Raw genomic sequence first — 72,089 nt, 5'->3', positions numbered from 1 at the left:
AATCTCGCTCATATTAATTTAACTTATAGTTTTAATATGAATCTCATTCATATTAATTAATATTTGAATCCTATTCAAATACCTTGTTCTCTCATAAAACCTATAATTTTAATATATATCACATTCATATTAATTTTTACTTATAGTTCTATATGAATCTCATTCATATAAATAATATTTGAATCATATTCAAATATTTATTTCTCTAATATGTATACCATTAATTATAAATCATATTTATAATTAACTATATATTAAAATGTATCCATATACATTATATTAATTGTATGTTATACAATTTGAGCTAGCAAGGCGACCTAATGGACCTACAAATTAGAAGTTCCAATAATACAAGATTAATTAATTAAACTCTTTAATTAAATTAATCAACATTCATTACTTGCAAGTCATTCCACTAAAGACCTATAGTTGCATTCTTCGCACTGTAGATATATTTCTGTGTCCATGGATGTAACCAATCAATAGTAAGTTGACCCTCTATAAATTACTCGTAACTAAAACTGAGTGAAATTATCGTTTTACCCCTGTAGTTACATCTAACTTCTTAAGTACCACTGATCACTTTAATGAACAAACAATTTATAGTTTATCTATAAACTAATCCCTCTCGAGCCAGTGAGAAGGTGGGGTCTTATTGTTCAAGACTGGGAATTAGCTATTAAGGGAGCAATTCATCTACTTGCCCTAAAGACGGGAAGGAGTAAATTCCATCTTGTGTAGCTGTGTTTCTAGCTCCCTACTCGAACAAATCCCCAAAATGGTAGGCATATTAAGTCTTCAAATCTGGCCACTCTTACCCATACAGATCAAAGGATCAATCTCATAGACAGGAGTTCACAACTCACTCAGCATTAAGGTCAAGTCACCTATGGTCATCTTAGTGAAATGTAATTCTTTTTAAGTAATGGTGTTATAAAGAGAGACTAACCATTTCACGGTCCAGTCTTATACAAATTCTTTGTCTAGGATACGCTCACTCACATGTCTCCAAACGATTAGGATCAAATCATTTGTAACACTTTACAACTTTTATAACAATTACAAAGTGGGTCGTATCTGTAGTATCACCAGGATAAAGTACTTAACCTTATCCATATACTACAAACCATTTAGGTTCAGAAGCAAGTTGATGAGTTGCTTGCTCACGGTATGTACGTGAAAGTTTAAGTCCTTGTAGTGTTATTGTCTTACTAGTACCTAAGAATGATGAATCTTGGTAAATGTGTGTAGATTATGGGTGTAACAACTTCATTTTCTAGGACTACTAAAAAGGGGATCGCTACTGCATGCATGCATAAATATTCTCATTGAAAAAAATAAAGAAAATAATCATAATCTTAAACTGCATTAAGTATATAAAAAAAATGTTCTAACATATCTCAAAATCTTAAATCGTTCAACCCGGGCATCCTTTTTAACAAGAAACAATTTATAAAAAAATGAATAAATAAATAGATAAATTAATTAGTTAAATTTTGATAAATCCATGAATGGATAAAAACAAAACGTGCGAAAATATAAACAGTCAAATGCGGAAGCGAATTCTGGTTCCTTTGGCACTGTTACAGATTCCTCTTGTCAGTCGCCCGAGTATCCTTGCCCTTACCTAAAAAAAATAAGGATAAAGGTTGAGTATAAAATACTCAGTAAGTGATCCCATTACTGGGATCAGACTATGCATCCACGAGCAAAGAAAAATAGCCCATGGCTCATACAGTTACATCGGTTTTTTATGATGAAAGGAAAACCAAAAGACGTACTATCTTGCCTTGAAACGCATGTCTAGCGGACGGTAGGCACACCGTCAAACATGATAGTAACATGAACGTGAACCCGTTGACCCACGCATGTCTAGCGGGCACACTGTCGAACATAATAATAACATGAACGTTAACCTGTCGGTTCACGCATGTCTAGCGGCCCATAGGCATACCGTCAAAACATGAAACATGAAAATAAAAGTAACATGAACGTAAACCTGTCGGCTCATGCATGTCTAGCGGCCCGTAGGCACACCGTCAAACATGATAATGACATGAACATTAACCTGTCGGTTCACGCATGTCTAGTGGCCCGTAAGCACACCGTCAAACATAATAATAACACGCGTCAAGGCAAGACAATAAACTGCTCTACTGATTTATTCATGCATCACATGCATAATATCAGTATTGATTAGAAGTTTTAACATGCTCATAATACTTGTAACTACCATGCAACTAGCAAAACATATTGTCAAACAAAATCATGCTCTAGAGTCAACCAAGTGACTTGATAGGTCTAATCTAGATCACCTGGCACGAAGGCACCAGTAATAGTATCATTTACCTCAACTTGGTCACAAAAGTCCACGCAAATACTTCCTTAAAACCTTTGGAAAACTTGAATCAACCCAAAGTTTTGGCTTGATCCAAGACAAATTCCAAAACTTGATTCACGTAGCCAATTTGAACAACCAAAATCAATAACTTATTTTTTTTCCACTATTACTCTCAATCCAAAAGAATAACCAACCAACTTACATAAAACTTACTCAAACTAAAACTCTTCGATGAAGAGAATGGTCCTTTCTTTGTTAGCAACGCCTAGAAATCCAAATCTTGAAAGTTGACGCAATGGGTAACACTAAAATCGTTTCCAACACCAAGAGGCACTTTAAAAAGACTCAACACCAAACCTTGCCCAAAATAATCCAATTCTTACCCAATCTCAAAAAGGCAGAGGCGGCGAACGGAACAGCAAAGGGACAGCGCTGCTCGAGCCGACGAGGAGTTCATAGCGGCGGCTGGAATTCACGGCGGCGGTGACGGAACGATGAGGCACTGCTTGCGATGGTGCTGGTAAGGAGATTCGGCGAGGTGAGGCTGCTTGCAGCGGCGCTGGCGAGAAGATCCGGCGACGTTGCTTGCGGCGGCGGCTGGAAGGCGGACAACGGCTAGGGCTGGAAGGAAAAGAAGAAGAAGAAGGGAAAGAAAAAGGGTTGCGTGCGTGTAGGTTGAGGAGAGAGAGGGAAGTAAATTTAATTTTCTTTTTTTTTTTCTTTTTTTTTCATTCCTTTAACTCTTTCCATAAATATATATAACCAAATTAAACTTTTCCCTTTCCCTTAAAAAACAAATTTCTTAATTATCTCCCAAAATATATATACTTATATATATATATTCCTTTTCCTTTAAAAAAAAGAATCTAATATACACATTTAATTATCTCCATAGATAATCAAATCTCCCAAAATATAAGCCAAAATAAAACTCAATTAATTCCAAATAATTCAATCATATTTTAGCTTAGCTCAAAAACATAAATATCATATAATTTATTCAAGTAGCCAACAATTAAAAAAAAAAAAAAAAACTTAATTACAAAATAAAAATCAGGATGTTACAATGGGGCTATTAAATTACAATTAAATATAGGCATCCTATCCCTAGGTTGGATGATATGCTAGATGAATTGTATGGTTGTAGCCTATTTACAAAAATAGACTTAAAATGTGGATACCATCAAATTAGGATGAATGTTAGAGATAAATGGAAAACCGCTTTCAAAACTAAGCATGGTTTATATGAATGGCTAGTTATGTCTTTTGGCTTAACCGATGCACCTAGTACTTTTATGAGGCTTATGAACCATGTTTTGTGTGGATTTTTGGGAGAGTTTGCAGTGATTTATTTTGATGACATCCTAATGTATTTTAAGACATTAGAGGATCATGTTATGCATGTTATGTCACACCTCGCCTCGAGCTTGCCTCTTGAGCCCGAGGGGAGGCGTGAAGGACTGCAGATACCACCCTTTTGTGATACCTACTGTCCATCTGAAACTCTTTACTCTCATAAAACTTTAAGCCAAAGATAAACAACAACTGTTTGACTAAACTCACTTATACAACTCTTAGGCTTAACTACAAAGTTTACAACAACAACTCTAAAATCCGAAAGTGTGATGTGGTTGTGGCAGACCTTGACCTTAGCAGCACCTTGGAACTCCTCACCTTTTGCTACCTGGGAAGAAAAACATGAAAAGAAAAGAATGAGCTTCAAGAAACTTAGTGAGTGGTAAGCAACTTCTTAGAGTTTATTTCAACTCAGAATAACACAAGCATATCACAAATACGAGGTTACATTCAAACCTCAGCCTTGAATGAGTCTGATCTCAACTCTATCTACACGCACAGTAGATAGTTAAACTAATACTACTTAGAATGAGTATATTCTCACACTCTACCTACACACATGGTAGATAGTTAAATTGTTACTAATCATACACGTTTACTCTCTTACATTTACTATGATTCCTTTGTCTTCTATGTGCACATAGATCCCTACTTTTGGGCTCATAAACTAGGCTTGTCGGCCCTCTAACCATCTCAAGTTGATGCTACTTCCAGACCTTACTGTCCGACAACATCTCCTTCTTTTGGAACTTCTTGATCTTCCTCCGAATCTACCCTCTAACACTCTTCTTACTATAATTCAAGAGGATTTCGGTTTATGAACTGAAGAGGCATCTTGTGGTGGTATCAATAGGCCAAAGGAACTTATCATTCTCATCTTACGAAGCTTTCAACGTAAGACACATCCTACTTTGAATTGTATGCACCATGCTTTGCCACCACCTTCTTCCTTGCCATTCACCTACTTCCATGCCATTCTCCTGCTTGCATGGAGTTGTGTTGTCATCCTCATGCCTAAATCTTCCTTGCATGAAACTCTATTCGTCCACCTCCTACTAACTCAAGCTCAACCTTCTCTCGGTACAGCCACTTATCCAGGTGAATTCATCAGCCTTGCGTAACACAAGCCTCAGCACCGCTTAAACACTTGGCCCATCGTCCAGTCTATCGTGTAGAACTTGCACTTCATCGCATAGCTCCATCGTCTAGTTAATCTCTCGCCATTGCTTAACATCCAATCCTCTCGTTGTCGTTCATCATCCAGCCTTCTCGTTGTTGCCAATCGTCTAGTGCCTACGCCCATCACATTGCACTTACACCCAATCGCATAGCTTAATCGTTTAGTGATCTCTCGTTATCACATATCTCTCGTTGTCGCTCATCGTCTAGCGCATAGCCTATCGCATAGCTTCTGCGCCTATCGTATAGCTCCATCATGTAGCGCTGATGCCTATCGTCTAACGTATCACGCCAATCGTTTAATGTGTCTGCTTATCGTGTAGTGCCATCGTCTAGCGTCTACGTCTATCGTGCAACGCCCATTGTCTAGCGCTTCACCTATCGTATAGTGCTTACGCTCGTGCCTAACACATCGTCTAGCGTCCTGCTAGTAGTCTAGCGCCCGCTCATTGTTTACCGCTATCATCTAGTACTATCGTCTAACTTCTACGCTTATCGTCTAGCACATCACTTCACATTGTTTAGCGCCGCCTGTAGCTACACGATCGTTGAGCGCTTCGCTTAGCACTGAACATAACTACACGATCGTCCACCCAGCGCCTTATACTCAATGTCTAGCTCTCTCGCTCTCGCTCACGCAACCTCAACGCATGAGCAACTTTTGGCAATGTCTCTTGCCAATGCTTCGGCTAACATGCGTCCAAACCTCACAAGCTCTACGCATGGTTGTCTTTGGCTCTAATGCTTAACTCTTTTAGAACTTAGCCACATCTCATGCGTTAATGTTTCCTAACACCAACCACATGGTTTCTTTTGACTTCATACTTAGCCAAATTTCACTAGTTAAGGCTCAACTAAAACTACTAAAGGAAAATCTATTCAACACTTAGAAAATTTCTTTTTCTTCAATATAGGATTTAACTTATACTTAGTTATTTCCCTTAATTACTTGCTTAAGTAGGGAAATTGAAATCTGGGTTTCACATGTTAGATGTGTTTTAACTGAAGGAACCAGTTAAGGTTCGTGAGCAGAAACGGGGATCGGACCCAAATCCCAATTTTTACGAAAAAACATACAAAAATGTTATGCATTTAATTAAAATTACAGCATGCTAAAATAAATCATTCTCTAGAAAATCATTACCTTTGAAGAACCCTTCTTCAGAAAATCCTTCTCCAAAATCGTCACGTACAAAACGATCTCCAAATGGTTATCACTAAGAATGAGTCCTCTGTATTCTTTGGGATGAGAATCACAAAAGTTCTGTGGGCTTTGTGATTTTGGAGAGGGAAAGAAGAATTGAGAATTGAGAAAGGAAAAAAGAAAAGGGAGATTGAAAAGCTAGGAATATTTCTCAGAATTGTTTTATCTCACTCATCTCTTCTATCAGACAAAGAAGAAGATTAAACTCTCCTAACTACCCACTCACAACGTGAGAAGAAGAGAGAATTAAGGGGAGGGAAGATTTTTCCCTCCCACTTAAGATCAAAATGAATTAATTCAAAAACTAATTAATTTTAATTATATATATATATATATATATAATAACTAACTTATTAGATACAAATATAAAACTATATGTTATATCATATATAACATATAACCCATGTTGTAATATTGTATCATATACAATATAACCTATAGTTTTAATTCTCTCATCTATGGCATTTAATATAAATCTCATGTATATTAAATTCAATTATATGAATCCAATTCACGTAATTAATATTTGAATCATATTCAAATATTTGTTTCCTCTCAATAAACTTTATATTATAATATATCAAATACATTATAGTAATTATATCATATATAATTAAATTAAATTAATTACGTCACATATAATTAATTCTCTCAATTAATTTGAACAATTCAAATTAATCCAAAATTGATTCTCATTTAATTCTTGTTGAGCTACAGATGGGATCTCATGGACCTGTAGATTGAAACTCCAATGATATTTAAATAATTAATTAAACTTATTTAATTAAATTACTCAACATCCATTAACTATCAGACATTCCATTAAAGACCGACAACTGTACTCTTCGCACTACAGATATATTTTTGTGTCCATTGGATATAACCAGTCAACAGTATGAAGACCCTTCACAAATTGCTCCTAAGTACAGTTAGGCCAAAATTACCGTTCTGCCCCTATAGTTACATCTAACTCCTTAAATATCATATATCCCTCTAATGAACAATAAGTCTAGTCCAACTATGATCGAACCCCTCTCGGGCCAGGAAAGGATGTGGCTACGCATTGTTCAAGTCCCGAAATAAGCCCTTAAGTAGAGCAATTTATCTACTTACCCTGACCTCGGGGAAGGAGTGAATTTCGTCTTGTGTAACTATGTTCTCAGCTCCCCAATCAGCGAATCCTCAAAATGGTAGGATTGTTGAGTCGATGTTCGAAGCTCAGCGTCATTAATTCTATCTAGCCCAAACAAATGATTTATAGGACTCAAACTACAACTAAAACTACTACATAACAATAATGGGGTGAGAGGTCGATCCCAAGGGAACCTCTATGGCCAAAATTGAACATTGAATTTGAAAAGATAACAATTGGGGGGTTTGTTTATAAAGAAACTAACAAAAAAATCAAAGTAAAATGCAAGAATTGATAGGAAAATTTTAGTAATGAGAGATATGAGAGAGAGTATGAAAGAAATTATGCAAGTTCAATGGAAAAAGAATCTTGGGGATTTTATGTTGATTAACCTAATTCCATCATTGACTTAAATGAATTCATTCAATTTATTTGTTCCATAGTTCATTAAAGCTAGGCATTAATTCCTAATTAGCCAATTAACCAATTAGCTCTAATTTAGTCCATAATTGCTTCCTAAAGACATTCCACAATTAATCCCTAAATTGAATTAATTTCTTGGGTTTTCTTAACTATGACATTCTTGAAATTAAGAAGACTTAAATCAAGATTGATTAATTTGAATGTTCTAAATTAGTAAATTCTTTCAAGTAAATAGGAAAAAGTCCAAATTCTCATTCAAGATTACTAGTTCTTGCAACCTAATTACAAGTTTGTTATAGAACTATATAAAGCATACAAAAATCTATAAAAATTGAGTTGTCAATTCAATCTTTAAAAGATTTTATTCAAATTTCAGCAAGAACATTCAAGAACAACAAATTGTAAGAAGAAAATTAAAGAAAAGCCTCAAGAATTGATTAATCAAACATAATCCCCAAGAAAATAAATTGCCTACTCATGGTTTGGCAAAATCTTCAAGCAATCCATTGAATTTTGCATTAAAATGTACAAAGATTGAACAAAAATTGATAGAATCTCTCTTAAAAAAATATAGAGAAAAGCTCTCAAATTTCGTGGGAATCAAATTTTCTCTCCAAAAATTATGAAGTTCTCCTTGTGTCGAAGTCTGAAACTGAAGCTTTTATACTGAAGAGGATCACAACATTGCGACCCTACGAAATTGGAGGTTGACGTTGGCTTACGCAGGCACACGCACACGCTTTTTATTTTTCCATCATTCTCTAGAGTGTTGCAACGCTACGTAGAGCGTTACGATGTTGCCCTATTTTGCAGCAAAATGGTGCTTTCTATCTTGTAGCATCGAGGCAAAACTGGACTGTGTTGATTTGGGAGCGTTGCAACGCTCCAAGTATTGGTGAAATGTGTTGTTTTGCCTTGGCTAAGGGATAGAATGGTAATTTGGCTTTGATCTTCTTCTTAAATGACTCTTTTGGCCTATTGTTTGTCTCGATTTAGCTCCAAATTCTTCATGATGACTCCGTTGATATCGGAATTGGATTTTACCTATGAAATATACATTTTAAACAAAGAATTGAAGTATAATTGAGAGAATTAACGTATAAATCAGGGTTCTTTTCAAGACCTAACAAAATACCCCTAACTTAGCTCTTGGTCGTCCCGAACAAGTTAAAAAGTAGAAATATGCATTCATTAAAACAAGAATGAATTCATTTGTTATGACTTTTTAGATTTTTGTTCATTTATTTTTGTTCACTCATTCAAATGGTTTATTCATTCAATTGATTCACATTCATTTGACTCCATCTCTTTTCTCAATAGTCAAGGAAGTAATAATACAAACATCTAATTAGAAGTTCTAAAATTTTGCCAACAAAGAGTTGAAACTTATTTTGAAAAGAAAAAGGTATTTTTCTTGGAAAGTCATGAAAGAAAAGACTACTAAGTTTTAGTTTATTTAAAGGCCAAAACTAGTGAAAGGTGATTTTTTACTCTCAATTCTTCTTCGCCCTATACTAGCTCGATTGTCGGTCTAAGATATACCTAAATTGCATTAGAGAGGGGCGATTCTAAGACAAGGGTGCCTTTTTAAACTCGCGCACACAAAATTTAATTGACATTTCTTTTACCTAGAGGGATGATAACTTTTACACTTACATTGTTGGGAACCTATCACTATTTTCTCATAGGCCCTAAAAAAACACAATGAAGGTAGCTCTTTTCACCTCTATCCATGCACATACATGTGTTAGTGAAAGTTGTTTTTGTTTTGTGTTCGAGCTTGCTTAATTAACCTTTTTTTTTCTTCTTTCTTTTGTTTAAAAAGACCCTATTTTATCCTCTTTGTTTGGACTTGCTACTCTAACAAGATGGTTGTTCTTAGACCAAAAGTTATCTTATCGGGATAACAAAGAAAATTGAGTAGATATGACATTTCTAAAAATTTTAAAATTCTAAATAAATCTAAAAGCTAAGTATTCAATTTTTTTTATGAAATTAAAAGGAAAAGAATCTTTCTTTTAAAAAATGGTTTCAAAATTTTGTTTGAAGATTTTAAGGAGTCTAAAATTTTGTTTTTATCTTTATTTGAAAGAGTGTGTCATCAAAATTTCATTGACAATAATCAAAAGAAAGATTGTGTAAATCAAATGATAGATAAAACAAAGTGAGTGAGATGCTTTTATTTTGTTTTCATGCATTTATTGCATTCAAAGCAAAATGGTCTTTTGGAGCATTAAGAATTCATTGGTTATGTTCTCAAAGAATCAAAGTTATGCTATCAAAAATGAATCAAAGCCTCAAATTTATATCAAGATATATCAGATCAAAGTCACAAAATCTATGTAATCAGTCTAACTAATCAACTAATCTATTAACCCGAGCTTAAATGCTCAAGGATTCCAGACATGCATTTATGATTCTATATAGATGATTGTAGAGCAAAAATTTTCAGTGAGGCTCATTGTTTAACAAAGCTAATCAAAGAATACCAAAAACTGCAATGTTTCTCACCCTCAACTTAAAGATTAAATATTATCCTCAATGTTTAAAATATGCAAATGAGATCAAGGACAAAAAGTAAGGGATGTAGAGAGAAACTTCCCTGATTTTTGTGGTTGATTATTTATTTGCTTGAGAGAGAATTCCTTGCTTTTCTTTTGTTTTCTTTTTGAGCTCTCTTTTTTTTTATTGATATAACCTACAAAGAAAAGAAAAAGAAAAAAATGAAAATAAAGAAGAAAGAAAGAAAAAAAGTGAAAAAGAGAAAAAAAAAATTGTCATATCTTCGCAAATTTTTAGCGTTGTTTGCTCGACATTGGTGAAAAGAGGTATCAAGTGTATGAGGGATTAGTCAAAAGCAAGCCCAATTAGACTTGATTTACATGTCCCTTATTGTATATTTTGAGTCTGTGCCCTTTCACCATGAGAATTTTTCATGTTTCAAGGAACATTAAAATTTTCTATCTTTTTAGGCCCTAACTTCTTGGGATTCTTGAAACCATTTTCCAAGAGTTTGCTCTTGTTAGGTGATAGGAGAGTCTTGGACTCAATCCCTTTTTCCTGCATTTTAAAAACAGAGCAAAGATTAGAGGCCTTATTTTTGTTTTTGTTATTAGAAAAAAATTTTAAATTAGAATTTTGAGTTGAAGGTTTTTTTTTTAAACAAACTTTTTTCTTTTTTTGAAAATTTGAATTTATTTCTAAAGTATCAACATTTTGGTAAAAATTGTTGGAGGAATTCAAATCATTATCTTTTGAAGAAGATTGATCATTTTTATAAATTTCCAGAGAAGAATTAGAAACATGCTTTTTGTTTGAATTATCATGATTGCAAAAATTAAGCGATGCATTGAAAATTATCATTTTTGGGAAATCAATCACATGCTAACACTAGCATTATAACTCATTCACAGTCAAAGATATAATCAGGCAACCAGTAATCATTATCCCAAAAGCTACACGTAGCATACATATTATATCATCAATCAATACAATCATCTATGGAAACCTTCCTATGACCCCAATTCCCACCAATGTGCACATCGACCATTTTATTATCCCTCTAATCATGCTTAGGTACTTGACTATATTTCCCGCCGGTCGTCACCGACTATTATTTCCCGTCGACCGAAGCCAACCATATTTTCCCACAGACTGAAGCCGACCATATTTTCCCGCCAAGCCCCTTTTTGTTAAGCATGCTAACTATATCCCGGGCATAATCTCAGTTCCCATAGTCATGCACAAACAATATCATGGCAATCATCATATCACCAAAAGCATATATTTTGCATTTACTTACGCCTATATTTCTATATCAAAGTATAGAGTTAAATAAATATTCATAATATGTCACACTGTATATATACTCAGAATCTTCTTTTTATATCAAGGCTATATAATATAATGTTCACAATATGCTTCACACATACCAAAGTTATAAATATTAAAACTATATCACATAGGCAGTACCTATTATGCATGTCTTTAATTAAACTTCACAGCACGTAGCAAAGTCACAATAACACCCTAATATGCATTCAATTACTAAGACCTCACAGTATGTCAAAGCCATAATAACATTCCTATCATGCATTTATATATATAAACATTCACAGTATGCCAAAACTGTAATAACAATCATGATACTTCAACGTTGTAACACTCACGATATATCAAAACTATAAAGCTATAACACTCACGATATATCGAAACTATAAAGCTATAACACTCACTGTTTTGCCAGTTTCCCCTTTCGTATTTTGTTCCCTGCCATTATCGTTGTTTGTAAGGAAAATTCCCAATTAATATTACTTCTTAAATATAATTAAAAATACTTCCTAAAGAACTACCAACTTACCCTACTCAGACCAAATTGGAATTTGAGCAGCACCTCCTTCGAATTTCCTTCCTTCTAGACCAACGACAGCCTATTCACTAAAAACTCACTCTCTCTATAGGATTTTTACTACTGGAATTTGTTTTGGAATGAGTTTAACTTTCAGACGGGGCCTCCTATTTATAGTTGTTCCCAGCTTTTTTCTGTGTGACAATTCACCATACAAATGGCTTCTTCTTAAGCTACCCACACTAACTTGGGCTAACCAAGCTTTGAGTTGTCTAATTCTGAGTTTGCCAACCAAAATTACCTTAATTTGCATGTAATCTTAGCCGTACACTACTTTCTTTAGTCTTCTTGCATGAAATCTCCCTTTGCCACATCAACCGCTTAATTTTCGAATTAATTATCCAAATTATTAATGAACGCGTCTAGCCCCTTTAAAATGTGTTTGTCTGTTCAATCTCGCTCTCTCCGACTTTCTCGCTGGTTCTGCTCTCGTGGCTCTCGCTCTCTCCCACTTTCTTGCTGGCAGATTTCGCTCTCTCCACTCTTGTTCTCTCATACTTTCTCACTCAAACTCTCGCTCTCTCCCATTTTCTTGCTCAAACCAATCTCGCTCTCTCCTATTCTCTCGCTCAAACCAATCTCACTCTCTCCCATTCTCTCGCTCAAACCAATCTTGCTCTCTCTCATTCTCTCGCTCAAACCAATCTCACTCTCTCCCATTCTCTCGCTGCCTCCACTCTCGCTGGTGTCGCTCTCTCCCATTTTCTCTTCACTCTCGCTTGGCATCATGCGTAGGACAATTGTTTAGTCCAACGTTTCCATCACTGCATGCCTTTCGCAGCACGTAAACAATACTTAAACCATTACGTTATTTCATAATTCATTTATTTTGGTTTTCCCGCGTCTAAATTCCTCATAATTTAATTATATTTCTTGTTTTTAATATCCTATTTCCTCATGCTTTCCAAATTAGGGTTAGGATATTACATGTATCATCTTCATCTCATCTTCATTACGCTTGTTAATCCTGCTTGGAATCAACGCATATCACCTACACTTAAAACCATTAATTCATAAACCTTTTTTCCTTCTGAATTTCTAACTCTTCTTGCATGCATGTCATTAGCTTAGTGCAAATAACCAACATTTCTCCAGTTAATTAGAAAACATCTATACTAGATCCAAAAACAAGGTTTGCGTTAGAAGCATTCTAGAGTCTCTGCTTTCGACCCTGGACTTACCAGGAAACTTGAGTTAGATTTATACTTGGGTCTGACTTGAGAGAATTTGTATGCATCCACAAGGTGTACACGCATTCACTACCAACACATCCTCTGATTCTTTTACCTAGAGAGAAATCACTATTTCATCCATCTTCATTCATCACTATTCTTCTCCATCATTTTAAGCATGTTTAGAATCAAAATCACGAGGCAAACAATTTAGTTTTAATTTTATTGGAAAATTTTTAATTTTATGAAGCAACCATATTCACCCTCCTCTGGTGTTGTCATACGATCCTACAATGCAAAGTATGATTTCCTGGTAGTTAGTTTATTTGATTAATTTTTTTTAACCTTCAATTGCACACATATTTTCCTAGAATTTTAAGACTCGGTTTAGATGTCAATTAAAACCTTCACATATATTTTACAAGTTTTTATATATAAATATTGTGTTTGAGGTAGACGTAATACTATCATTTCATACATACAACAAAATTACAATATACTTTTACGATAGTAAAATTATGAGTGTAATCGGCACAAAATAAAATTAAAAAAAAATTATTAAGGGGTTTAGGGCTTTTGTTATGACATCTTATGCCAATTTGTATGTTATGGTTTATCATGCATGTATGTTGGTATTAGAAATGCGATCAAAATCCCACATTAGCTAGATAATGGGATGATCATGATATATAAGAGAAGACAACTAAAATCCAATTGGATTTCCCAGGAAAATTTGTTTTCCAAAAAAACCATTTGCATTTAAACAATTTTTTTTTATATAAATTGGTCTTTTGAAGTTCCTGGTTTGAGAACCTGATTGAAGAAGACCTGCATTTTGGAATACACGTAGATCTGCGGATCCAGTGTTTGAAGTTAACTATTTAAAATAAAAATACAAACGTGTTTGATTACATTTTCTCAAGACTGTTTTTATACACAAGTTTATTTGGTTTGGCTATAACTCAGAATATTTTTGTTAATATTAATCTCTTTTATAAGATGACAATTAAACACAACGAATTGATATTTTCAATTTTATATTTAAAAACACTTTTTCACCGACCAAGTGTTTTTTTAGTATATAATGTTGGGTTTTATGTCATAAAACTCGCAGTTTGTAAAAGTTAAACATATTCTATAGTCAATAAACTTATTATTATATAAATTACATACGTAAAAGTCTAAATCCAATAAACTAAGATCCATGGCTATTACATAAATACTTGAACTTTATGTAGAGACATAGAGATGGATCAAGTTCGAGTAAATAGTCAAAACGGTCTATAGTACATGATTAAGGTTGGGTACCTTGTTCTGGTAATACTATTGGATATGGCCTACTCTACAGCTGTTACAAGTTGTTGTAAGGATACTAAAAACGAAGTGATCTAGATTCGTTCATGTATTGACATGATGAGTAGGGGCATCCTATGCAATGAGTTTGCATAAGATCAGACTAAGAAATTAGTCACTCTTACTTTATAACGCTGCTTACTATTTAAGACTGACTATTTCACTTAGATGACCTAGGTAACCCGATCTTAATCCTAAAGCTAACTATTAACTCCTGTTTATTCGAGATTATCCTTAGATTTGCATAGGTGAGGGTTGGCTCAATAGCATCGGCTTAATAAGCTTCCCATTTCAAGGGTAAGACTAGGTAGATAGTTAGGGACATAGGGTGCAAGACGAAATTCATGCCTACCCGATTTAGGGATAGGAGAAAGATTATTCTCTTAAGTACTGAATCCAGGTCTTGAACAAGGGGCCCCACCCTCTCACTGGCTCAAGAGGGATCCAGTTTAGTGATTGAATTATAAACCAATTGTTCATTAGAGGATCAGTTGGAACTTAAGGAACAAGACATAATATCGAGGGTAAAATAACACATTGACCTAGTCGGTATTACAAACAACTTGTGAAGGGTCGACTTACTAAATCACGTGGACACAAATATATGTACAGTGATGAGAGTGAAACTATTAAGCTATAGTGGTATGACTCAATAGTTAATGAATACTGATTAATTCGGTCTAAAGAGTTTAGTCAGTTAATCTCAGTCGTTGGAGCTCATGACTTGTAGGTCCTTAAGGTCCCTCTACTAACTCGTAAAACATGAACACCTCGAATTATTAAATTGAGTGAATTTGGAATGATATCAATTTGAACCGTTCAAAATGAATTTCAATTTGAAAATGTTTAAATTGAAATCAGGGTTTTGAGTTTGAATTAGTTCAAAATTAAATTAGGGGTTGCTTAATTATATTCGATATAATTAACGTTTAATTTGTTGAAATTAAACGAAATTGGAGAGTTAATATTTAAATGTTGATTTAAATACCAATTACATGAATAAGATTCATGTTTAAAATTAAGTGTGTGATTAATTTAATATTTGATATTAAATTAAATCAATTAATTAAATATGTTTAATTAGTTATAAAATCCAAATTAATTCCAATTTTGATTTGATTAAAGTATGAATTTATGAAATTAAATCAAGTCTTTAATTAATTTGGAATTAATTGAAATTGAAATTTGGAATTGGGTTTTTAAAACTAGTGATTTTTTCCCACATTCGGGAAGAATGAGGTGTAACCTCCATATAATCACATAAATCCCACCTTCAATTGTTGAGCAACTGCTGGCTTTGGAGTGTCCTGAGATAGTTTGCACGTTTGAGAGTGATAAAACACTATGAAATTGAAGAAGAAAGTAGTTAATAAGCTGGAAAAAAGTCTCTGCTTCATTGTTCTCATTCCTTACATAAAAACCCACAAAATTCACTTACCAAATTCACTCAAATCTGAATTCCACCACTCAAATCCAAGGTTGAGAATAGTAAAAAAGATTTCTTGGTGGTTCAGGATTGATTTGGAGCTGAATTGGAGTGAAGAACAACTTGGAATTTGAAGAATTCATCAAAAGGTATGTAACATGAAACCCATTTGTGATTTTTTGAAAATGCATGCTTTAAAACTCAAATTAAATGTAATCAAGGTGTTTATTGATTCTGTTTGCTTCCGGTGCAGAATGTATATCCTTTCGTATAATTGGTTGGGTTAGTCGTTAGAGTTAGTCACTGGAGATGATTGATGGAGTTGGTTACCAAAGGTGATCATTGAAGTTGCCTACCGGAGGTGGTAGTCATGCAGCGTTGGATGTTAGACATTAGAGATGGTCGCCATAGATGATTGCCAAAAGCATAATTCATCGGAAGGAGGTTGTCGTCGAGTTTGGTCCCCAGAGGTGGTTATATAAGCACGTCGTCAAAGTTAGACGACAGTAGTTGAGAGACGATCGTTGTTGCTCAAGTTGGGTGTTAGAAGTGATCGTTGGAGCATGTCACTTGAGTTAGTCATTGGTAGTGACTGGTGGGTGTAGTCATTTGAAACATTGGAGGAAGAGAGAACAAAAGATTGGAAGATGAGTTTTTTGATAAATGTGTTAATTTAATATTAAACCGTGTTGAATTAAGTTGGTGGAATTAGTTATTTAACATTGACTTGTGAAGTTGGTGGGACAAATACTAGTTTGTTCAATTTTAGTCATTGCATTTTCAAATGTCAAATTTTATCTATTGTACTCTCAATAAATCTTAAATTTAGTTATTGAAAGTTAATTTCTTTTTATCGAAATTAGTTAAATACTAATAATAGTTTTTATAAAAAAATTATATACAAATACATTTTCAAAAGTTATGGTGAAAATGCTAATAAAAAATAAAAAATAATAAAAATTCACAACAAACTAATAATAAAAAGTAAATTTAAGATTTATTAAAAGTATAAAACTTAAAATGAGAGATCTAAAACTATATAGACCAACATCGAACCAACTCCAGAATCGACAGAAAGTGATACGGCAAATTACATTTCTTCAAATTGGGACCATTTCAACGAATTAATTAATCAATTCCCCTTTTTCTTATCTACCTCGGGCCTCCCTCTCTTTATAGTTTATTTAACACCACCGATGAGCGTTGGGTAAAGTCAGATTTGGCAATTTCCCCTTGTGTTCCACGTCTCCACTTCTCCTCTCATGGATTCCTCCGGCTCCGACACCTCCGATCCAGTTTCTCCCTATCAACTTCTCTCCACAGCACTTTCTCTCATTCCTTTCTCTCACTTTTTCTCTGCGTTCCTCACCATCTTCCTCGTCTTCCTCTACAATTTCTTCGAGATTCATCTTCTTCACGACTTCATCCGTGCATTCAGAGGCGACCGCGTTTCCATCTCTGCATCGGACCCCGACTTCTACCAATCTGTTGTTTCCAAGTGTCGGATTCTTCATGGCAGGTTTCTTCCTGTTTCCTTACTTAATGCCATTGATTTGCTCAATTCCTTTACTTAATGCCATTGATTTGCTTCCGAGCAGGTACTCCTCAACTCCATGGCTTTGCAGTCCTCATTTGCAGACTATTTTCCTCAGCATTTTTGGGAGGTCTCCGCCTGTCTCCTATAAAAGGTCTGCCATTACTCTCCCCCTTTCATAATCCGTTCGCACTTATGATTTTGTTTCTGGATGCTATTCGGCGTTAACAGAAATTAAAAGTTAAAGAAAATGAACGAGAGAAGAATAACTGAAAACAAAAAGAAAAAGAGAACATATTGGTTTAGGCACAAGGGTGCTTTCAGGGATTACACTGTAGCTATATGTCATAATTATTTTGTAGGACATCTAACGTTCAACTGCTTAAACGTGACTATGAATGACATCAAGATAATGAGATGAATTCTATTTCCCTTTAGCACGTGTGCCGATTTTCCAGAAGATTGAATATAAATGGAAAAGAGTTCTCCTAGGGGAAACAGAAAAAACGCTCTCCTGCAAGAGGTTTTTAAATTATTTTGAACACTAGCATTAAATTTTCTGTTTTGTCTATTCCATGTATTAAATCTCGTCCACAAGGGATTAACAATCATATTGGATCATCTTGGCCTGATCTTGCAGTATTCATTATGGTATAATTGGAACCACCGTTATGTCTGCAAATTATTTTTCATTTTCTATTAATACTTCTCTTACATTTTTATAAAACGAGTCCTATGATTTTATCTCAGGCAGTTATTTCGTGTACCTGACGGTGGAACAATTGCTTTGGATTGGTTAAGGAGTTCTGATGGTAGGTTTCATTTATTCCCTCATCATTAAGAATGTTCTTACTTCCTCGACTATTTTGTCTCTGATCTTAGTAATGCCTTGTATCTTGATATTCGTCCATGAACAGATTCCCAAAAGTGTGTTAAAAGAGGTTTGCTTATCGTGACAATCTTGATATGCCAATCATTTTCTTAATTGGGAAGGGTCCATTTTATTTACCGTTAAATTCCAGTTTCTCTAGAACTCACAACTTTCTTTTCCTTCTAATTCTAATTCTAATTCTAATTCTAATTCTTTATTTGAAGAGATTCATTGATGAAAGAAATAACAGGACCTTAAAGGGCTCCCAACACCGAAAGGTGAATAACATAAAAGACTCAAATTGGAAATCAAAGAAGATAGACTATAATCATCACATGGATGTAAAGGTTTACAACAATACAAAGTATGAAAGAAAGTTAAATCCAGAAAGCTAACATGAATTGCGAAATTGTCCCTGAAAATCCTTGCATTCATTTCACCCAGAGATACCAAAAGAATACAGGGTTTATAGTGAATCAAAAAGTCTTTTTTCGCACCATGGGAGGGATGACCCACAAAAATTGAAGCTAGAATACCAGATATGTTGTTTGGAAAAATGATTGACCAACTAAAAGCTTCTAGCATTCTTTCTCAATATTGAGAAGCAAAGGTACGATGGACAAAAAGTTGACAAGGATGCTATAAGTGAGAAAATTCATTACACACCAAGATGGAGTGAGGGTGAGATGAGGCATTCTTCTCTGTAAGGAAACAACTATATTAATTCAAGGTCTTGGAAAGGTTGTAGCAATACCCCACAATTGTAATAGGAATCATACCCAAAAGATGTATTAGCCCCATTGATGAGACATCATCAAACATGGTTAGTCACAAATTCTATGATTGAACAAATAAAATGCTAAGGGCGTTTAAAAGATCCTCCCAAAATATGTTTTGGCCATAAACAATTGTTCACCGATTGATAGTATCTACTAACAATAATATTGCAACAAAGAGCACCGTGTTTGTGCAAAAGTCTCCAAATCCACTTAGCAAGAAAAGCCATATTTTGAAATTAAGAATGGTGAACACCCAGACTTCCCAAGAGTTTTGGAAACTGAGTTTTCTCCTGCTAGTGGAATAAATCTTATGGTTTCGCTCCCAAAAGATCTCCAATCAAATGATATTTATAATTCTCCGAACAAGCAACTTATACTAACTAGTAGTACAAGTGGAAAATCTGGGGTTGAACTACAGAGAACTGATTTAGATTTCTTAATTTCGAAACTTATAGGATGTAACCGGGTGGGTTGTGAAAATGATTAACGTAAATTGTGCAAAAATTAAAATGGTGGGGCAGTAAATTAAATGCATGGAGTGAATTGAGTGAATTTTTGTGTGGAAGTTATCAATCGAAACAAAACACCTAGGTTGGGTCGGCCTAGTTCATTCTATTCCCTTTCAATTCTATCATGGACTTAATCATAAGATCAATGTGAGATTTTCAAATTAAAACTTAGCCTATTTGTTTAGAATCCTAACCAGTAGTCCTTAAGATCGAATTAATTTAAAGAAATAGTGAGAATCCTCCATTGATCAATAAAACAACAAGCATTAAGATTAAGGGCAACTCTAAGCTGAATAATTGTTCGTCTAACCAATTATTCGAGAGAGATTTATCTAGATTAGAAAGTAATGCTTATCAAATGGAATCCCAATTTGACTTCACAAACTTAACCCTTGTTTCTAGGTGATTAACTACCTAACCATTACAAATTAGGGGTAATCAAAGCAATCAATCACACTAACATAGTTAATTTGTTAGATTATCCCATGCAAGATAGATTGAAGAACAATTCGAGATGAAATCTCATAAAATTCATAACAATCTCAGCAGAATTACAACCCCTCAAGCTAAGTACTTATCTCTTAGCCACAAATCATGCTTTAAAACCAACAATCAAGCTCTAAGATGAAGCTCTAAGATGCTAAAAATGGGAAGAGTTTACTGGAGAAGGAAAACGAGCCCAAAAATGGCAAAATGACATGATAACCTACCTTTTGGACAGAAAATGCGATATATAGCAGGTGTTGCAGCATTGCAACGCTGCGCAAACCAACGCGTGCCTCCGTCTGGCATTTGTAACGTTGCAACGCCATTCTGTTTCTACGCAAAATAAGTAGCTTCTGGCCCCAGCGTTGCGCAACGCTCCGACTGAGGGCAAACTTGTAATTCTTTGGCAATCTTTCCCATTTTGTGCAATTTAGCTCCCAACTTGGCCGATTTATCATCTTTTCGCCCCAAATGCTTCATTCGACCTCTTATACACTCAAGGCTTACAAAATCATCAATTAAACACATTAAATATCCTAACGATCACGAATTAAGGAGAGGGAACACATTTTTGGTGCTATTAAACACCCCCAACTTAGCTCTTGATCGTCCTCGAGCAAGGTAGAACAAGCAATCATACAAAAATAATCAGTTCACCAAGCTACAATGTTCCTCACTCAAGCTTCAACAGTCAACTCGAATCATACATACAATTGATTAGGCAATCAAAAAGCATTCAACCATTTTAAGACAAATTTGGAAATTCGTTTCAAGTTTTGTCATGCATGCATAAGCACAAAGTTATCTATTTTGAACATGAGCAGACCCGGAATAGCCTTATGAACCCTCAGTTTGTTTTCCCCCTACCTTGGCTCGAAAGACACGAAATTAGGTTTCCTAAGTTCAAAGTGGCAATGTCATTCAATCGGAGTGGTCAAAATCGATCTACTCATCATCCTTATTACATATTTCTTTTCTCTTCCTTCTTACTTTCTCTCTCTCTCTTTTTTCAAATGGAGAGGAAACTTCAGCAAGGAAGGTGGCTTTCGTCTTGGCTTGCCCACGCTAGTTACGTGAAAGACATCCAACTACGGGCCAACTTCCCCTCAAAAGTGTCTAAGCTTATTCATTCCTTTGAGGCACTTTAACTCAGAGGGAAACTACGGGTGTCATAATCGCCCCAGGTTAATCATACCCTTGAGGAAGAGGAGTAAACCCCTCCTTGTTCCTACTCCTTTCATTTTTTTTTTAGGGTGAATGGTGATGTCAGTTGACTACATCTCAAAACATGCATTACTAAATTGAACCTTGGAAGAACTAATATCCGTCACTAAGGCCTTTCGAAGTGACAACAAACCGATGGCCTCATAATTCAATTATAAGAAAGCAAGAGTCAAGATAGATATGCAAAAAGCTTGAAGATGCATGAAAAAAAATTGAGCAAAATTTTCAAAAGTGCCTAGAAAATCATGGATCCTTTCTTCCGACCTATTCTCATGCAAACACAATTCATACGAGTGCGTCATAGGTTGGTCATAGCAAGGAACAAAATTTTATTTAAAAAGTATTTATATATAATAAGGAACTCACTTATTATATATATATATATATATATATAAATACTCCAAACCATAATTTTTCTTTAAAAAGTGTATATATATATATATATATATTTATTTATTTATTTCCTTTTTCCTCCTTAGGTTCTTCAACTTTCTCATATTAAATCTAAACATCTCCAACTTCCAAGTCCAACTAAAATGAATCTGAATTTCCCAAATATTTAAATCAGTTATGAATTAAACTGAATTGACTCAATCCAATACTTCTTTCTTTAAAATTCAAAATGTAACCCAGATAATTCAAGATAATTAAAATCAAATTACCTTAAAATTCGAGATGTTACAATTTTAGACCTTAGTTGTAATATCCTTAAAATTCAAGATGTTACCTTTAAAACCAACGTAATCCCTGCTGAATTCATGTATTGGATACTAAAAGCTGTCCACTATTTTTCAGTAATCAAGTGATACGTGTTATTGGATACTTCCCTAATTTTAACCTCCTGGGCAGTTGAATGTTATGGCTTTGGCGTGAATGTTACCACTCCTGACTATGAGAAAACACCAACTGTTATAGTCATTCCTGGATTAACCAGTGACTCATCTGCAGCTGTAAGTTATATTCATTTTTCCAACTTGTATGCTAATTTTATAATCTTATTTCCTGAATTTCCCAATCGATTTTCTAATTTTCTTCTGTTTGCACAGAGATGCCATATTATTATTGCCATTCATGGTTATTTTCTACAGTTCGTGCCAATTTATTATAGCCTTGACAGATAGCATATACTCCAATACGAAATATAAAAGGATATCAAACTATTACGTTTTTTTTTTTCGTTTGAAATGTCATGTTAATCTACATACCAGATTCTAGGAGTCAGGAAAATATATCATCATGTCAAAGGCTAGTGCTAGTAGTTGTATGTAGAAGGGGAGTTTCAATAACATCCTGATATGTTTGAACACGTTAATGATTGGACGACACATTCTTCTTCATAAAAAAAATCATTTAACAGATGAAAGTTACACGAATACGTGAGTATAAAAAGCCAAAATGAAACAAAGACATCTATTTTAACTATTAAATGTCTTGATGTAGAATTTTATATTTAGGAGAATGTGAAAAGAATTATTGAAACTATTACAATAATGCATAACAATTCCATTTTATTTTTTCATTTTACATTAACAATACTGACTCAATTTTGGAATGAGAAAATAAATGATGAATTCAGATATAAGTGCAAAACAGGGCGTACATGAAAATTTTTCACCGTTAACATTTGGCCAAAGCTTTTATATACATTCTTTAATGGTTGTTTTGTTGACCTCAAGGTGGTGTACTTTTTTTACAGTACATTAAGCATTTGGCATTCAGGATTGCAAAACGTGGATGGAATGTCGTTGTGAGCAATCATCGCGGTCTTGGCGGCATATCACTAACTGTAAGATTGTTATTAACTTTACACTGTAGGCATGGCTTTAACCTTAAAAGCTGGACATTATGCGAAATTCTACAACACACCTTCCTCTCAATCTTGATTTACTTATTTAAGAGATAATTGCAAAATATACCTCTGTGATTTTTGTTTTAAAAATGATTTTGAATACTTGTGTAGTTTGCAAATTTGCACATTATATCCTTTTATCATTTAGTTTTAACAGATTCCATACACATGAGTTGGAATTTCTTGGATAAGATCTTAAGGAAGAAAGACTTCAGTCTTCAGGTTTAAATGGAGATCTTGGATTTAATTGCATCTGGTCTTCGTAATGTACAATTTGTTTAATTTAGTTGTGTAGAAATTAGAGGAATAGAAATATTAATCTCCTCTTTTTCTTATTCAATATGTGTAGATTAGGTCTTCTTATATAGGAGAAAGACCTTTTACAAATATGGAAAGAATAAAGATAATAAAGGAAAAAATATTCATATACAAATATAGAAATTCCAACAAGTTGCATATTAATGACTAAATGTACATTACTGCTTTGACCTAAGGACATCTTCAGGGAATGGGTTGCATGAAGTTTCAATCAACTATTGATGATTTTTCATTAGTGCTTGGGGGGGTTCTCAACTATAGCCTTTCAATGATTTTTCATTAGCCCTTGGGTTGTTTTTGTTCTTTTTTGAACAAGTCTCTGTTTTTTAATAAAAAAAGATGAGGTTTCAATCAACTGTCTGGATGTACTATTTTTCGCACTGATTTTATTTTCCGGATGATTATATATATATATATATATTATGATTGTTTTCTTTATATGTGTGATTTATCTTGGTTCTCCTTGGTCTTTGGTCAGTCTGAACGTGTCTATAATGCTGCATGGACAGAGGATATAAGGAGAGTTGTTGGCCATATTCATAGTCAACATCCAGAAGCCCCTCTGTTTGTTGTTGGAACTAGTATTGGCGCAAATGTTCTGGTATAAGTATTTACCTTTGTAAACACATTATAAATTCATGTTTTCTCGACTGAATTGAATTTTATCATAAAACCAGCCAGCCGACGTAAAAAAGTAGGATAGCTCAAATTTGCCCTTAAATTCTTCTGGATTGGTAGGCTTATGAAGCTTATAACAGTTTAAGAAGGTGGAAAATGGTTATGGGATCAATGGGGAAAATTTTACTGTGGACTGTGTGTAAAAAATAAAAGAGTAGGGAAGAGAATAACAACACAGTTACGTGGAAACCCTAGTGTAGGGAGAAAAACCACGATAGACACTAATTTTTATTATTAATTCTGATACACAAAGTACAAGAGAATAGGCCAAATAAATAGACTAGTGGGAAGCCCTAGGGTACACATACTTACTAAAATGCCCCTAGGGTTACAAGCTGCTTTTTCGACACTTCCCCTCAAGTTGGGGAGTAAATATCAATAAGACCCAACTTGCTGACACAGTAGTCAAAGCTTTGTCTCAGTAATCCTTTTGTGAGCACATTTGCAATTTGCTGATTTGAGGGAACATAAGGAATGCATATACTTCCGTTGTCAAGTCTTTCCTTGATGAAGTGCCGGTCGATCTCAACGTGTTTTGTTCTGTCATGCTGAACAGGATTATTTGCAATACTTATTGCTGCCTTATTGTCACAAAACAGTTTCAAGCTCATTGTCTTGATGAAGATCTGACAACACTTTCATCAACCTGATCTCTTCACTTATCCCTAAACTCATGGCCCGATACTCAGCTTCTGCACTACTCTTGGCCACAACTCCCTGTTTCTTGCTCCTCCAAGTCACAAGATTACCCCAAACAAATGTGCAACACCCTGATGTTGATTTTCTATCAACAACAGACCCTGCCCAATCAGAATCAGTGTAGGCTTCAATGCAGCGTTTATCAGACTTCTTGAACATTAACCCCTTACCTGGTGTACCTTTTAGATATCGAAGGATGCATTCAATTGCTATCATGTGTTCTTCACAAGGAGCCTGCATAAACTGACTAACGACACTCACTGCATATGAAATATCAAGTCTCGTATGAGATAAGTATATCAATTTCCCAACTAACTGCTGATACCTTTCTTTATTGACCGGAACACTGTTACTAGTATTGTTGAGCTTTGAATTATATTCAACTGGGGTGTCAGCAGGTTTGTACCCAGTCATTCCTGTTTCTGTTAGAAGATCAATCGTGTATTTCCATTGGGACACTGAGATTCCGTCCCTAGACCGGGCTACTTCCATTCCGAGAAAGTATCTTAACTTCCCAAGGTCTTTAATTTCAAACTCTTTGGCCATCTTTGCTTTGAGTTTCACAATTTCAACATCATCATCACCGGAGAGCACAATATCGTCAACGTACACAATGAGAACTGCTACCTTCCCTGAAGTTAACTTCTTTGTAAAATGTGTATGATCTGAATGCCCTTGGGTATACCCTTGTCCTTTGACAAATGTGGCAAATCTGTCAAACCAGGCTCTCGGAGACTGTTTCAACCCATATAGCGACTTTCTCAGTCGGTAGACTCGCTGTTTGAACCAATCTTCAAATCCGGGAGGAGGATTCATGTAGACTTCCTCCTCAAGTTCTCCATTGAGAAAGGCATTCTTTATATCCAATTGATGCAAGGGCCAATCTTTGTTAATTGCAACTGATAGCAATACTCGGATAGTATTGAGTTTAGCTACGGGAGAAAATGTCTCGGAGTAATCTACCCCAAAGGTTTGAGTAAACCCTTTGGCAACTAACCTGGCTTTGTATCGATCAACAATCCCATCTGACTTGTACTTTATAGTGAAAACCCATTTGCACCCAACCATCTTGTGCCCTTTAGGTAGATCACCTGGTCCCACGTTCCATTTTTCTCCAGAGCTCTCATCTCCTCTATAACAGCAGCTTTCCAAACTTCAGTTCCTATTGCTTCCTGTATGTTACTCGGTATCACCCCTGCATCTAAACTAGTGGTAAAGGCCCTAAATTCTGATGACAGGTTACTATATGTCATGTAACTATGCATGAGGTACCTTGTACATGACCGAATACCTTTCTTCAGAGCTATTGGAAGATCAAGAGAAGCATCATATTCCTTCAAACTGTCAAAATTTCCATTGTGATCACTAGTCTCCTCTTCCTGTTTCTCATTTTCAGAAATCACACCTTTTTCACCATTATCTTTAGTATCACTCACATTTTCTAGAGCTGTGTCTGAATCGTCATTCACTGTCGTCTTCCCATCTGCTATAGTGGTGCTATTAGCACCTTTCCCTCCTTTTTCCTCTCTGCACTCGTTAGTACAAGTATCAATCTCATTAATTTCAAGAATACATGTACCTGATGTCGGGTTTGACTCAGGACCAGAGCCGGAGATGCAACAGGTGACGTTGTTTCCTTCTTGAGATTTTTCCTATAGTATGTTATCCATGGGACTTGATTGGTAGGAAGGATAGGACCAACATGTTCGGGAATAGGGGCAGGCTCCAAGAGAATTGTATATGTGGACCAGTTAGTCTCTTCACTAAAGGTCTCCCCTTGAAGATGGCTAACAGGGAAGAAGGGTTGATCCTCAAGGAAGGTGATATCCATGGAAACAAAATATTTGCGAGAGGATGGGTGGTAACATTTATACCCGCGCTGATGGAGTGGATACTCAACAAAGACGCACTTTTGAGCACGGGGGGTAAATTTCGTGCGGTTTGGACCATGGGAGTGAACAAAGGTAACACAGCCAAAAACTCGAAGTGGTACATCGGAGACTAAACGAGTCGTAGGGTATGACTCTTTTAAACAGTCTAAGGGGTTTTGAAAATTGAGGACTCGGGAAGGCATTCGGTTGATTAAGTGAGTAGCATTAAGAATGACGTCACCCAATAGGTAAGACGGGAGTGATGTGGATAGCATTAAGGACCTAGCAACTTCTACCAAATGATGATTTTTCCTCTTTGCTACCCCATTTTGTTGGGGAGTGTAGGCGCACGAACTCTGGTGGATAATCCCTTTGGAAGTAAGAAACTCCTAGAAGGAAGCTTTAAAGAATTCCTGCCCATTGTCACTTCTCAAAATACCAATCCTGGCATTAAACTAGGTTTCCACAGTGGCATAAAATTGCTGGAATACAGATAACACCTCGGACTTATCAGTGAGAAGAAAGACCCAAGTAAGCCGAGTGTGGTCGTCTATAAAAGTGACAAACCAGCGTTTTCCTGTGGAGGTTGTGGTTGGTGAGGGACCCCAAAAATCACTGTGAACTAAGTTGAAGGGTTTGGATGGTTTATAGGGCTGGGAGTGAAAGGAGACACGACTCTGTTTGGCACGAATACACACTTCACACTTTAAAGAAGACACATTAATATTGCGAAATAAATGCGAAAATAAATGTTTCATGTACTGAAAGTTCGGATGCCCTAAGCGATAATGCCATAACAGATAATCATTCTCAGAGGTAGAAAATTTTAAGGAGACAAGGCTAGTCCTATAATCATTCCTAGAGAAAACATCATCAGTTAGAAAGTAGAGTCCCCCATCGTGCCGGGCAGTGCCAATCGTTGTCCTCGAGCTTAGATCCTGAAATAAAACAGAGTCAGGTGAAAAAACTGCATGACAATTCAAATCTCTTGTAATCTTACTGATGGATAACAAATTATATGAAATTTTAGGAACATGCAAAACGTCCCGCAAAACCAAACTCTCAAACGGAGATAAATCCCCTTTTCCGGCAACAGGTGCGAACAACCCATCTGCAATCCTAATTCGTTCGTTACTAGCACTTGGATAATATGAGAGAAACTGATCAGAGGTACCAGTAAGATGATCCGTCGCCCTTGAGTCAACAATCCAAGGTTTTTTACCGTTCACACTAATAAGACCAAAAGACTGTATATTGCCTGACTGGGCGATGGTACTGATTCCAACCGTACTCAGGCTGGTCGTATTGTCAACTGAGGGAAACACAGGTAGGATATTTGTAGTAGGTAAAATAAGGAAAGAATTTACCGGGCTTTCATCTGGGTATTGGGTCAAGCCACAACCGGTTGGAAATGGGGCAGCCACTAACAGTTGGAAGGAAATCGACGACTGGAAGGTAGTTGTCGGCTGGAGGCGGTTGTCGGTCTGTTGTTGGTCGAATGCGCCTAGGGCAGAATCGGAGAGGTCCTGTTCTCTTTGCCAGACGAGTGGGTTCGCCGGATCTGACGCAAAAACCCTAGGGTACGCCGGCGCAGTTGAGTTTTTGCAGGTCGAAGCCGAAGCCCTAGGCTCGATCGGAAGCTGTCGAAGGTCTGAAGCCCTAGGCGCGATCGGAAGCCCCACCCTGTTCGTCGATCGGAAGCTGCAGGTCAAAGGCGCGATCGGAAGAGACACTGTCTACCGAAGGGTTGCTGTGGATGCGGACGTCCCCGATCGGAGCCAGCTTTGGTCCGTCTTGCGATGGGTCTGAGGGGTTGTTGCGGCCGTACCTGATCGGAGCCGTACCTGAGGGATCAGTTGATGGCGGTGCGAGACAAGGCATATCGGCTCTGTTTGTGTATTCTTCAGATCTGTCCATGTGCGGCTCCCATTGATGGCGGCTTTCTGTTGACTGCAACTGGATGGCAGAAATTAATTCCGGTAAGGCAGCTTGAAAACACTCCTTTATCGTGGCTCAAATAGCAGTTTTCATATCAAAACTCGAAGATCCACCAGCTGAAGGCGACTGTGGATTGTTCTCTTCCATAATGGCTAGGGTTTCGTCCCCTTGCTCTGATACCATGTTAAAAATAAAAGAGTAGGAAAGAGAATAACAACACAGTTACGTGGAAACCCTAGTACAGGGAGAAAAACCACGATAGACACTGATTTTTATTATTTATTCTGATACACAAAGTACAAAAGAATAGGCCAAATAAATAGACTAGTGGGAAGTCCTAGGGTACATAATTACTAAAATGCTTCTAGGGTTATAAGCTGCTTTTTCGACACTGTGGAAGTTTTGTTGTTTTTCCTCTTATATTCTAACTTCGATTATTTTGTAATCTTGGTTATTAAGGAGTTATTTGGTGGCATCTATTTCCTGTTCGTTGTTTCTTGTTCTCAATGTTTATGAAACATAAACATCTGTGGTTATTGTTTCTATTTCTTGTTTCTCATATTTAAGAAACATTCCCAAATTTTATATATGAACTTGGAAATAACAAAATCCAATTTCTTGATCTTTTCATGGTTCAGGTTCTTTAAATTAGAAACAAAGCATTATTTTAGCATTTTGGACGTATAAAATACATGATATTTAAAAGTAAATATAACATAAGAACTTTGGATAAGTTTTTTCAAGAAATATTTAACTTTCATGTAAAATTTTGATTTTCTTAATTAAAATTCTCAGAGAACAAGAAATGGTTACCAAAATTTTTATTTTCAGCAAAAAAGAAAAAGAGAGAGAACTAGAAACAACAAATACGAAACATGAAATGAGAAATAATTTTGCTGTATTTCTTTACCAACATGTATTGCTTCCTCCAGGTAAAATACCTTGGAGAGGATGGTGCCAATGTCCCTGTTTCCGGCGCTGCTGCTATTTGCTCGCCTTGGGATCTTTTGGTTAGTATACAAATCGTGTTCTGAACAATCATTTTATGATCTAGTTGATGCATTATATTTCTATACGGAATGAAGATTTTTCAACTTAACACCATGCGGCAAGGGTCATTTGTTTTCCCAATATTCTTAAGGTAATCTAGTTATTTTGGTGGTTTATTTGAACCTATCTTATTTATTTTACTAGTCCGTTTTTTGGGCTTTCATTTTTTTCCCCTCTTAATTTCCTGAAAGCCCTGATTATCCTGAATTGTTTACTTTCGTACCATAGGAACTTCAAATTAGGTCAATGTTCTCTTCCCCTCGCTGTGATGCTTGTTCACATACCACGTGTGAATTGATCTCGAAGATCTTTTAATGTTCACACCATAAATTTATTCATAAATACTAGTAGTCCCCACATTAATATCAATGAACCTCACTTTATTTCTAAAAACATCATGATATGACACACAACAAATGGAGGGAGTATGGGAAAATTTCCATACTCGTGAAAGTTGTTCTTAGGTTTGTAGTAAAAGTGAGATCATTACCGTTTGGAAACCTGAGGGGCTGCTATCAATTTACTTTTTCTTTTCCTCGACATGTGAGACAGATGAAATATTAAAATCGTTCTATTCTTTTATAGCTACGAGTGTTTGTTGCTCAATACAAACGAAGTTCACTCATTTCTCTCAAGATTTGACGTGTGTGGAACTCGTCACAATGTCAGTGTCATTATAAGAACCAATCTTCTGTTTTTAATAGTCTAACACAAGTCATATGCCGTTCCCTTCTGTAGATATGTGACAGGTTCATTAATCGCAGGCTTGTTCAGAGTTTTTATAATAAAGCTTTGGCTAACGGCTTACAAGGTTTTGCATTATTGTACGTCTAAACGTTTTTGTATGACCTTAATATGATTTTTTTTCGTACCCATTGACATGAAAACTTAGAGTGCTTTATTGCTTTAACTATTAAACATAAGATAACATTGACATCTTTGCAACTTTGGTTTTCTTACGTGATGACCAAATTATATTTCCTGCAGGCATCAATCCAACTTGTCTCGACTTACAGAGTGGGAATCTATTAAAAAGGTCCTTAATTCCGTTTCATCGTACTTTGCATGATAATTTTTTAAGCTACGCATCTGAAACTTTGTGAGTTTTGATATGATTATGTCGAAAAAGCAGCTTGTAACCTTAGGAGCATTTTAGTAATTATGTGTACCCTAGGGCTTCCCATTAGTCTATTTATTTGGCCTATTCTCTTGTACTTTGGGTATCAGAATTAATAATAAAAATCAGTGTCTATCGTGGTTTTTCTCCCTGTACTAGGATTTCCATGTAACTGTGTTGTTATTCTCTCCCCAATTCTTTTATTTTTAAAGAGCAAGGGGACGAAACCCTAGCCATTATGGAAGAGAACCATCCACAGTCGCCTTTAGCTGGTGGATCTTCGAGTTTTGATATGAAAACTGCTATTCGAGTCGCGGTAAAGGAGTGTTTTCAAGCTGCCTTATCGGAATTAATTTCTGTCGTCCAGTTGCAGTCAACAGAAAGTCGCTGTCAATGGGAGCCGCATATGGACAGATCTGAAGAATACACAAACAGAGCCGATCTGCCTAGTCTCGCGCTGCCGTCGACTGATCCCTCAGGTACGGCCGCAACAACCCCTCAGACCCATCGCGAGGCGGACCAGATTTGGCTCCGATCGGGGATGTCCGCATCCATAGCAACCCATCGGCAGACAGAGTGTCTTCCGATCGCGCTTTTGACTTGCAGCTTCTGATCGACGAACAGGGTGGGCTTTCGATTGCGCCTAAGGCTTCAGACCTTCGACAGCTTTCGATCGTGCCTAGGGCTTCGGCTTCGACCTGCAAAAACTCAACTGCGCTGGCGTACCCTAGGGTTTTTGCGTCAGATCCGGCGAACCCACTCGTCCGACAAAGAGAACAGGACCTCTCCGATTCTGTCCTAGGCGCATTCGACCCACTCGTCCGACTACCTTCCAACCGTTAGTGGCTGCCCCGTTTCCAACTGGTTGTAGCTCGACCCAATACCCAGATGAAAGCCCGGTAAATTCTTTCCCTATTTTACCTACTACAAATATCCTGCCTGTATTTCCCTCAATTGACAGTACAACCAGCCTGAGTACGGTTGGAATCAGTACCATCGCCCAGTCAGGCAATTTACAGTCTTTTGGTCTTATTAGTGTGAACGGTAAAAAACCTTGGATTGTTGACTCAGGGGCGACAGATCATCTTACTGATACCTCTTATCAGTTTCTCTCATATTATCCAAGTGCTAGTAACGAACGAATTAGGATTGCAGATGGGTCGTTCGCACCTATTGCAGGAAAAGGGGATTTATCTCCGTTTGAGAGTTTGGTTTTGCGGGACGTTTTGCATGTTCCTAAAATTTCATATAATTTGTTATCCATCAGTAAGATTACAAGAGATTTGAATTGTCATGCAGTTTTTTCACCTGACTCTGTTTTATTTCAGGATCTAAGCTCGAGGACAACGATTGGCACTGCCCGGCACGATGGGGGACTCTACTTTCTAACTGATGATGTTTTCTCTAGGAATGATTATAGGACTAGCCTTGTCTCCTTAAAATTTTCTACCTCTGAGAATAATTATCTGTTATGGCATTATCGCTTAGGGCATCCGAACTTTCAGTACATGAAACACTTATTTTCGCATTTATTTCGCAATATTAATGTGTCTTCTTTAAAGTGTGAAGTGTGTATTCGTGCCAAACAGAGTCGTGTCTCCTTTCACTCCCAGCCCTATAAACCATCCAAACCCTTCAACTTAGTTCACAGTGATTTTTGGGGTCCCTCACCAACCACAACCTCCACAGGAAAACGCTGGTTTGTCACTTTTATAGACGACCACACTCGTCTTACTTGGGTCTTTCTTCTCACTGATAAGTCCGAGGTGTTATCTGTATTCCAGCAATTTTATGCCACTGTGGAAACCTAGTTTAATGCCAGGATTGGTATTTTGAGAAGTGACAATGGGCGGGAATTCTTTAACGCTTCCTTCCAAGAGTTTCTTCCTTCCAAAGGGATTATCCACCAGAGTTCATGTGCCTACACTCCCCAACAAAATGGGGTAGCAGAGAGGAAAAATCATCATTTGGTGGAAGTTGCTAGGTCCTTAATGCTATCCACATCACTCCCGTCTTACCTATGGGGTGATGCCATCCTTACTGCTGCTCACTTAATCAACCGAATGCCTTCCTGGGTCCTCAATTTTCAAAACCCCTTAGACTATTTAAAAGAGTCATACCCTACGACTCGTTTAGTCTCCGATGTACCACTTCGAGTTTTTGGCCGTGTTACCTTTGTTCACTTCCATGGTCCAAACCGCACGAAATTTACCCCCCGTGCTCAAAAGTGCGTCTTTGTTGAGTATCCACTCCATCAGCGCGGGTATAAATGTTACCACCCATCCTCTCGCAAATATTTTGTTTCCATGGATATCACCTTCCTTGAGGATCAACCCTTCTTCCCTGTTAGCCATCTTCAGGGGGAGACCTCTAGTGAAGAGACTAACTGGTTCACATATACAATTCCCTTGGAGCCTGCCCCTATTCCCGAACATGTTGGTCCTATCCTTCCTACCAATCAAGTCCCATGGATAACATACTATAGGAAAAATCTCAAGAAGGAAACAATGTCACCTGTTGCATCTCCGGCTCCGGTCCATGAGTCAAACCCGACATCAGGTACATGTATTCTTGAAATTAATGAGATTGATACTTGTACTAACGAGTGCAGAGAGGAAAAAGGAGGGAAAGGTGCTGATAGCACCACTATAGCAGATGGGAAGACGACAGTGAATGACGATTCAGACACAGCTTTGGAAAATGTTAGTGATACTAAAGATAATGGTGAAAAAGGTGTGATTTCTGAAGATGAGAAACAGGAAGAGGAGACTAGTGATCACAATGGAAATTTTGACAGTTTGAAGGAATATGATGCTTCTCTTGATCTTCCAATAGCTCTGAGGAAAGGTATTCGGTCATGTACAAGGTACCCCATGCATAGTTAAATAACATACAGTAACCTGTCATTAGAATTTAGGGCCTTTACCACATGATATACTTATCTCATACGAGACCTGATATTTCATATGCAGTGAGTGTCGTCAGTCAGTTTATGCAAGCTCCTTGTGAAGAACACATGATAGCAGTTGAACGCATCCTTCGATATCTGAAAGGTACACCAGGTAAGGGGTTAATGTTCAAGAAGTCTGATAAATGCTACATTGAAGCCTACACTGATTCTGATTGGGCAAGGTCTGTTGTTGATAGAAAATCAACATCAGCGTATTGCACATTTGTTTGGGGTAATCTTGTGACTTGGAAGAGCAAGAAACAGAGAGTTGTGGCCAGAAGTAGTGCAGAAGCTAAGTATCAGGCCATGAGTTTAGGGATATGTGAAGAGATCTGGTTGATGAAAGTGTTGTCAGATCTTCATCAAGACAATGAGCTCCCAATGAAACTGTTTTGTGACAATAAGGTAGCAATAAGTATTGCAACTAATCCTGTTCAGCATGACAAAACAAAACACGTTGAGATCGATCGACACTTCATCAAGGAAAGACTTGACAACGGAAGTATATGCATTCCTTATGTTCCTTCAAATCAGCAAATTGCAGATGTGCTCACAAAAGGATTACTGAGACAAAGTTTTGACTACTATGTCAGCAAGTTGGGTCTTATTGATATTTACGCCCCAACTTGAGGGGGAGTGTCGAAAAAGCAGCTTGTAACCCTAGGGGCATTTTAGTAATTATGTGTACCCTAGGGTTTCCCACTAGTCTATTTATTTGGCCTATTCTCTTGTATTTTGGGTATCAGAATTAATAATAAAAATCAGTGTCTATCATGGTTTTTCTCCCTGTACTAGGGTTTCCACGTAACTGAGTTGTTATTCTCTTCCTTACTCTTTTATTTTTAACAGATTATATTTTGTTGGACACCCTCGTTGTTATCTCAACATAACCTTATCACTTCAATTTTTTTGTTTTTTTTTTTGGATAAGAAACATTCCATTGATGAATGAAATATTCAAAGAGTATGTTGATTATTTCCTTTATTGTGAAATTTTATATTGTACTTATTGTATTATATTTGCTGTATTTTATTCTTTTTTTATTTGTAATTATTTTGTTATTTCCTTATTTGTAATTGGGTATATCTTCTATTTAAGAAACGTTTTCTTCCTTAGATTAATAAGAGAACAAATAATTTTTTTTAGCATGGTATCAGAGCAACAAAATTTTTGAAACCTTAAAAACAAAAAAAAAAAAACTTTTTTTTTTCTTTTTGAAACCCTAGAAAAAAAACGTAGCCTTTTGTCGTCGTGATTTTGCAATCTGCCATCCGACCGGTTGCCGTTATCCATCAGCTATAATTTTCCTAGTTGCTAGTTTGTTTAAGCCTATGTGTTTTTTTTTTTTTTTTTCAAATCTACTGATTTTGTATTTTGGATTTCCTTTTTTTTAACGATATGTCGGACACTAAGGTACCCATCACTCGAGTTTGCGACAATCATGGCCATTTAGCCGGTCCTACTATCCAAATAACTACCATTCGACTCAATGAGGATAATTTTCTTCGTTGGTCCCAAAGTGTTCGGATGTATATTCGTGGACAAGGGAAGATTGGTTACATCACAGGAGAAAAAACCATTCCTAGTCCAGATGACCCTTCATTCGTTGGATGGGACGCTGAAAACTCCATGATTATGACTTGGCTTGTCAATTCCATGGTCATAGACATTGGTTGTAACTACATGTGTTACTCTATTGCCAAGGAATTAAGGGATAGTGTAACTCAGATGTATTCTGATTTGGGCAACCAGTCAAAAGTATTTAAGTTGAACTTAAAATTGGGTGATATACGACAAGGAACTAGCTCCATTACACAATACTTTCACTCATTAAAAAGGATTTGGCAAGACCTTAACCTCTTTGATACGTATGAGTGGAAGTCTACAGAGGACCAAAAGCACTATAGGAAAATTGTTGAAGATGGTCGTATTTACAAATTCCTTGCCGGCCTCAATATTGAGTTCGATGAAGTTAGAAGTAGAATACTTGGAAAACTTACTCTTTCAACTATTTGATGTTTTTTCTGAAGTTCGCAGGGAAGAAAGCCGCAGGAATGTTATGATTTGCGAAAAAACCTATTGACTCAGTTGAATGCTCTGCGTTGGTGATTGAAAATATTGCAATGAAGGCTTCTAATCAATCCAATAAGCCACATGAAAAGCCTCGTGTCTGGTGCGACCATTGCAATAAACGTTGACATACACGTGAAACTTGTTGGAAACTTCATGGAAAGCCTGAATTGGAAAAGTTCTAACCAACATACCTCTAATGCTAATGTTGTTGACTCCAACCCGTTTAATAAAGAGCAAATTGATCAGGCGGGCGAATTTTCCATCTCCAAGGAAAACCACCCTGATCCCCTATCAAAAAAATGCCCAATTCTCCTTTGGGGGCTTCGACTCTCACATAAAGTTCTTGTTTCGCCAATTCAAAAGTTGGCGAAGGTTTTTTAATAATGAATCGATAGTCAAAGTCATTCCATTCCGGAGACCTTCCTCGATCAAAAGATCGTATTTCTAAATTTTCATAAGGTCCCCCTGGAAATTTTGAAGCTGCTACAGACCAATTCATCATCTGGTAATCCTAGTGTTTCCTTGGCACAATCAGGTACTTGTCCTCAAGCTCTCTCTTGCCTTAATTCATCTCCATGGATTATAGACTCTGAAACTTCTGATCATATGACCAGTTCCTCTTGTTTATTTGAATCATATTCTCCTGTGTATTGCAATGAAAAAATTCACATTGTCGATGGCAGCTTCACCTCTATTGCAGAAAAAGGAACTATTATTCCTTTTGACTACAAAACTTATATTACGTTATGTCCTTCATGTTCAGAATTAGCTTGTAACTTGTTGTTTGTTAGTAAACTCTCTAAGGATGCTAACTGTCGTGTTATCTTTTGTGAAACTCATTGTATATTTCAGGATTAGAAATCGGGGGGACGATTGGACGTGCTAGGATGATTGATGGTCTCTATTACTTTGATGAAGTTTCTGCTAGTCATAAAATAGTTCAGGGCTTGAGTAGTGTTTATTCTCCTTCTGTTAAAGAAACTATCATGCTTTGGCATCGTAGATTAGGACATCCAAATTTCTTTTATTTATAGCTATGAATCACAGACACAGATACGGTTACATGATATGGATATGATCAGATACGGCGATTCGTCAATTTCTAAAAAATTAAGATACAGATACGTCATTTTTTTATATTTATTTTGAATATATATTTCTAAAAAAACGAGGATACTGATACATTGAAGATACATTTTCTTTTTCTTAAAAAAATCTAAGATATAGATAAATTTAGCATACAAGTTAATAACAATAGCACAAAATAGAATACAAACACTAAAATACAATACAAAAAAAGCAACATCTAAGATGTTGAAGTACAATAGTTAATAAAATGCAATAGGAAAATGACTCATATTATAAAGAAGAAGAAGATTAGAGGGAGAAGCATGAAGATGAACAAAAAACTTCTTAATTGAATTGTTGAAGATATCCAAATGGTTTATATTTTGGTGGACTTTGTGGGGACTCAAATATGAAGATGAAGATTAGATGATTCTAGGGTTTGGTCTTTTATTTATTTTTTTCTTTTTAGTTTTGGACTTGAGTAGTGAGCTTTTTAAATAGGTTGCCTAGTTTTAGATTGAGAAAAAATGAGTTGCTTGTCTTTTTTCGTTAAAAAAGGTACGCGTAGAAATAGATACGTCAAATCGCGTGTCAGATACGTATCTGGGAAGTATTGGTATCTGATATGTGTCTGATACGGGTTCTTTGCCTCACATGAAGTATCTGTGCTTCATAGATTTAAAGTATCTGTTCCCCGATTTATTTAAAGGATTTGATTGTTCAGGTTTTCAATGTGAAAGTTGCATTTTTGTCAAACATCATCGATCCACCTATTTGCCTAAACAATACAAGGCTTCATCACCTTTTTCCTTAATTCATACCGATGTTTGGGGTCCATCTAAAGTCTTAACTCATAGTGGTAAGCGTTGGTTTGTTACCTTTATAGATGACTGCACTCATTTAACTTGGCTTTATTTGTTAACAAAAAAGTCAGAGGTAAAAGAGGTTTTTGTTCGGTTTTACAATATGATAAAGACTCAATTTCAAACTAAAATTCGAATTCTTCACTCTGATAACAACATTGAATATTTCAATGAACAATTAACCAATTTTTTGCAAGAAAAGGGTATTTTTCATCAAGCTACGTGTCGTGACACGCCTCAGCAGAATGGCATTGCTGAGCGAAAGAATAGACACTTACTTGAAGTTGCTTGTGCCCTTATGTTCTCTATGAATGTTTCAAAATATTTATGGGGTGATGTCGTTCTTACAGCTGCATATCTGATCAATCGAATGTCGTCTAAGGTTTTGAATTTTAAAACTCCCCTTAATCATTTCAATGAGTTTTTTTCCTAATAATCAGCTGTCTTCTGATTTACCAATTAAATTGTTTGGGTGTACTGCTTATGTCCATACTTCTCCTCTTTCTTGAACTAAACTTGATCCTCGAGCCACTAAATGCATTTTTATAGGCTATGTTTCTCATAAGAAAGCTTACAAATGTTTTTGATCCTTTGACCCACAAGTATTTTGAGAGTATGGATGTGTCTTTTTTGGAAAATCAACCTTTTTTGGCCCAAATTTTCTTCAGGGGGTGATTCTAACCTTGAAGATAATTTTTGGGATACTTTATCTCCCCCAAACATCAGTGGTCCTGCAATTATGAGCTCTAGTCCTTCGATACCAAGTATGGAGAGTTCTTCTTCCAGGGGAGAAACACTACAAAATGACTTTACAAGTCGAAATCCTGAACTTCAGGTTTATACTAGAAGAAACTTGACTCAAAAAGTCCGAGATCAGACAATTGACTTATCACAGGACCAATCAAATACTCGGATGAATGATCTTGAAGATCCAGGTATTAGACACTCTACCCCTATTTCTCCTAGTTCTTCATCTCCTTCTAATCCTTTACCTTTTACCTGATGTCTCTGATCTTGATATTCCAATTGCCCATAGAAAAGGTACTCATAAATGCACCAAATATCCCATTGAAAACTATCTTTCTTATCATAGATTGTCCGACTGTCATAAAACCTTCACATCCAAAATAACCAACCTATTTGTTCCAAGGAATATATAGGAAGCCCTAAATGATTTGAATTGGAAATTAGCAGTGATGGAAGTGTTGAATGCACAGAAACAAAATTGCACATGGGACATAGTCGAACTACCAAAAGATAAGAAGACGGTGGGATGCAAATGGGTGTTCATTGTAAAATGTAAAGCTGATGGTAGTATTGAAAGGTATAAGGCCAAATTGGTGTCCAAGGGGTTCACTCAGACCTATGACATTGATTATCAAGAAACATTTGCTCTAGTAGCTAAAATTAATTCGATTAGAATCTTGTTGTCTGTGGCAGTTATTTTTTATTGGCCTCTTTATCAACTTGATGTGAAGAATGTCTTTCTCAATGAGGAACTTGAAGAAGAGGTTTTTATGGACTTGCCACCTGGTTTTGAGGTGGATCTCGGGATTAACAAAGTGTGCAAGTTAAAGAAATCATTATATGGGCTTAAACAATCTCCCAGAGCATGGTTTGAAGGGTTTGGAAAGGCAGTCACAATCAAAGTCAAGCTGATCATACTATGTTCTATAAACATACTGGAAGTGGTAAGCTGGTCGTTTTGATAATGTATGTTGATGATATCATTCTTACAAGTAATGATGAGATAGGATTGAATATCTTGAAGAAAAACCTTGCTAATGATTTTCAAATCAAGGACCTAGGAACCTTAAAGTATTTCCTAGGAATGGAGTTTGCCAGATCTAAAAATGGTATTCTTGTCAACTAGAGGAAGTATATTCTTGACTTACTGAATGAGATAGGTTTACTTGGTTGCAAAATAGCAGAAACTCCTATTGAGCAAAATTTAAAATTGGTTGCTGCAATTGAAAAAGAAGTAAAAGAAAAGGAAAAGTACCAGAGGCTTGTAAGGAGACTCATATACCTCTCTCACACACGTCCTGACATTGCTTTCACAGTTAGTGTAGTAAGTCAGTTCATGCATGCTCCCGGGTCAGTTCATTTTGAAGCAGTTTATAGAATTTTGAGATATTTGAAAGGTACTCCAGGAAAAGGTATATTATTCATGAAGCATGACCACCTAAACATTGAGGTTTACACTGATGTTGATTAGGTAGGAAGTACGACTGATAGAAGATCTACTTCGGGGTATTGCTCTTTTGTTGGAGGAAATCTGGTTACTTGGCGAAGTAAAAAACAAAGTGTGGTTGCAAGAAGTAGTGCACCCCTCCTGAACTCGGGTCGTTACATGCCCACCAACTTCCGCTTGGTTCGTCCCCGAACCACATCTTACTAGGAGAGGTTCCTCTTTGATACTATCTGTAACGCCCCAGGCCCAGGATTCGGAATCCGGATTTGACCCCTGATGGTCCCGGCATTCCCCTGCGTCCCCTGCGACCTGGGTATGTCATCCTCACTTGCCTTGATTACTTCTAGAAGTGAAAGTTGTCCCCACAAACCAACACGGGTCCCTTCAACATGCTTTGTCCATGTAACGACCCGAGTTCAGGAGGGATACATGAATGAACCGATATCACATCCGAATGAGAGGGATCCTGAGGACATGAAAGTATGGTTAAGAAAGGCTTAAAAGAATTGAAAGTTACTACCTATACCAACAAGGTGCATCTTCTTTTTCGGTGGCTCAATTATAAAAACTCCAAAGTTAAGCGTGCTTAGCTTAGAGCAATCCTATGTTGGGTGACTTCTTGGGAATTTTCCTAGGATGCATGTGAGTGAGGACAAAACATGTTGAAAGGACCCGTGTTGGTTTGTGGGGACAACTTTCACTTCTAGAAGCAATCAAGGCAAGTGAGGATGACATAGCCAGGACGCAGGAGAATGCCAGGGCCATCAGGGACCTCCTTCATGATAGGACTAAACATATTGAAGTTGATAAACACTTCATAAAGGAAAAGATTGATGCATGAATAATATGCATTCCCTTTCTCCCGATAGCAGAGCAAATTATAGATGTGTTAACCAAAGGTCTTCCAAAGTGGCAATTCAACAAGTTGATTGACAAGCTGGTTATGAATGATATCTTCAAACCAGTTTGAGGGGGAGTGTTGATTATTTCCTTTATTGTGAAATTTTATATTGTACTTATTGTATTATGTTTGTTGTATTTTATTCTTTCCTTATTTGTAATTGGGTATTTCTTCTATTTAAGAAATTCTAATTGGGTATTTCTTCTATTTAAGAAATTCTTTCCTTCTAAGATTAATAAGAGAAAAAATAATGTTTTTTTAGCTGAGTAACATGAAGAGACCACATATAGATACACAGAAGGCAATAAGAAATGAAGATAACAACCAAGGATAATACAGATGACGAAGAGATAAAGTAAAGAAGCCATAACAAATAGATCTGGAATTTATGCACAATCAAGATTTCCATCTATTCTGCTCTAGTTTTTTAAATGCAAACCGACCTCTTGAGCTGTACTTACGTGAGGAATACACGGCTATATGTTACGCTTAATTTCATAACAAATTGGACGATAGATTTAGAATAAAGCTTGATACATGCGGCACATATCTGTAGGTCTACATTATTTATCCACCCATTCAACGCAGTAGATCGGAGTAGTATTAAGGCCTTGTGAGGCTTTCTGAGATTCAGCTTCAGGATTTTTGCTCACTTCTTTGATGGTTTTAAAAAAATTAGGACAAACCTTTACAATCGTATCACAAAAATTCTGTTCTGTTTTGTTTGTTCTTGTTCTTGTTCTCGTGTTTTTTTCTTGGTGTCCAACCATAATTCATATTATACATGCATACATACATGTGTGTGTATATATTGTTGAAAATAGAGGGCTTTCATGTTTTAGCCCTAAGGGTATTTTAGTACTTTTACTTTGCCCAATTCTGTATAGGGTTTCCTACAAGTCTATTTATACCTGTGCCCTATCTTGTATTGGTGATAAGAAAAAGTATAATAAAAAGAGCTCTTCTATCGTGGTTTTTCTCTTGTTCTAGGGTTTTTCACGTAAATACTGTGTGTTTTCTTCTTCTTTCAATATGGTATCAAAGCATGGTGACGAAACCCTAGCTATCATTGACGAAAATCAACCATTGGTTCCTCAATCTTCACCAACAACAGTAGCCGACGACACCACTTCTGCTATAACCAGTGGCGCCGACGCCGTGCAGGCTGTTGTGGATCGATATCTCCAGACGGCTCTTCCACACCTGCTCAGGCTAACGACCACACAGCCACACCCTCCCACTATCGAATCTTGGCCAATGACTGATTCGATCGCAACAGGCTAGCCGAACACAGCCAACCTTCCGTTTTCGACCAGTCCGAGCAGTCGTGCTGCAGCCAACCTCTCGGTTTCGACCATTCCAAGCAACAATGCCACAACCGGTCTTCCGATGGCTTCGAGCGGCAGCATCGGTCTTCCTATTGCCAGTGTGTCGCAGTCGGTGGTCCTCACGTAAGCCCACCGATCGTCGGGTACCTAGATCGCGCGGGCAGTGACAATTAGAGGAGTGTTTTTGAGTTTGGGGAGTCTTCCTCTCATCACCTTGGATAGCAACTTGTCCAGTCAGCCACCACTAGCCATGTGCAATCTATTTCGGGAAGTCAGGGCATTATGGGTCCTATGAGTGTATCTCCAATGGAGGTCCAACAACAGTTAGGCCATCTTCAACAAGAGATTGTAGCTCTTAGGGCAGTTCTTGGGACAACCACAAACATCCAGTCAGCCCCTGTTCACTTAGATCTCTCTTCCAATCTACTGATGTATTCAGAGAATCTGGTAACTACTTTCCCTGCTTTACCCATAACAAATTTTTTGTCTGGATCAATGGGAAATTCTGTAGAATTTATTACAGGGGAAAAGTTGAATGGCTAGAACTATTTCTCGTGGTCTCAGTCTATCAAGATGGCCCTTGAGGGATATCACAAGTTTGAGTATTTAACTGGTGATATACTGAAACCTAGACCTGGGGATCCTCAAGAGCACATTTGAAAAGGAGAGGACTCTTTACTTCGGTCGTTGTTAGTTAACAACATGGAACCACAAATAGGAAAACCCTTATTCTATGTTGTGACTGCTCGGGATATCTGGGATGCAGTACAGAAGTTATATTCAAAGAGGCAGAACACATCTCGACTGCATACATTGCGTAGACAGGTCGATGAATGCAAACCAGTGTTTTCAAAGCGCAAAGCCAAGGCGACAAGTCCCTTGATCGCCTCAAGGCGAGAGGCGACGCCCGAGCGAAGCGAGGTGCAATGACTAAATAAATAAATATATAATATATGTAGAAGAAGAACATAAGTTTATATACAAATGTCAAAGCCTTAAAGATTAATAATAGTAATCTAGTAAATAAAAATGAACAAAACTCTAAAAGTAAAAGTTCAAAACATGATCAAACATCAAATTCAACATCATCCCCATCTAAATCTAAGGTTTCATCCATTGCTCCCCCTTGACCATCGTCCTCTTCAATGTCTAATTCCTCTTCATCGTGGTCCTCATCTTCATCATTAAACACTTGTATAGTTGGTGTTTGCTTTTGAACTTTAGAAGTGGAGGCAGAGGCAGTTTACTTTTCTTTTCATCTAGTGTACGTGATGGGTTCTCTAACGCCACTAGCATGAGCTACATCTCCCCATATGAGGTCGTTGTCATAAAAAACTAGCTCATTGTCAACTTTAGCTTCATTATTTTCTTCATCCAATGTTCCGACCAGCCATTCATTACTCTCGTCTATATGATCTAAGAAGATTGGATCAAGTTGATCCTTTAAATCAAAGTGCTCTTTAAGTACTTGATTATACTTTATATAAACGAGATCATTTAAGCGCTTCTGTTCCAACCTATTCCTCTTTTTTATATGAATCTACAAATTATTAACCAATCTGGAGTTAGAAGTTTATTTTAAATTTTAAATAAATAATGTAGAAAACAAAATGATCACTTACATGTTCGAAAACACTCCAATTGCGCTCACACCCAAAAGCGTTGCATGTCAGATTAAGGACTCTCATGACTAATTTTTGCAAAACTGAAGTACTACCACCATAAAGAGCCCACCATGATGTTGTTCACATATTTGACATGATTTAGAAATAACATACTTATATACACTATTAATGTAGTAGGGAATGTCCTTACCTGACGTCTTAACTTTCCTCGTGTTGATTGCTAAGTCAATGCCAAACATGCCTTTAGCTTCATAATATAACTCTAATTCTACCATGCATTGATTTTGATCACTAGTAGATGGTATCAATCTCTGCACAACTTTAAGAAGACCACTCATGACTTCAACATCTTGAGTAATTCTATTGTTGTGGTCGTAGAAAAGTGATGGATTCAAATAATATCCAGTAGTATGTAATGGTTGATGAAGTTGACAATCCTATTTTCTATCAATGATCTCCCAAATTGGCTTGTATTTCATCTTCATTATCATTAAACCCACTCTTAATAGCCTCTTTTGCCCTATCCATGGCCTCATAGATATATCCCATTGCAGGTTTATCACCATCGACAAATCTAAGTACTCGAACTAATGGTCTGGATGCCTTTAAAGTGTAGATCACTGAGTTCTAAAATGATGGCATCAAAACGGTGTTGGCTGCTCTTTTTCCCTTTGGATCTTTTGCCCATTTGGAAGTCGTCCATTTCTTATACATAAACATCTTTCTCAGGTTCGTTTTATTCCTGTGGATACTTGCTAGGGTAAAAAACAATGTTGCAAAACGTGTAACCGCTGATCTCACCAATTCATGTTGATTGGTGAACTCTCTCATCATGTTAAGTACGTAAAAGTGATTATAAATAAAACCACAACCCTTTTAAGACATCTTTTGATCTGATCAATCTTCCCCATGTCTTTTAATATCAAATCTAAATAGTTGGTAGCACATGGTGTCCAATATAAATGTGGCCGCTTTGCTTCTAAATATTTGCCAACTAAGACATAGTTCGAGGCATTATCAGTCATAACTTGGACAATATTCTCTTCTCCTATCTTTTCCACCATGCTATCCAAGAGTCCAAATATTTTTTCTATAGTTTTGATGCATGCAGATGCATCAATCGATTCCAAAAACAATGTCCTCGCAATAGAATGCACTAAAAAATTTATAAGGGTTCTATCTCTTCTACTAGTCCACCCATCAGACATCAAAGAACAACCATTTCTTTTCCATTCAACCTCATGGTTATTCATTAATTTTTTTGTATGTTCTACTTCCTTTTGTAAGCATGTCACTCTAGCCTCATGATAAGAAGGAGGTATCAACCCAGGTTCAAATTGTCCTATGGCTTCAATCATTATTTGAAAACTTTTTAATCAAATTGTATTCAAGGAAATACCTGCTTGATAAATCCAATGCATGATAAATTGAATTGTAGCATCTTTCCTTTCTTTGTTGTATTTCTCGGTGATGGTTGATTGCTTCAGCTTCTTTAATCTATTTCGATCATCAACGACCTTAGCTGGATTTGGATACGCAAATTTATCCATAGCTCCCTTAGTTTGTGGTGGATTTTCTTGTGATTGTGATTGAATTGCTCGTTTTTTAGATGTTCCGGTACTTGATCCACATCCACCCATTTCCATTTGAGGGCATTGCTTTCCTCCCTATTTGCTTTTGTCTTCCTTTGGTACTCCTTTAGTTCCTCTCTTACATTGGTTGGACACTTCAAGCATGCTTTAACATTTTGATTCCCACCAATACAGTGTTGTGTTGCCCAGCAAATGCCACCCTTTGTGATTTTTCTGCAAAACGTACATTTGCATGTGTTTGTATCATTTTCATTTTCTAATATCACATATTGCCAACTGGGATGTTTGCGTTTTTGTTCTCCTTCTCCCATCATATTATAAAAGAATAGAAACAACTCCTTAAAAATCACCCAGTGCTATTGTCTGCTATACTATAATCTTATTATTTTAAAACTTAGATTAGCTTACCCAAAAAAAAACAAAAAAACTCAATCTGTTTAAACTTTCAACTTTTTTTAAAATAAAATTTAAAAGTAAACCAAAAAACTTTAAAACTACAACCACAAACCAAAAAATTGGTTTTGATTTTTTTTAGATAAAAAATCCACTCAGAATCTAATCGGCCGAAAATCACTGCGCTAAAAAAAAAAAAATAAAAAACTAACCTTTCTAGAAAACAATTCACAGAAAGAAGAACAATGAAAGGGGGCAGAAAATGACTTATTTTTACTCAGATTTTGCCGAAAATCACTATACTACTAAAAAAAAAAACTAACCTTTTTAGAAAATAATTTGACAGAAATAAGAATAATGAAAGGGGGCAAGAACTGATTTTTACCAGAAAACCACAAGGCACAAACCAAAAAACTGATTTTGCCGAAAAGAAGAATAATGAAGGGGGAAAGAACTGATTTTTATGTTTTAAATGCATCCATCCACTCAGAAGAATTAGAACAGAATCTGCCACAGAGAAGAATAAATGAAAGGGAAGGAAAAAACACTAACCTTTTTCTGGAAATGTTTCCCTTAGAAGTGCAGCCAAGATTAAGAAGAACCGAAGAAGTTGAGTGCAGCCAAGATTAAGAACCGAAGAAGTTGAAGAACTGGAAAGTTTTTCCTTATTCTTGGAAGTCCCTCAGAAACTTAGATGAGAAGGAAGATTTAAAATTTCCAGAAAATAGCTAACGTAAATGAGGAGAATTGGAAGAGTCGCACGTTTTCCTTTTTTTAATTTTTGCATGATCACAGACAGCTGTATAATAGTAGATTACATGACTGGGCTTTTTTACGTGGGCTTTCGGTTATAACATTGTATTAGGTTAAAAAAAAAAGACACTAAATATCACTCACTCAGGCGCATGCCTTGGCCAAGGCGCAAGGCGCTGCAAGGCGCCACTGGGCGAGTGCCTTATTCAAATCGCTCGCCTCAGCTACGTACGAGGCGCACAGGCCCTTGGGCGCCTCACCTCTCGCCTTAGGCGCGCGCCCGAGGTCACCTCAAAAACACTAATACAAACAGGGAACGATGGACGTGACGTCCTATTTCAACAAGTTGTCTTTACTCTGACAGGAGATGAATCTGTGTCGTGAGATTGTCTAGGACTGTCCATGTGGTGGAGTACAGTATTCAAAGATTGAGGAAACTGATTGGGTTTATGACTTTCTTGCTGGTTTGAATTCTAAGTTTGATATTGTGCGTAGTCGGATACTGGGATAAAGACCAATACCTTCCCTCATGGAAATCTGCTTGGAGGTTCGTTTGGAGGAGGATAGATCGAGCACCATGAATAATCCTATTATCTCTTCAACAGATTCCACTGCATTTAGTGCAAAGTTATCTGGGCTTGATGGTGACAAGCAAAATGGTAGACCTCCTCCGGTATGTGAACATTGCAAGAAGCTTTGACATACTAAGGATCAGTGTTGGGAGTTACATGGTCATCCCCCGAATAGTAGACGGCGTCATTCAAACAATAAGTTAAATTTTGGACAAGCACTTGTGTGTGATTCAACAAATGGCACTTCTCAGTCTCAACCCCAGGTGAATAACTAGAATGACTTTGGTGCTATTGGAGTCAGCTATTGTTCAATCAGCTATGATTCATTCCTTCGGTCTTGTTAGTGTTAATGGTAAAAGTCGTGGATTCTCAATTCAGGAGCTACAAATCACTTGACCGGCCCATCCGATCAATTTTTTTCATATTGTCCGAGTGCTGGTAATGAAAGAATTAGGATTGTAGATGGGTCCTTCTCTCGTTATCGAAAAGGGTTATCTCTCTCCGTTTAAGGGTTTGACCTTACAGGATGTGTTACACGTCCCGAAAATATCATAGAACTTATTATCTATCAGTAAGATTACTAGATATTTGGGTTGTATTCTCACCTGATACTGTGTTCTTTTAGGGCCTGAGCTCGGGGATGACGATTGGCACTGTTTGGTACGATAGGGGCCTCTATTTCCTTAATGTTGATGTTTCCCCTAGGAACTGTTATAGGACTAGTTTAGTTTCTTCTTGTTATTCTACTTCTGAAAAAGATTATATGTTATGACATTTTCGCCTTGGCCACCTGAGTTTTCAATATATGAAATATTTATTTCCTCATTTGTTCCATAATTTTGATGTCTCGTCCTTGTCTTGTGATGTGTGTATTCGTGCTAAACAACATCGGGTCTCTTTTCAATGTCAGCCTTACAAACCATCTAAGTCTTCCACGCTTATCCATAGTGATGTTTGGGGTCCCTCAACCATTACTACTTCTACTGGGAAGCGTTGGTTCGTGACCTTTATTGATGATCACACTCGTCTCACTTGGATGTTCCTCCTCACTGATAAATCGGAAGTTTCATCGGTGTTCCGATACTTTTATACGACTATGGAGACTTAGTTTAACACAAAAATTGTCATCCTTCAGAATGACAACAGGCGCGAGTTTTTTAACGACGCCTTCCATGATTTTTTGGCATCTAAAGGAATTATTCATCAAAGCTCTTGTGTGTATACTCCTCAACAAAATGGGGTGGTTGAACGGAAAAATCGCCACCTGGTTGAGGTTGTTTGGTCCCTTATGTTATCTACTTCTTTTTCCCCATACTTGTGAGGGGACGTTGTTCTGACTGCAGCGCATCTGATCAATCGAATGCCTTTCCATGTTCTCCAATTTCATATCCCTCTTGAGTGTTTCAAAAAGTCATACCAAACCACATGCCTTATTCCTGATGTCCCTCTTCGGGTGTTTGGTTGCCTTTATCCATACTCATGGTCCTAATCGTACTAAATTTACCCCTCGGGCTCAGAAATGTGTCTTTGTCGGATATCCTCTTCATCAGTGAGGGTATTAGTGTTACCGTCCATCCTCACAAAAGTATTTTGTTTCGATAGATGTCACCTTTCTTGAGGACAAATCTTTCTTTTCCATTAGTCCTCTTCAGGGGGAGAGTCCTGGTGAAGAAACTAATTGGTCCACATCTTCAATTCCTACAGATTTACTTCCTGAACCTATCTTGAGTGTAAACGATACTGTCCTACCTACCAAACAGGTCCCTAGGATAACGTACTATAGGAAGAATCTCAGGAAGGAAATCGTGCCACCTGTCGCTATAGTGCCACTTGTCGCTTCTCCGGTTACGGTCCATGAGTTGGAAACAACACCAACTCAAGGTACTCCTATTTTTGATAATATTGATGTTTGTGTTGAGAGTGGTATATGTGATGTGGGTAAGAATGACAAAACTTCTGGTAATACGGATGCTTGTACTGAGGGAGCTATATGTGATGGAGATTCCTAAATGGAAGGCTCCAATCATGGAGGAGATGAGACCTCTTGAAAAGAATAATACTTGGGATCGTGTTGCTCTTCTTAAAGGGCATAAAACAGTTGGATGCAAATGGGTGTTCATTGTATAGTATAAGTCTGATGGAACTCTTGACGGGTACAAGGCCAGAATGGTTGCCTAAGGGTTTACTCAGATCTTTGGAATAGACTACTTAGACACTTTTTCTTTAGTAGTAAAGTTAAACACAGTTCGAGTTCTCTTTTCAATGGTAGTAAACAAAGACTGGTCTCTCCATCAACTTGATGTGAAAAATGCGTTTCTAAATGGTGAGTTTGAGGAAGAAGTCTATATGAGTCCTCCCCCTGGTTAGATCAGTTTGATAATCAGGTGTGTAAACTCTGGAAATCTCTATATGGTTTGAAACAGTCTCCGAGAGCTTGGTTTGACAAGTTCACTACCTTTGTTAAGTCCCAAGGTTATACTAAGGGGCACTCTGATCACACTCTGTTCACAAAAAGGTCAATATCGGGGAAGATTGTTGTTCTTATTGTGTACGTAGATGATATTGTTTTGTCAGGGGATAATGTTGCTGAGATTATCAAGCTAAAAAAGAAAATGGCTGAGTTCGAGATTAAAGACCTTAGAAAATTAAGGTATTTTCTAGGGTGGAAGTGGCACGGTCAAGAGAGGGGATTTCTGTTTCTCAACGGAAATATACAGTTGATTTATTGAAAGAAATAAGTATGACTGGATGTAAGCTTGTTGATACTCCTGTAGAATTTAATGCTAAGCTGGGTGATTCTGTTAATAGAGTTCCTGTCAATAAAGAAAGATACCAGCGTCTAGTGGAAAAATTGATTTATCTATCCCATAATAGACCAGATATATCCTATGTTGTCAGTGTAGTTAGTCAGTTTATGCAAGCACCTTATGAAGAGTATATGAAGGCTGTAAATCGCATCCTGAGATATTTGAAAACTACTCCAGTTAAGGGTTTGATGTTAAAAAAAACAAACAAACGATGTATTGAGGCTTACACCGACTCTGATTGGACAGGCTCTGTTGTAGACAGAAAATCTATGTCTGGGTATTGTACGTGGGGTAATCTTGTTACTTAGAGAAGTAAGAAACAAGGTGTGGTTGCTAGAAGTAGTGTTGAAGTGGAATACAGGGCTATGAGTTTGGGAATGTGTGAAGAAATCTGGTTGAAGAAAGTTATATCTGATATCCATTAAGATAGTGATCTTCCTATGAAGCTCTATTGTGACAACAAAGCAACGATAAGCATAGCGAATAATCCGATTCAACATGATAAAACAAAACACGTGGAAATCAATAGACACTCCATGACAGTGGCGGTATTTGTATTTCTTGCATTCCTTTTGGTCAACAGGTGGTTAATATTCTCACAAAAGGGTTACTTAGGCAAAGCTTTGATTTTTGTGTTAGCAAGTTGAGTCTTATTGATATCTATGCCCCAACTTGAGGGGGAGTGTTGAAAATAGAAGACTTTCATGTTTTAGCCCTAAGGGTATTTTAGTACTTTTACTTTGCCCTATTCTTTATTAGGGTTTCCTACAAGTCTATTTATATATGTGCCCTCTCTTGTATTGGTGATAAGAAAAAGTATAATAGAAGAGCTCTTCTATCGTGGTTTTTCTCCCGTTCTAGGATTTTCCACGTAAATATTATGTTTTATTCTTCTTTCAATATATACATATATATATATATATAATATTTTCTTCTTGTTCCATGGCAGTCACGTTCGGTTCGTGATTTTGACAACTATGCCACACGTGTCCTTGGAAATTTTGAGGTAAAACATTCACTGTGAATACTTCTTTTGACTGAATAAATTTAAATAAAAGAATCAACTTATACTCGCCAACTCGAGCAATATCTCAACTAGTCATATACCCTTGACCTCAATTTATATCCTTTCATAAGTTAATTAATTTAGATCGTTTGTTAAGATTCCATCTTAGCTCAGCTGATTAGAGCAAATTATTGAAAAGCAAAATTGTTAATGTATAATTTCCACATGTATAAGACTTCAGTATCACGGAGGTATATTGGAATCAATTGGATAGTAGCAAATTTTTATTAATGTGAGTGGTCTTTTATCTTCTCATTTTCCTCTAGTTTTCTTCATTTATCTAGGTAACAATTTTGTGATAGTTTTTCTTGCTACATTAGGAGAAAAAAAAATTTAATTAGTTAATTATGACTTGATTTTAAATGGAAATAATTATAATTCACTAACATAAGATCTATTTAAATTGATACAATAAATGATATAAGGTTTTAATTGACACAACTTCAAAATTTAGGCATATAAATTGTTTTTTTTTTTTTTTTTTTGCCAAATTTCATATTAAACAATTTTGGGGGGTAAAAAAGGCAAGCCCATCGATAATTAAAATAGTAAAATATTTAGTGTGTTTTTCAAGTTAACGGTTCATATATAATCATCAACTGTTTAGGCGTAATGTGATCCACGTGTGTTATATTTTTTAATTAATATATGGAAGAAATAAATGAAAAAATATGCACTAGTACCTTTTCATACAGTTCTTAAAATTAAATACAGTATGAAATCATTTTTAAAAAAATTATTTTAGGTTTTTTTTTTTTTTTTTTTTCTCTTTCATTTCAGTTTTTTACCTTTTGTAAAATGTAACCCAAAAGGCCCTCATGTTTCCATAACTTTGTAAACGCTAATACATGTTTTCCTTTCCCAGACCGTGGATGCATATTACAGGCACGCCACTAGTTCTAACTATGTGGGAAATGTAGCAGTGCCACTTCTATGTATCAGTGCTTTGGATGATCCGTTGTGCACAAAAGAAGCCATTCCATGGGACGAGTGTAGGTAGGACATATTCCTAGTTCATGCTTGTATACACTTTTTTGACATTAATGCTATACTATTGCTGAAAATAATACCTTTTCTCTTATTCCATTTGAGAAGGAAGGGGTTTTGGTTTCTTAAATAAAAGAAACCCTCAATACAAATAAGGAAAATATAAAAACAGCTAAGATAATTAAAATAAATACAAAGAATATATTTAACAGGAAAGGAAATGATCAACAACTATTTCACCTTGTCATCGAATTTTTGCTAAGTGATTTTTTTCCCTTTTTCTTTTTTTCTTTGCCAGTATCTGATGTTAGATGTTTACCGTTAAATTTTCCAAACATCCCCTTCCTCAAATGTGAATGAGTTTCCCCACCTGTTCTTTGCAAAATAGCCCGTATGAACTCGGTCTGTTGTTATCTACTCAACTGACTATCAATATATTACACCATGCGATGTGTAATGATGAAAAAGGTTTCAATTTGTTTTTGCTTAAAAGTCCAAAATTTCATACTGTACTCAACAATAATGGCTATTTTGCTACATTCTGACATGGTGCGCACATTACTTTCCAACATAACTAGAATTCGGAACTATTTTGAAAACTGTTCCCTATCTTTGTTTCCAGAATTGTTTTTATAAATTGTGATTTATTTTACAAGTTATTCACATTCAGGAATTACTATTCACAAATCTGTGAATTTGTAAGGAATAACATTTTCATTTTTTCAGAAAATAAATCATTTGCGAGAAAATACCACATTACCTTTTAATATATAATTATTCAAACACATTTTAACCAAACGCTTCTTCTAAATAAAAGAAAATAGTTTCTAATCCTCTAAATTCCTTCTTTCCTCGCCTTTATAGCAGGTCCAGTACAATTCAGTGCTATGACTTGCCTAATCCTATCTTTCTTGGACTTTGGATAACTTTGATTGATTAACTATCTACAGGGCAAATAGGAACGTTGTTCTAGCAACGACACCACATGGAGGACATCTAGCATTCTATGAAGGGATAACTGCCAACACCCTGTGGTAATTTACATGTGCGCCCATTTGTTGCACTGGGAAAAAGGAATTTTTGTGTAATTCTCCAGATTATAGATTGTGGGTCATGGTAGTCGTACTTTGAGCATAATAATAATAATAATGATAATAATAATAATAATGATAATAATAATAATAAAATGAGTGAATTACTGATTACTTAGAAGTCTTTCAAGATCTTATCTTGCAGCTTAAATTTCATTAGCAAACATGGAATTGAAGTCATCTAATTGTGATTCATCATGTCAAATCAGGTGGGCGAGAGCTGTCGATGAATTCCTTGGCGTTCTGCATTCTAGCCCATACATTCGCATAATAAAGCAGGTGCAGTAACACGATCGTTATTAAATTTAAAGCTAAGCTCAGGCACATTGAAAGAGAAATCATGAATCATGATTGACCGGATTATCTAATATAATGAGAGCTGTAACATTGGAAAATGCGCTGGGCCTTTCTACCTCATGGGAAGATCAGCTTTTTATCCCCTACTTTGTTCCTAACACCTGAGACACCTCCATCGATGAAATTGATGAGATCCAAGCTAGCTAGCTGCCGTACTATTGGACAACCATCATTGTTAACTTTTTAACAATGTTCTGGCCTCCCGGATCATCTAAGAGAATCGATAGGAATAACTCTAACTAGTTTTCTATTACAATTAAGAATAGTTATAGATTTCCAAACTTTTGGGAGGTTTGGAGCCGCCCTCCCACTTCTGTAGAGCTTTTCATTGACAACTTAACTCTTTCTTCCTATATATCGTTACTAATATAGTAATATTGTCCACACTGCTAGATATTTCAACTCTTTCTGCTCGGTTCCTGTTTCCTACAAAAGTGAAGTGTATTGTTGGATTGGCTTTCATTTCAAAGAACTTGGCTTGTGTATGATGCCAATTCTCAAATAAATGCTGACCAAGCAAAGCACGTTGAACTGGACAACAGGGAGCTTGAAAACCTAATGTCATCAGTATGATCACCTTCCAGTTGTCCATGTTTCTAAGTTGGAGCATTTGCATCTCTGGTGCATGGCAGAAGAAAAAGTTTGATTAAAATTTTATCCTTGATATCAGCTGTGATATTGTTTTCCTCCAAGAACCGAAGCTCTTCTATTGATCGCTTCTCCATCCAGTCTTTTGATGTATTTTTCACCTCAAACAAGTGGAATGCTAGATCCATCCACTTTAGAAACTTTCCAGAATAAAGGATCCCTTTTGAACAATTTCCTGATGCCTTAGAAGTTGGAGCCTTTTCTTGGTTGCAATCCCTTCCATATTTAAAAATTTTTGGCTCTCCCATGCCTCCATCAATGTTATTAAAATAAATACTGGAATTAATTAATGTGTGATAATAAGGAGGCTTCTATTTTTATGTGATCTAGCCTCAAACAACGTATACTTTCTTGCAGGTGCAAAAGACAACAGTTCCTACTCCAAGCTTTTCCATCGATCAGGGTCCTTATGTGAGCATTTTGGAAGACGGAATGGTGACTGCTGTAGGTGACGAGCAAACCGATGATACTATGCAAGACACGCCAAACCAGGCAACGGCCAATGTTAGTACCAAGGATGAAGTCATTTTGGACAAAGTAGAGGCTGACCATGTTAGGAAGAATGACCAGCCAGAGCTCTACGAAGAAAAGGATCCAAATCCAACACAGGCCACAACTCTTGTAAGGAAATGCACAGATTGTGTTGCACGCCGGAGTGGTAAATCGTTTTGGCTGCTCGCTTACATTGCAATTGTCACAACATGGCCAATGGTGCGCCCAGCTCTCTCATTACTCCTTAAGAAGAGATATAGAAACCCCGCTCCTGGAGGAGGTTCACGTAAAAGATAGAATTTGTTGTTAGCAAGTATTAATAATATTAAAGTACCATTCAATTGAAATAAAATGGAGAAAAAGATAGAATTACATTTACTGTAGTTTATTAGGAAGAAATAAAATACCTGAAACTAGTAATGTAACTAATTGTTTGTCCAACTTTTCATGTATTATGTACTATTATTAAAGAAATAAAATTGATCCCTGTTTTTTCCATTCATTTTGATGTTTTTGCCATCTTAATCCAAAAATTTAAATTGATGAGTGAAGGTAAGTTTAGTATTATATCATTCAACACTTTCTTCCACTTGGGGGCTTGAAATATATAGAAGATCCAACAAGTGAAAAAATCAATATTAATTGAGAAGGAAATAACATGTAGGGTTTTAACAGACTCTGTTTTGATGTCATCTTAAATCACCAATGGATCAAAAAATTTAAGTTGATGGGTGAAGGTAAATTTAATATTATATCATCGATTCATCTTACTTTATAATTTTGTTCTAGCCAGCTTTAAATTGCACAAAATGAACTCACTCTATGAGGTTCCTTTAAACTAACCTCTGTTCCGTTCACTCAACATTTGTAGTTGGAGCATTAAGTGATGTGAAAGCCAAGTAAGAGAGAGAATTTAAGCTACAGTGGATATTCGACCTGCTGCACCAGAAAATCAAATATTTGGAGATTCAACTACAACTTACGCCATGGTCCACGTCCCCAAAAGCAGCTGCTTAATGAAAGAACTATAAATTGCAAAATTTTGCATGATAGCGTTGTAGATAAGGAGAGATAAGTAAGCATTTTAAGCTTTTCATCACTGGAGAATGTTGGTTATGTGTAGAGAAAGAATGCATGTTCAGCGACGTTAATTTGTTACTTGAGAAAAATACACTAGATTTTGAATTTAATTTATATTTAGATCCTGGTTTCAAATTGTTACAAAGTGTTTGGACCTGAGTTATTATAGTTTATGGGTTATAATATTATATGTTTGGGTATAAGTTATTTTAATCTGAGAATGAAAGGAAATGGATAAAAAGTAGTAAACACCTTAACAAAAAAAATTGTTTGAAATAGTAATACTAATTATAGGTTATGATAGTTGGAAACACCAATTATTATAAGTGTAGTCACTCCATCAACTTGAGGCCCAAATGGTCCAAAGTCTTGAAGTTATGGTTTCAATTTAGTTAATAGATTTCAAAATGTTATAATTTTATCTTGAGATTTGAGTTTTGTTTCAATTTGGTTCCTTGATTTTTAGACTTTTCACTAAATACTTGCTTTCAGTCATTGGCCTTAATGTTTATTAATTAATTTAAATTATGAAGTAAAATTTTAGATTTAATTTTAATAATGATGAAAAAAGTGGATTTTTTTTAAAATAATATTTTTTTAATATATAATGATAAAAATAGGGTTAGAGGGAAAGTGTTCCCAAAAATAGGTTTTTAAATTGTGTACCGGGTACACGATTAGCTCTAAATCGTGTATCGGGTATACGAGTCCCTGTCCATCTGGTATGCGCAGTCTGCCGTGATAGTCGTGCAGGGTTGACTGAGGTAATCATGTAGTCGGTACACGATTACCTTAAGTCGTGTACCGGGTACACGACTTTCTTTCCATTAAATCGCCGTCCACCCCTTCTTCTTCCTCACTGAGAGCTTTTGCCTTTCTTCTTCCTCACCGAGACCTTCGAACGATTTTGCTTTCTGCCTTCCGAAAATTTTGAAATCTTGCTTCTTTTGCTTGATTTTCATCACCGAGTCCTCGATTTTCCTCATCGAAATCTTCCAAAATTTCAATTTTGCTCGATTTTCCTCACCGAGTCCTCCATTTGTTTGTCCGTCCAAAATCTTCCGAATGCTTCTATGCCAAAATTCTTTCTCTAGTTGATTTTCAATATATAATCGTCTGAACTTAGATCTTATATATTTTTTTTATTTGTTTGGGCTGATTTAAACTTAGAAATATATGTATGTTAAACTTAGAAATATATGAATTTGTTGGGCTGATCTCATATGTATTTGTTGGGTTGATCTTATATATATATGTTTATAAATCTTAAATCTTAGATCTTATATATATTTTTTTATTTGTTTGGGCTGATTTAAACTTAGAAATATATGTATATTAAACTTAGAAATATATGAATTTGTTGGGTTGATCTTATATGTATATGTTTATAAATCTTAAATCTTAGATCTTATATTTTTTTTTATTTGTTTGGGTTGATTTAAACTTAGAAATATATGTATGTTAAACTTAGAAATATATGAATTCGATCACGAGGCGATTTATCACACCTGACGACGCTTACTATTACTGCATAGTAAGAGATTTAAAATCAAACATTTTCCATATATATGATATGAATATTGTTTAATATTTATTTATTTTATTGTACATAATAATTTTATTGGCGATGTTCAACAATATTCAGTTCAGAACAACTTACCAGAATTGGATTCAATGTGTCAGCAAACATTGGTCAACGTAGAAGATATTATTCAACAAACAAGATGACTCAATGTTGCTGACACCGATCGAAGACTATTCAACGACAATAGGGTGAACCTAATTTAGAGGGACACGAAAACAACCCCATGAGGGGTAAGGGCCAGGGGGAGTCGTTTTTAAATTTTATGTGAACTTTCATTTTCAAATTGTAAATTAAAGAACTAATTGTAAATATTCTTTAATACCATGATATATTTTTTTTAATATGAGTGTAAGATGTTTTCATTGTAGATTAAATATATAATTAAGTTTAATAATGAAGGAATTTGGGGACCAATTTCTAAAGTTTTAATATTGTTGTACATCTACAATTAAAAGAAAATAGTCAACAAACTTTAAAAAAAAAAAAAAAGCAAATCGTGGACCGGGTCCACGAGTTTGCGTCTGACCGGTCAACCAGTCAGCCGACGTGGTGCTAACTTGATTAAACGGTAGTGGTACTCGTGTACCAGATACACGAGTATGTCACATGGAAATCGTGTACCCGGTACATGATTCCATTACCCCATTTTTATCAATAGTTTCCCAAAATACCTATCCTTAGAAAATCTTTCCCTCCAATCCTATTTTTGTCATTATATTTTAAAAAAAATTAAAAAAAGTAAAACTTAATTAATTATAATTCTTTTAATTTTTTTTAAATTAATTAATAAACATCAATATTAGAGACAAAAAATGATCAAATTGAAACAAAACTTAAATCTCTAAGTAAACAGTAACATTTTCACTAAATTGTAACAAAACTAAAACTTAAAGACTAACTAAAATATATAAGATTTTGAGGATCAAATAGAAATTATATCCAAAATCCAAGGAATACAAAAGGATAAAGGATTTTAGCCGTTATATTATGTATAAGCTCCACCTCTCTATTTGTTGGGTAGTCATTTTCGACCATCTTTCCCACACAATATGATAGGATGATTTTTGTCTTAACCTTGAAACAACAGCCATCCCTTTCTCTCTCTCCCCCTTTACTTTTAAAGCTAAAGCAAAGAACTCAATTCTCCCACCAAACCAATCGTCAAATATACCATATCTTCCACATCCCAAACTCACTAACTCTCCAACCATGGAAGGCTCTGAAATGCCTAACCAAAGTTCTGGCTCCATCGTCGACACCTCCCGCCCCTTCCGCTCCGTCAAAGAAGCTGTTGCCGTGTTCGGCGAACGTCTTCTAGTCGGAGATGCATACTCATCGTTGCCGAAACCATCTGCTGATGTCCCATTGCCTGAACTAGGCACATGGGAGTCTTTACCAAGCTCTACAACAACAGCAAAAGAAGAGAAAGAACATGTTTTGGATAGCTTGAAGAAACTTGAGGCAGAGCTGGAAGAAACTAAGGAAGAGTTGAGGTTACTGAAGGAGAAGGAAGAAGATACAGAAGTGGCATTGGCATCACTGAATGCAGAGCTGCATAAGAACATGTCGAAGTTGGCTGAGGCTGAGGCGGCGGCGGCAGCAAAAGCTGTGGCGACGAGAAGAATTGCAATGGGATGTGAGAGTGAAAGGAAAGAAGAAGAAATGAAGAGGTCAGAGTTTAAGATGATGAGAATGGAGGAGACAGAGTCACCCACATTGGCTCAGATATTGAGCTTTGGAGACAAAATAGGGTATTTTGGAGGCAAAAAGGAAAAGAAAAAGATAAAGAAAAAACCAATTATTCCGTTGGTGGGAGATTTGTTGTTCATATTCAGGAAAAAAGGGTCTCCTGAGAATGCTCTTCCTTCATCTTTCAATTCCTTCAATTAAAAACCTTTTATTTGCCTTCTTCCTTTCTTCCCACTTGGATGTTTCTGTATCCAGTTGTGTCTACGTTGTGGATTGTAATTTAGTAATATATGTTTGGGAATGGTTTTGAAATGGTTAGAATAATTTTTGTCATGTTAAAAATGAAAATTCATCTTTAACCACTCAAATCAATTCGAAATTTTACACTTTTAAACTGTTTTCATAATTTTGAATTATTAAAACCATTTCAAAATGATTTTAACCATTTTTAAATCATTATCAAATAGGTTAGTAATATCCCATTGTTTTTTCTTTCCTCTTCTTTTTTTTTGTCGTGTGGAATATGCTTCTTCTCAAACAAGAAAAAGAACGATGGAATGAAATTATATTTGAAAATATCAATGAATAGAATTTGGAGTTGGAATAAACGCTACAAACCAATTTAATAAGTTAATTGTACATATGCTTTAAGCGAGTATTAATTGTTTTGTGTCTTTGTCAAGATAGAGCTTTAAAAAAATTGAATAAGGTAGGCAAGAAGTTAACTTATTTATAATATAAAAATCTAAATTTTTTATGTTATATTATTTAATTCAATCATGTGCATGAAAGTTCATGTTTTATGAAAACTGAAATATGTTCGTGTTAGCTTAAATTATTTGTACTTTCAAGCATAACAAAAGATTTACCTTTTTCAATGTTTTATAAAAAACTAAAATTTCAAGGTAGTTAACATTGAGCTTAGATAGTCACTTTTATAAATAATAATAGGATCGTTAAAATATCATTTTGGTTTTTATACTTTAAAGTTTGTTCAATTTTAGTGAACTTTCAATAAATCTAATTTTACTCCATGTATTTTCAATAATTTGAAATACAATATGTAAATATGTTTTCAAAATTTATAGAATACTAATAGATAACAAAAAAAAAAAAAAAAACATCAACAATAAACTCGACATGGAGACTAAATTTAAGATTTATTGAAAGTATATAAATTAAAATTGAACAATTAAAACTACTAGAAACAAATTTCAATAAACGGGAGTATGCAAATTTTTTCTATATTGTGTCACAGCATGTTTTAGAAATAAAGTGGATCCACATACATTAGCACAAAAGGTCTACTAGTATTTATGAAGACAAATGTATGATGTAAAGTGTAAATAAATAGATTTAATATTCTATGGATTTTCTTCACTCAAATATTATTGCTTGTTAGATCAGGCAGGTTGTCCTAGGTGCGCATAAGCTGGGCTGAACACTCATATATATATATATATATATATAACTATTACATAAAATACCCCTAAATTTTGTACTTTGTGTCAAAAATACCTCTTGAACTTTCAAAAGTTTCAAAAGTAGCCTTAAACTTCTAAAATGAGTTCAAAAATACTTTTCCTTAGTTTTGGATGAAACCATTAGTATTTTGTATCAAAAATACCCCTGAACTTTCAAACATTTCAAAAACACCCTTAAACTTAAAAAAAATGTTCAAAAATACTCTTACTGTTATTTGAATAGAAATCTTATTTCTCTATTTTCCATCTTTTTCTCAGATTCCTTATTCAATACGTTCTTACTCCATTTTTTTGTTAATCGTTTGACATTTATTTGTCTAAAATAAGTAAATAAACGAAATTACACACTTTAGTTAAGGTATATGGACTATAATAAAAAGAAAGAAAATAAAAGAAGTATTAAGAGATTTTAGGACTTAAATCTTTTAACAAAGTTGTACGTTAATAGTTGAGTGTGTGTTAATAGTCAAATACATTTTTTGTCTGACTATTTATCGTTTTGATATGTTTTAAGGTGGAGATTTTGATTTTGAAATTTTTGGAGATTTCATGGATTAAGAGAAATTTGAAAGTATTTATACAAAAAAAAAAAAAAAAAAGATATCTATATAATTGTTTTAAAATTGGTTATTTTCGAATTTAACAAAACTTCAAACAAATTAATCAACATATCAAACATACGAGCATTTTTAAATTCTAAAGTTACTTTTACAATGAGGTATTTATGGTTTTTGTTCATATATTAACGGTGAATGTATTTTTTTATTTTTTTTAAGTTAAGAGTATTTTTGAAACTTTTGAAAGTTTAAAAGTATTTTTTAAATAAACTTTTAATGGTTTCCATCCAAAACTATCGGTAACCATCTTTGAACTCTTTTTTAAAGGTATTTTTGAAACGGGTATATTTTTTATACAAAATGCAAAGTTTTCAAATATTTTTTTAATATATAATTTAGCAAAAAAAAAAAAAAGAAAAAAAGAAAAAGTACTATGAAAATTGAGGAGCACAACGAGAATACGGATATGAAAAATCTAATATAATAATAAATAAAAACTAAAATTATAAAATAAAATAACTAAAACATAAAATAAGCCAATGTCATGAAATTGGATAATATAAAAATTGGTGGCAGTGGAATTCTAGGTGTGTTCTTAAGATCCACCAAATGCCACTATTTATAGCAAAGTGGCAAGTAGGATATGAACTTACATGGACACCAAGCATGAATAACTACATGACACATGGACAACATAAATGGTGACACGCGACCTTTGGGACACTAAGCAATGGACATCTATTTTCTATTATAATATTCATAATACTCCCCCTTAGATGCCCATATATATATGAAATACGTCTCATTAAAACCTTACTAGGAAAAACCCTAGTGAAGGAAAAAAGTACATATTTCATATAATACATACTCCTAAAAAAATACAATATATTTACTCCCCTCATGAAAACATTACTTAAAATCTCCGAGTCGCCGCATTCCAATATTGTGCACCAATGTTTCAAAAGTTGCAGTTGGTAATACCTTTGTAAATAAGTCTGCCAGGTTATTCTTCGAACAAATTTGTTGTATAGTGATGTCGCCATTTTCTTCAAGATCATGAGTATAGAAAAGCTTCGATGAAATATGCTTTGTTCTATCTCCTTTAATATACCATCCTTTGATTTGGGCTATATAAGTTGTGTTGTCTTCGTATAATATTGTTAGATGGTTTTTATTAGAAGACAAGTCACACATTTCACGAATGTGTTGAGTCATTACCCTTAGCCATACACATTCTCGACTAGCCTCGTGAATTGCAAGAATTTAAGTATGATCTGAGGAAGTGGCTGTTATAGTCTGTTTCATCGATCGCTATGATATAGCAGTTCCTCCACATGTGAACTGATAACCTGTTTGAGATATAGCTTTGTATGGATCAAATGAATATCAAGAATCTGCATTAGATATAAAGAATAATGAATATCATTATATCAAGAATCTGCAAGACCAGATATTGCATTCTCAGTAAAGTTTTCTTCATTATCTTCTCGAGGTCGAAATATATCTTTCTTTATATCTAATGAACGGACTTCCATTGGAATATTTAATGGATGTGCTTTGTCCATATAAAATCTTTTCAAAAATTTTCCTATATAAGTTGACTGATAAATAAATGTTCCATCTGCTAAATCCTCAATTTGCAAACCAAGGCAAAATTTTATTTTTCTGAGATCTTTCATCTCTAATTCTTTCTTGAGATATTCTATTGCCTTTGAAAGCTTTTCTGGAGTTCCAATTATATTCAAGTCATCAATATATACAGTTATAATAGCAAATCCTGATTATGATTTCTTTATAAGAACACATGGACATATTGGATTATTTTGATATCGTTCTTTCAATAGATATCCACTCAGGCGATTGTACCACATCCGTCCTGATTGTTTCAATCCATATAGTGATCTCTGTAACTTTATTGAATACCATTCCCGGGAATTTGATGTATATGTTTCAGGTACTTTAAATCCTTATGAGATTCTCGTATAAATATCATTATCAAGAGATCCGTATAAATATGCTGTGACTACATCCATAAGATGCATATTCAGACTTTTATCTATAAGATCCATAAGATGTATATTCAGGCATATTCAATAGTGTTGGCTCAATAGCCTCCCATTTCTGGGTAAGACTGGATAGATAGCTGGGGACATAGGGTGCAAGATAGAATTCACTCCTACCCAATTTTAGGTATAGTGGAGAGGTTGTTCCCTTAAGTGCTGATTCTGGGTCTTGAACAAGGGACCCTACCCTCTCATTAGCCCGAGAGGGACTCGATTTTGTTGATTGGATCACAAAAAAATTGTTCATTAGGGGATCAGTGGGACTTAAGGAACATGAGGTAGTTTTAGGGGTAAAACAGAGATTCGACCCAACCGTTATTACAAACAACCTGTGAAGGGTTGACTTACTAATCATGGTTATATTGAGTGGACATAATATATCAACAGTGAGGGGCATTCAACTATGGGCTTTAGTGGAGTGACCTATTAGTTAACGAATAGGGGTTAGATCGGTCTAATGAGTTTAGTCGATTAATCTCGGATCATTGAAGCCCATGATCTATAGGTCCACGAGGTCCCCCTACTAGCTCGAAAATGGATTAGCTCTAGAGTAGCGTGATAAATTAATTTGATATGTTCAAATTAGAATCAGACAAAAATAGAGAATATATATTTAAATATGATTTAAATATATGAAGATGAATTTTTGTGTAAAATTAATTTAATATTGGATATTAAATAAATTAATTAGAATTACTTAAATTGTTTAAATAATTATTTATTAATTTTATTACAAAATTAATTTATGAAATTAATTTGTAAAATTAATAAATTTTGATTTATAAATCAAATATGATTTTTAAATCATTTTTGGATTTTGGAAATAGAAAAAATTACACAAATGGAAAAATTGGATTTTTCCATCTCTATCTTCAAAGTAGCTCACAAAGAACCCACCATCTTCGAGTTTCATTTACTCCAAGCATGAGTTGCATCCCATGCAGCAAATCTCTTTGCATGATGGTATGCAATATATTGAAGAGATTGGAGTGATTTTGGAGTATTGCAACGGATAGAATTTTAGCTGAAAATTCGGGTAGAAGAAGGTGTTCTTCATTGGATTGCTGCTATAAGCATTCTCCACGTTTCCTTTGATTCTGGCTTATTTTGAGTCTCACAACTCAATCTAGAGCATCAAGAGAATAGTAGGAAAGATCTTCTGGTGGTCTACACAAAGATTTGGAGGAATTTGCAGCTGAAAATTGAGATTTCAAAGGTTCTTCAAAGGTATGTCTTGAAACCCATTAAATTCTACTTAAACATGCTTTCGTTTCTACCAAAATTAATCAATTAGAGTGCTTATCAATCCTCGTCACTTCCGCTGCGTGCTGCTACCATCCAATAGAAACATGTATTACCTTTGAAGATTCCTCCACGAAATCAGCTGAAAAACACCAAGATAAAGCTTGAATCACTGAGAGAACTACCACTGAGATCTTCTCTATTATGCTCAAGCTAGAATGTGTGGTGGAAACACTTGAACAAGTTGAATTGATGAAGAACGAGAGTAGGGTTTTCAGGTTATCAATTTAGAAAAATATATTTCAACATTCTCTTTGATCTTCATGCATGGAGCTTCAATATATAGGTAAATAACATGCAAATTGTATAGGGTTGCATGGTAGGCAGCTCCAGAGGGTTGCATGGTAGGTAGCTCTAGCTTGAAGATCATCACCAAAATCAATTGGAATTTGATAATATTCCATCAAACATGTTAGTGGATTTTTCCTAAAATTGGAAATACCCATTATCCTAAAATGATTTCAAAAAATCATTTTATTTAAATTAATTAAAAATAATTAATTTATATAAAACCAATTTTTAAATGATTTTTAATTAGACTTTTTAATTAAAATCATATTAATTTATATCTAAATATTAAATTAATAAAATATCAATATCACCAATAAATCAATTTTATATTTAAATCATAATTTAAATATTAATTGATTTTCCAATTTCATTTAATTTCAATTAAATTAAACGTTTATAATTGTATCATATACAATTAATCGAAAACCCTACAAATTGAATTTGAACATTTTAAATACATAACCCTAATTTCATACATCAAATACTTAATTTGTTATTCCAATTTAATGAGCTAGTAGAGGGACCTAATGGACCTACAGATCATGATCTCTAACGATCTGTAATTAATTCATTTAAAACTCTTTAATCGAATTAATTACTATTCGTTAACTATCAAGACACACCACTATAGCTCGACAGTTGCACTCTCCTCACTGTAGATATATTTCTATTCATATAATCATAATCAGTAAGTCGATCCTTCACAGGTCGTTTGTAATTACAACTGGGTCAAAATTACCGTTTTACCTCTGTAAATACATCTCGTTCCTTAAGTTCCCACTGACCCTCTAATGAACAATTTGATTCATAATACTACTTAATCATGTCCTTTCTCTATCACGAGAAGGTGCGGCCCCGATTGTTCAAGACCTGAAATCAATACTTAAGAGAACAACCTATCTTCTAACCCTAAAATGAGTAGGAGTGAATTCATCTTGCAGGGCTATGTCCCCAACTATTCATCCGGTCTTATCCCCAAAATGGAAGGCTTATTGAGCAGTGTTTTTGGACTACTCTCACCCATGCAGATCAAAGGATAATCCCAACTAAACAGGAGTTCATAGCTAACTCAAGATTAAGATCGAGTTATCCTAGGTTACTTAAGTATGAAATAGTCAGTTTTAATAGTAAACGGTCGTTATAAAGAAAATTGACTATTTCGTGGTCCAGTTTATATGCAAACTCATTGCATAGGATGCCCCAACTCACATATCTCTACATAAATGATCTGTGGATCATATCATTTGTATTACCTATACAAAATGAGTCGCATCCAATAGTGTTACCAGAATGAGATGCCCAATTTCATCCATATACTTATAGATCATTTAGGCTATATACTATTAACTTGATTCTGTTTATGTCACTACATAAAGTTAAAGTATTCATACTATAGCCATGGATATATTTATTGGATTTTCATAATAGAGTGCAAAATCAGCAATTTTATTAAATAAAATACTCAATAATATTTTATTGTTAAATAGAATGTTTAACATAAAATTTACGAACTGCGAGTTCTAGGACATTCCCAACAATCTCCCACTTGGACTAAAACTTCAGTGAGAACAAATATATACAATACAATGTTGAGAAACATAAAGGAAAATACAATAAACTAGGGCATTCTTTAATACCATAGATATTCTCCCACTTGCCCAAGATTATGTTGCTCGGAGTCCTAGTCCAACCAGGTGGCCCTCGAACACTTTAGCTGAAAGGGCCTTCGTAAATGGATCAGCAAGGTTGTCTTCAGAGGCTATCTTCATAACGATCACGTCTCCTCGATGTACTATCTCTCTTATGAGATGGTACTTTCTTTCAATATGTTTTCTACGTTTATGACTCCTTGGTTCTTTTGAGTTGGGAACAACACCACTATTGTCACAATATAGTGTGATAGTTAGGTGCATATTTGGAACTATTTCCAAGTCAGCCAAGAATTTGCGTAGCCATACTGTTTCTTTAGCGGCTTCACATGTGGCTACGTATTTTGCATCCATTTTGGAGTCAGTGATACAACTTTGCTTAATGCTTCTCTAAACTATAGCTCCTCCATTGAGAGTGAAAACTGATCCTGAAGTAGATTTCCTAGAATCTACATCAGTCTAGAAATCATAATCAGTGTATCCGGTAAGGATCAAATCCTTAGGTCCATACACAAGCATATAGTCCCTCGTTCACCTTAGATACTTGAGGATGTTTTTTACAGCAGTCCAATGACTGTGTCCTGGATTGGATTGAAACCTGCTGATGATTCCAACTGCAAAGCATATGTCAGGACGCATACATAGCATTACGTACATCAAACTCCCAACTGCAGATGCATATGGAATTCTTGTCATTTTCTCAATGTCTTGGGGTGTCTTAGGACATTGTTCCTTTGACAAATGAATTCCATGTCTAAAAGATAACATACCTCTTTTGGAATTTTGCATATTATATTTCGACAACATCTTGTCAATAAAAGATGCATGAGATAGTGCTAGAGTTCTATTCTTTCATTTCCGAAAGATCTGTATTCCTAGAACGTATTGAGCATCACTAAATCTTTCATTTGGAATTTTGTTGCTAATCATCTCTTTACGTCAACAAGGAAGCTTTTTCATTTCCAATGAGCAAGATATCATCGACATAAAGAACTAAGAATGCTACAGTCTTGTTGACTATCTTCTTGTATACACAAGGTTCGTCAATATTCTATTCAAAGCCATAAGATTTGATTGCAATATCAAACCTTATATTCCAGGATCTTGAAGCTTGTTTTAACCCATAAATGGATCGTTTAAGCTTACAGACTTTCTGTTTTTGTTCTTGTTCGATGAACCCTTCTGGCTGAGACATAAAAATACTTTCAACAAGATGATCGTTCAGAAAAGCTATCTTGACATCCATTGCCATATTTCATAGTCATAATATGTGGCAATGGATAGAAGTATTCTAATTGATTTTATCATGGTAATGGGAGAAAAAGTTTCTTCATAATCAACCCCTTCTCTTTGGGTAAAACCTTTTTCCACGAGTCTGGCTTTATAGGTTTGCATCTTGCCAGTTTGGTCTCGTTTTCTCTTGTAGATCCATTTGTAACCTATAGGTTTAACCCCATGTGGTTGATCTACAAGTTCCGAGATAGAGTTGAAATACATAGACTCCATTTCAACGTCCATGCTTTTATCCACTGTTCTCTATCAACATCTTCCATTGCCTTTTTAAAGGTTAATGGATCCTCTAATCCATCATCATGTATGATATTTTGAGTTTCTATTAGACCCATATAGCATTCAGGTTGTTGAATAACCCTCCCACTATGTCGAGGCATGCTCAACTCTTAAGATAGACGTGACGGGACAACAACAGTTGTTGATGGACCAACTTGATCAACAAATCTTGTTGATGTTTCTATAGTATCTTTGGTCATTTCTTGCAATATTAGTTTACTGCAAGGTAGATGATCTTTTATATGATCTTCTTCCAAGAATGTAGCATTTGTTGACAAATACTTTGTCTTATTAGGGATCATAGAACAATTCTCCTTTATTTCTTTGGGGTATCCTACAAAAAGGCATAATTTCGAACGTGTGTCCAGTTTCTTAGGATTTTGTACCAACACATGTGCTGGAAAACCCCAGATACGGAAATGACGTAAACTTGTTTTGCGTCCTTTTCATAATTCATACAGTATTTTTGAAACACTTTTTGAAGAAACAACGTTTAAAATATATACAGCAGACTGTACTGTAAACCCCCAAAAGGATTTATAACTAAACATAACTCATCATTGATCGGACCATGTCTAACAAGGTTCGATTTCTTCTTTCTGCAATACCATTTTGTTGTGGTGTTCCAGGTGCTGTGAGTTGGGATTGAATTCTATGATCTACTAGATAGTTCTGGAATTGTAAATCCATTTACGCACCACCTCGATCAGATCAAAATGTTTTAATTCTCTTACTTAACAAATTTTCTGTCTCGATCTTAAATTCTTTGAACTTTTCAAGAGTTTCAGACTTATGACTGATTAAGTAAATGTAGCCATATCTTGAGTAATCATCAACAAAATTTTCGAAATACAGACAACCTCCTCTACATACAATACTAAGAAGACTACTGAAGCGTTGATGATCTTCTTGTAGACACAAGGTTCATCAAAGTTTTGGCTAAAGCCATACGACTTGATCGTAGTATCAAACCGTATGTTCCAAGATCGAGACGCCTGTTTCAGCCCATAAATGGATTGATTCAGCTTGTAAACCTTTTACTCTTGACCTTAGGCTATGAATCCCTCGGGTTGCACCATGTAAATGGTCTCCTCAAGATTGCCATTCAGAAAGGTCGTCTTGACGTCCATTTGCCAAATCTCATAATTATAACAAGCTGCAACGGACAAGAGGATACGGATCAAATTTAACATGGCAACAGGCAAGAAAGTCTCCTCATAATCGACTCCCTCTACCTGGGTATAACCATTTGCCACAAGTTGAGCCTTGAAGGTTTGTACCTTCCCATCAGCACCCGTTTGCACTTGTAGATCCATTTACAACCTATAGGTCTTACCCCATCAGGCTGATCTACAAGCTTCCATACTGAGTTGAAGTATACCGACTCCATCTAGAGATCCATGGCTTTGACCCATTCATTCCGGTCAACATCCTCCATTGCCTTCTGATAAGACAACGAATCCTCAACGTCATCATCTGCTACCATAGCAAGGATTTTTATGAAACCTAGATAGCGAACGGGTGGGTTCGTAACCCTCCCACTACGTCGAGGTTCCCTCAACTCTTGAGGTGGAATCGACCTACTAGATGAACTCCCATCAATAACTCTTGCTGATGTAGCAGGCTCTTCAACAACTCTTGTTGAAGTTTCAGTAGTTTCATTGGAAAGCTCACGCAACATGACTTTACTTCGTGACTGTGCTCCCTTATATGATCCTCGTCCAGGAAAGTAGCGTTCATTGAAACAAACACCCTATTTTCCATCGGATCATAAAAATAACCCCTCATGCCTTTGGGGTAGCCTACAAAGAGGCATAACCTTAACCGTGGTTCCAACTTCTTGGGATTTGCCTCAAGCACCCGTGCAGGCTGTTGGGATTGGTGTCCTAATTCTCCCGGAGTCTCGTTGTTTTGTAAAGATACACATTGTTCAATGAATAAAATAAGTGTTATTTAATTCTAGCATTTAGTCATATCCAATAAACAAAGCTTCTTGGTTATCTTATGTAAACTTAAGCATGTATATGTGATATACAAGTGAATCGTGCCTTAAGTGATAAGCTAAATAGGTCTGTAGTATAAGGATTAAGATGGGATACCTGATCCTGGTGACACTACGGATATGGCCCGCTATGTAGAAGTTTGCAAGTGTTGTAAACTACTACAGATGGTAGATCCTAACCATTCATGTGGAGACGCGGAGCGGGAGTGTCTTATATAAAGAGTTTGTATAAGACCTGGACCACGAGATGACTAGACCCTGTATATAACGCCATTGATACTAGAGACTTGCATCACACCTAAACGACCATAGATGACATGACCTCAATCTTGAGTGTTTTGGGAACTCTTGCCTTTGAGGGCGATCCTTTGATTAGTATGGGTGAGAGTAGCCAAATTGCCAACTCAAGATACCTACCTTTTTGGGGACTTGTCTGATCTGGGAGCTGGGAACTCAATCCACAAGATGGAATTCACTTCTTTCCTGAAGCAGGGATAAGTAGAGAGATTGCTCTCTTAAGGGCTAATTTCGGGGCTTGAACATAGTGGCCACAGCTTCTCTTTGGAAGAGAAGACTCAGTCATAATAGGACTATGACTTATATTCATTAGAGGAATCAATGGTACTTAAGGAGACAGATGTAACTACAGAGGCATAACGGTTATTGGCCCAACTGTACTTACGAGCAATCTGTGAAGGGTTGTTGCACCGCTCATTGGTTAAGATGGACACATAATATATCTGTGGTAAGGAGACTTCAGCTGTCGATCTTTAGTGGAGTGCTTGGCAGTTAACGGATAGTGGATCCCGTAGCTAAAGAATTTAGTCAGTTATTCACATACTGATGGAGCTTCGAGCTACAGGTCCATGCGATCCCCTTAGTAGCTCAATGGATTCAGTTAAGGATCGGTTCTTGGTGTTGATTTGAAATGTTCAAATTGACAAGAGGTATTTTGATTTTATATGATATAATCGGTATGATGTATAAGATACATCTAGTGGAGGATTGATGTAAATGAGATTTGCATTAAGTACCATGGAATAGAAAAAGAACTATGATTTATATGTTTCATGAGATGAAATATTAAAACTATAGGTTATAAATATAGTATGATAAGTTAGTTATCATTTATGTTTATAATAATATTAATTATGGGATAATTAATTCCTTTTCTTTTAAATAACCAAAGTAGTAGGTTGTTAATGAATCATGATAACCGTGAGTTAAAAGGAAAATGGTTTTCCTATTTTGAAAACGAAGTTTTTAAAAAAGATTGAAATTTTTTTTGAGATTTCTCTCGGCGTAAAGAAACTCACGGTAGTCGTCAAGTAAATACAGATTTACTAAACAACGGCTGGGTGAGCTAAACGATCGTGTAGTGGCAAGCTAAACGATCGTGCAATATTTACTAAACGATTGCATAGCTTTGCTAGACGATCGCTTGCCCGAAGTAGACGATCGTGTAGAGTCTGTAGACGACAGACGGAGCTAAACGATTGCATAGCTTTTGCTAGACGATCGCTTAGATTTATCTAAACGATTGGGCATCGACCTATACGATAGATCTCCGCCATCTCTCACTTGCCTAGTTGTGTACGCGATCGGTGTTTCCTCCTTCGTCTGCCTCATACCAAGTCCGAACAGAGCCCACCCTTTGGATTCTCACACCGATAATACCAAGGTATCCTTGTTGGTGGTGTCAGACTCAACTCGACATCGTCGAGGTTTTCTGGAGGTCGTTCATGGTGCTATGGAGACCGTTCGCAGTTGCGGAGGACATCGTTGAGGACGAGCGCGAAGTGTTCGTCCTGTGTTCGTTTTGGTGTTGCGATCGCATAGATTAAGCGTTCGTGGTTGCTGTTGTTCGAGTGATCAGAGTGCACAACGAAGCGTGGAGACGCTTCTGCCATTGTGCGTAGAGTTTTCTCTTTATGCATTTATATTTTTCATGCTGTAATTTCTGCATTTGATTTGTATAACCGCTTGTTTAAAGTTGATTGTAAATTTTATGTTCATTCATGATTGTGATTTGGAATAATCTTGTTCAGCTGCTAATGGAAATCTCGCTTCTGATTTCCTTCAATTAGTATCAGAGCCAGGTTCTCTGATATTCCAAATTACAAATCTGAATTGAATGCATT

General features: G+C 35.8%; 3 protein-coding genes and 1 pseudogene across 6 annotated transcripts; 3 read left to right on the top strand and 1 right to left on the bottom strand.

Moving 5' to 3' along the window:
- The first annotated feature begins 17,063 nt into the window (after window positions 1–17,063).
- Window positions 17,064–55,179, top strand: LOC120070074 (alpha/beta-Hydrolases superfamily protein). Of its 4 annotated transcripts, XM_039021917.2 has the most exons (14): window positions 17,064–17,513; window positions 17,593–17,682; window positions 18,279–18,340; window positions 22,247–22,347; window positions 23,094–23,183; window positions 24,043–24,165; window positions 29,683–29,760; window positions 30,539–30,624; window positions 30,788–30,836; window positions 50,986–51,042; window positions 51,968–52,098; window positions 53,040–53,123; window positions 53,390–53,459; window positions 54,543–55,179. In XM_039021917.2, the coding sequence occupies exons 1-14, from the start codon at window positions 17,257–17,259 to the stop codon at window positions 54,972–54,974; spliced, it is 1,710 nt and encodes a 569-aa protein (XP_038877845.1). In that variant the 5' UTR covers window positions 17,064–17,256; the 3' UTR covers window positions 54,975–55,179. The 4 variants fall into 4 exon arrangements, with proteins under 4 accessions (XP_038877845.1, XP_038877846.1, XP_038877848.1 ...); XM_039021918.2 differs by lacking the exons at window positions 30,539–30,624; window positions 30,788–30,836 and having other exon boundaries at window positions 17,130–17,513; XM_039021920.2 differs by lacking the exons at window positions 29,683–29,760; window positions 30,539–30,624; window positions 30,788–30,836 and having other exon boundaries at window positions 17,130–17,513.
- LOC120070075 (uncharacterized) lies at window positions 32,735–34,670 on the top strand. The gene is made up of 2 exons (XM_039021922.2): window positions 32,735–33,764; window positions 33,890–34,670. Exons 1-2 carry the CDS (start codon window positions 32,909–32,911, stop codon window positions 34,495–34,497), a joined length of 1,464 nt encoding a protein of 487 aa, XP_038877850.2. The 5' UTR covers window positions 32,735–32,908; the 3' UTR covers window positions 34,498–34,670.
- LOC150035317 (uncharacterized) lies at window positions 43,361–45,277 on the bottom strand (annotated as a pseudogene).
- Window positions 55,180–58,456: 3,277 nt separating the features above from the next.
- Window positions 58,457–59,373, top strand: LOC120070085 (WEB family protein). The gene has a single exon (XM_039021936.2). It carries the CDS (start codon window positions 58,552–58,554, stop codon window positions 59,230–59,232), a length of 681 nt encoding a protein of 226 aa, XP_038877864.1. The 5' UTR covers window positions 58,457–58,551; the 3' UTR covers window positions 59,233–59,373.
- The last annotated feature ends 12,716 nt before the right edge of the window (window positions 59,374–72,089 follow it).

The sequence above is a fragment of the Benincasa hispida genome, chromosome 7 (genome assembly GCF_027475165.1).
Source record: "Benincasa hispida cultivar pf3 chromosome 7, pf3_genome.v1.1, whole genome shotgun sequence".
Taxonomy (NCBI): Eukaryota; Viridiplantae; Streptophyta; class Magnoliopsida; order Cucurbitales; family Cucurbitaceae; genus Benincasa; species Benincasa hispida.
Note: the sequence above shows the minus strand (reverse complement) of the source record. Positions and strands in the feature narration are given on the sequence as shown.

Coding starts and splice junctions, on each gene's coding strand:
- LOC120070085 (XM_039021936.2), top strand. CDS start 58,552: ATGGAAGGCTCTGAAATGCCTAACCAAAGTTCTGGCTCCATCGTCGAC.
- LOC120070074 (XM_039021917.2), top strand. CDS start 17,257: ATGGATTCCTCCGGCTCCGACACCTCCGATCCAGTTTCTCCCTATCAA. Junction 30,837..50,985: donor AGTGGGAATCTATTAAAAAG/GTCCTTAATTCC, acceptor GTTCCATGGCAG/TCACGTTCGGTTCGTGATTT. Junction 51,043..51,967: donor GTGTCCTTGGAAATTTTGAG/GTAAAACATTCA, acceptor TTCCTTTCCCAG/ACCGTGGATGCATATTACAG.
- LOC120070075 (XM_039021922.2), top strand. CDS start 32,909: ATGCTATCCACATCACTCCCGTCTTACCTATGGGGTGATGCCATCCTT. Junction 33,765..33,889: donor TCCAATAGCTCTGAGGAAAG/GTATTCGGTCAT, acceptor TTTCATATGCAG/TGAGTGTCGTCAGTCAGTTT.